Here is a 72089-nt window from a genome sequence, read left to right on the forward strand (position 1 = left end):
TTCTGTAACTGGACTTGTGATACAAGTACAATATTGATCTATGACAAACAATTTAGATGAATGATTATTAGAAGGGAAAAAGTACAGAACAATAGAAGTGGACCAGTAGTAATGCATACATTCCTGCTAAACAAATAGTTATATATCAATTCCCAGTGTTTGAAATAATGCTATTTATATTGTTTATAAAACTTCACACAAATACAAGATATTTTATAATACTCTATAGAATTCAAACATAGAAATGCACATTGAGAATGATTTAAAATATTCATGAAGACAACATAGTATTACAATATTCCTCAGTGAGCAGAAACTTAAGCTAGCACACTGAGAAAAGGTTTGGAGTCACAGAACTTCAACTAATATACATTGTTCTAGTTCCCAACATTCTGGAAACACAAATTTGAAAGATGCATTTTATTCAAAAGTCAAGCTTCTATCTGAGTGGTTGTTTATCATTAGCTTAATGCTTTCATTATGGGATTATCGGAAGTATTTTTATTTTTCTAGTAATCTCTTTATTAAATTAATCTGAGAATCTAGGAAATTATTTAAATATTGTCAAAATGTAGTACTAATAAACATAAACCCTACGAATAGTATGCACTGAATCTTCATACTTTTCCATAAAACAAGTGTAAAATATCTGTTCAGAACACTTGTGGAGGCCATTAGCAAAGTTATTGGTAGAGTATAAATATGTAAATTCCCAACATATGAAAATTTGGCAACTCATAGAAAGTAAATTAGAAAAGATAATCCTATATCTATTTCAAACAAGTAACATATTTCAAGGGGGATAAAGTGTTTCTGTTAAGTGTTCCCATAGAATACAGAAGGAATAAAGGATATTAGTAAAGAAGATCTTAGGAGGTGAAATGTGTTTTATAAAATATTAAAATACATTTACAGTGCTATTCTGGTGAGTGATGTTAATAACAAGGGAGGCTATGCACGTGAAAGTGTAGGATGTATATGAGAAATCTTTGTACTTGTCTTTCAATTTTGTCATAAATCTAAAACTGCTCTAAAAAAGTAAAGTCTTAATAAAACAAAAAGTTAAAATGGATTAATGCATATGTTCAAAATAAAGAATGCAGATGTCTGTAATAATAAAATATACATATACAAATATAATGTGAGTAGGCATGCTGTATATTCATAATCTATAAGATGGTAGATGTTAAAATTCCAATCTTTTTTTTTCAATTCCCCATGCATCAATGCAGTGATAGAGACATATAACACACAATTATAAAGTGAATTGAATAATTTGACCGTAGCACATAAGTTACATACAAGTTAGGGTATTTCTTTTGTAAATATAAATGGAAAATAAAGGTGTTTGTTCAAGACACCCATACACATATATTTTAAAATAAACATTTAGCTAAGTAATAGAAAATACATTTTGTTTCCTTTCTAAATCATAATTAACTCAATTTCCTATGTTACTTTGCAAATAAATATAGAGTTTAGTTCAAAATCATCTGTCTTTTTGGAAAGTAAAAGATTAAAAATATAATGTTACAAGACAAAGACCAATACAGCTAAGCAAACATCCTTTTATATCTTTTCTCTCTGCTTTCAAGACTACATCCCAGCACTGATACAGTGTAATCTCTATGAGGAGGAAGCAAATCTTAAAGTCTAAAGTGATGTTAGCACTGCTTTTCTCCCCCTCAATTATTATGAAATGCATTTAAATACATTTTATATATCAATAATTATAAATTACTGTTATTAACTATTAATTTTATATAGAATATCATACCATAATAAAATAAAAATATAAAGTAAAATTATATAATTGGGACTTAATTGGGATTTTGTTTTCCAATCATCTACTGCTAACGCTTTTAAAGTTAACAGAATTCTTCTGACAAGAAACAAAAATCCATTCCTATTAAAACAAATAGTCTATCCTAAAGCTGACACTCCTGGCAGAGCACTAAATTAGATCTATGTCAACATGTATTTGATTATAATCAGCTATAAAACTGATGACCTTTGGTGTATTTGTTGATTTCCTCAGGGGACAGAGTCTTTAACTTAGATGGAAGCTATTTTTAATTTCAACAATTAAATTCATTTAAATATTTAAACACACTAAAACATTTTTTAAAGATAATTATAAATATTTCGAAGTACTTGCTATGTAAAAGAGTTTTCAAAGGCATGGTTCACTCTCACCAATCTTAATTGCAATGGGGAAAAATCCCTTTTTTAATTGTAAACAAATTAAAGAATAACATATTTACAGAAGCTGATAGTTATTTATCAGGGCCTACTGAATTTGCCTGGTAACTGAGATACGTCACAGTAATTAAAAGATAAGTTAGTATTTATAATTAATTATTTAAAAATCCATACTTAATTTAGTATGCAAATACAACTAGCTAAAAGCAACCTAACTTGCACTATGTACTTTGATATTTACATATAACTACATAATAAATAATATTTTAGTGTTTATTAACTTATTAATTTTAATGACTTCATTATGAGACTAAATAATTATTCCATATCAACGTAAGTTTTCATTATTTTATATCTGGTAAAAATTAAAGATTCAGTTTTCCAATATACCTTTTTCTGGTACTATTAACTGCAAACTCCAAGTAAGCTGATGGGGCACATTGTCTGACAAAATGCATAGTTTCACTTTGGAGTTCTCCCACTCTTGTAGGAATATTAAAGGTGACATACTTGACTATTAACAGGATAGACAATACGGCCATTTTTACAATATAAAAAGTTCTTTAGGAGTCACCATATTAAGATTTTTTTCTACTTTCCAGTGAAATCACTTCCCTGTAAAAAGGAAGCACCATGCTAGGCCTGAGAGGAGAATGAAAACACAAGGATTAGGGATAAAGAGGAAAGAAGTAGTGAGAGGAAAAAGTTGAAAGCAAGAGAAGGTGTATTTCATGTTTAACAATGCAAGAAAAAGTTATAGAGCATGTGGTCAGTGAGACATATGTTTCTAGATTGATGGTTGGAGTGATGTACCCCATTAATTATGTCTGTGACTCTCACTTTATCCTGCAATGTTGATCTTCTGGGGATTATTTTCAGGGATACAACTACACATTATAAACATTTCCTATCACAGTGTAAAAATATTCAAACATTGCAAAGTTGGACTAATACTATCAGCAATTTATAATTAGGAATAAAAAATGTGATGAAAAGTCCCTTTCACAGTAAAATATGCTATATAAAATACACATCTGCTTAAAAAATTGCATCCAATATTCCTCTTATTTCAGGTTTTTTTTAGCTCTCTGTAATTTACTGTGAAGACAAACACAATTGAAATATACAATTAAGAAAATGAAGGTACAGTTTTTCAATTTAAAAAAACTGAATTTTCTAAGTTATATATTTCTTTCTTAGCAACTATAAACTTGTATTAAAAATTAATTACTATTCCATTCAAAAGCTGAAACAGACATACTTAACATAAATACAGAAATTCAGAGAATGGTTTTAAAAGGACAAAACCATATTTGACATTCTGCAAATACAAATTAAGAAATGTTAGACTAAGATTTAATTCTAAAATTAAAAGCAAGTTGACTTTGCCTTTATCTGTCAAGGTAAAAAACAAGTAATTTAAAAATTAGTCTGCTTAATAATTGATCTGATATAGAAAAGGATATACTTCTGAATAATAGTAACAGACAATACATGCTGATTATTTACTCTATTCCAGATGCTCATACAATGATTTTTTAAAACTAATAAATACAAAGATACTGAGTAATTAGCCCAGTAGTAAGTTGAGCCAGGATTTACACCTCGTCAGTCTGCCTCAGACTTCACGTCCATCAACAAAGCTAAATGTTTCAGTAAGCTGAAGGCCTTTTGATTACAAGAAGCATATTGTCTTATGAAGACAACATCCATGGTGGACACTTGCAGAGGTTGTTAAAATTGTCCTTTATATGACACTAAAATTCCTGTTTGTGAAAATAAAGTCTACTTTAAATAGCTTTTGTTCTTTTAGCTTTTTTCTTTGTACTCTCACTAAAACCTTGCTACGTGTTCAACACATGCCTGACAGTTAGTTCAATGGAATGTTTATGTGTGTGACAGTTGGATTTACATGTATAGAACTGAGTTCATTCTGCCAAATTCATCAGGTAAGGAGAATATCTGCTAATTTCTTGCTGGATCCAGGCTATTTTCTTACTTTTTGCATTTCTTTGAGAAAAAATGTTAACTGATTTCAACTTCTAGTTAAAATAACTAGAAAGCCAAGTAAAATTTCTGATTCAGAATATGAGGAAACCACAAATCATATGATATCTTGAATGTCTTAAGTCTCATTTGGAGTCTCGTTATCTCTAACATGTCTGAATAACAATAAATAGCATGCAGGAGATAAAAACTGATAGAAGATAAAGACGTAAAAGATAGGAAAATAACACTGTATAAGAGATTAACATACAGATTTGAATAGAGAATACATAGACCTGGTAAATTTTTATTATCACCAGGTTGACTGCATAAATAAATACTGAAAAATCATATGAATTTTGTATTCATCATTTACTCAAAAACACATATTCGTGGGAACAACAGAAACCAGTCATTAGACACAAAAGAAAACTAAGGCATCTTTTCAAAGTTTTTCTTTTAAAGGTTAATCTCTCATGGAGTAATATGTACTATAGACATGGAATCTACTATGTGCCAGGAAATGTTTTAAATAATTTGAATCTCCTCTGTTTTAATCCTTTAAATTAATGATGATAAGAACACTGAGGCTAAGAGTTTAAGTAATTTGCCCAATAGAGACTTCAACTAAAAGGAGTTATAGCCAGAATTCAAGCTCAGTTTTATATAATTTAAAACCTCAAGCTTTTCTTACCACTCTATGCTATTTCTTGAATATCAAACTTCATAATGTCAGAATATTCCAATTTAAAGGAGACACATATTATAAAGGAGTTCACAGCAGTAATCCGGAAACTAAGTGCCTCTGTTTATTTCAATAAGTAAAATGACATTTCTAAATTCAAATTAATTTTAATTCACAATTGTGATTCTCTAAATGTCATACAACTTTCCAGAGAGGGAAAAAAGAAGAGGATATTTTTAAACAAAAGAAAATACAGAATTTTACAACTTATAAAATAGAACCATTTCTTTTCAGAACCAAATATGATTTTAAATATAGATACTAGAGAAGTTTCATATACGTCTGTGTGTTTATCTGTATGTGTCTGTGTATATGTATATGTGTGTGTGTCTGTGTATATGTGTATGCATACTATATACTAAATTTTTTGTCTGTTGGTGTGAATTTGCTTCAGATCAGTTAATGTTGCCACAGCCAACTTGGCTGTACTATAGAAAAGTAAAGACTAAAGAAAAAGTATTATTTCATAACATCATTACATCATTGAAAGAATAAATACTATAGGATAAGAAAATTCACTATATATTAAATATTTCTTTAATGTCAAATAGCCAGGATCCCTCCTTTTGTGGCTGTTTTATTGTGATAAATAAATTAATACACAATACTTTAATCCTGGGAGAATTTTCAGTTTAGATTCACTATGTATCATTTTGCATATGATGAAAGTATTTAAGTACTGATAATATCATTGGATTAATCCTATTCAAGAACTCTTTGAGTTAGTGACTAAAGGTATGTTAATTTTTCTCTTTCAAATATTTTCTCTAAACAAATAGCTAAATGGCAGAAAAACTGCCTAGGGAATATAAAGTCCATGAAAAATAATGTACCATCCTCATTGTTTACTAATGAAATCAAAGGCTCAGTAAAGTAGTGACCTGTGATATTAAAGTGACTTCCCAGCCTGTAGTCTAGTTTAAATGAATGAAACTTGTAGAGTTCCTCTGGAAGAGTTTACAGAGAGGAGCATTTCAAATGCTATCTCAAATCTTATTATATAATCCTCAGCTAGCTGAATGATGGCCAGGCTAACCAATTTGATATGAAATCTTTGCCCATGATAGCTGCTGAAGGAACTTATCAGTTTCTTCTTCACAATATACATTTGCTTCATTAATTGTAAACCTGCTTTTGATTCTACTGCCTGTAACAGTCTCCCAGAGATCACTGACATGACAACCTTCCTCAGTCAGTTCATCTGAATGTCACAGCTGCTTTTCAGCGAAATTGAAAGCCATGAATCCACCATTCAAAAGGAAATATGCTAGTCCCTATTGCATGTCTACTGAGACAGCAGTGAGAAATTAAAATATTTTATCACATAATCACGTCCTATGGAAGATTTTTTCTTACAATTTATGCAGTTAAAAACCACTTGAAAAATGGACTAATCTTTGACAATATTGATTCAGTATATCTTAAGACATATCAGAGATAGGTTAAGATTTTTAATTTTGAGTATTAATTGAAGTTATATCTTATTGGCTACTTCAAAGTTTATACATTGTAAGCTAACAAAGCAAGTCAAAACTTGTATTCAGGTGTTCTGAAAACCTCAATTCAATGAATAGATGTGAGATAAGCATACTTTTTTTCTACAAAAAATAGGATTACGTGCCTGCATGATATTTCTGATTTTAAATAAACTTGTTATCTTATATATGTGAACGAAAATACTGCAACCATATCAGTAAACAAAGAATGCTGAAACCAAGTCATCAGTGGCTGCCGGCACCCCACAGGGAGGACAGGCCTGCAGCCCAGCCTCTGCAGCCACTCACAATGGTGCACTCTGAGGGGACTCAGATTAAGAAAGGACAGGATACTGGCCCTAGATAGCTAGATGCTTGTCAAAGGAATGAATTCAATTAGCCCAAATGTTTGCTTCCTCCCATACATAGAAAAGCACTTAATTCTTTAACTTGAGATGCCTGGTTTTCTTTAGATAACAAGCAATCTTTTATTGTTCCAACTACCTGGTCTTTGTTGTAAAGCTCCTATATATCCTAGCTCCTCCCCTACCTCTTCGGAGCAGTTCCTCAGAGTGATCTGAGGGTCTGTCATCCTGGCTCAAGTCCTACCGCCAAATAAAACATAACTCTCAACTTTCAGGCTGTGCATTTATTTCAGTTGACACATACATGATTCTCCACCCTCAAAATGTATTAAACCTGAATTGCTACATGAGGCACTGTACTAATTACCTCAATATTTAAAATTTATGTTTGTATCACAAATTGTAATTTTATGTATAATCTGATCAATTATGTTGGAAAATATTCTCAATTAATGCATGAGTTGTGCTGGAAAAGTTTGCAAGTCTGATGTTTAGAAATTGGAATAAAATTTCTCCTTAATATAATGTTGTAAAAAGTATGTAGGTTCTGAAATCAGCTAATATAATCTAAATCTTTAGGCTTTAAATATAAGACCTAAAGATTATTTTCATAGCACTCCTTTTTGATAGAAATATGCTACCATAAGAGATGTCTAAAATATTTATTTTACTGTAGCAGAAATAGAATATATTCCATGCCCATCTTCCATACTTATGAGATCAGAGGGGAAGGTTCCAAATAAGAACTGAGAGAACAGGGCTTGTCAGGACAGGTTATGTAAAATAGTAATGTCTACCCAATATAGGAATTCTAAATAAATATTAAGAGAGAGTTCTTTTTGGTGGGAAAAGACCCTATAACCATGGATGGCGCGGAATCAAGATGAGAGGAATCTGACATGCTGGGGATGAAAGCAGAAAGGAAGGTCTTGCCAAGAGCCCATTGTGACATCCTGCACTGCTCTTAGCTCTTTCTTCCACCTCTGAGGACAAAGGCAGAAGGAGACCAGAATCTACAGAATTATTTACTCCTGTTGGGTCCCTGGATGTGGCTTCAGTGTTTGTTTGCTTATGCATGGTTTTATAGTCAGCATCAAATAAAAATCAGTTTAGGTAAATGCAGTAAGAGTTTGAATATCATATTATATCACACAAAAACTTAGTTTCTGATATTCATTCAAATACAAAAATACTTTGGCTCTGATGATATCAAGTAGCTACCATAACTTTTTTCTAATCAACTGATCGTTTATGATTTTTTCATGCCAATAAATTTTAAGTGATTTGTTTTTATTGTGTAAGTTCAGTGAGAAACTACATGAAAGGCACAAAGAATTATTTTTTCAATAAACAGAATCAATATATATTTAAATCTATAGTAATGAAACAGAAATAATCCCTCCTTCCTTCCCAGACACCCTAAAAATAAACATAATAATGTCTTACAAGAAAAGAAACTAACATTAAGGAAAAGCTGAACTTCTTGACTGATAATGATATGATAATAATGATACTATGGTTATTTCTTAAGTGTTAGACATATGGCAAGTACTATGCTCAATGTTAACATTTTTATTTCACTTAATCGTCCAGACCACCTTAAGAAGAGTGCTATTATTTTCCCCATTAAATTCACAGAGATACTGAGATTATGAATGCCAGGGTATTTGTTCATGGCCACATATTAAATCAGAACTCAAGCCAGGAGACTCAGCTCCAGAGTCCAGACTATTCCTGCATTGACTCTGAGCTCCACTTTCAGTCATGTCTATTTTTTTCTTTCCTCTCCTTCCCTTCGTTTACGCCTACCTGCCTTCTTACATTCTTCCAATATTTACTAAAGACCTACATCTACCACTTGATACTGTGAAGAGTTTCAATGTGCTTCTCTTATCCAAGGAATATTATTATAATTTCCTGATGTTTTAAGCAAAGTTTTAGAAAGATAATTCTGGTAAATTAGTAAGGTAAGATATTGATGGTAAAGTACATTACTTATCTATTTCTGCAATTGTTATAAAAATTAATGGTTTAAAACAAAACATTTATTTTATAACTGAGCTCCTGTGGGTCATGGATCTGAGGCATCCACTGGTTGGTTCTGGCTCAGAAAAGGTTATGGCAACCTTTTAGGAGGTTGCACTCAAGGTGTCCCCTAGGGCTCCAGTCATCGCTAAGCTTGATTGGTGCTGGAGGATCTTTTTCTTAGGCAAATCAGTGCTTGTTGTTGGCAAGCGGTCTCTGTTTCTCACTCTGTTAACTTTCCATAGGGCTACTTGAGCATTCTCATAACATGGCAGCTGGCTTTAATTGAAATAAGTAATCCAGGAGAGGGCAAGGACAAACCTAGCCTCACAAGTCAAATACTGCCATTTCCACAATAATCTACCAGTAAAACAGATCATCTAGATATAGTGTGGGAGTGAGCTACATAGTGGTATGGATAAGAAGAAGCTGGAATAATTGGGAGGCATTATGGAGGCTGGCAACCAATGATTATTTCAGTTTCTTTAGTGAAATATTAAAGAATATTATTGATGAAAATCTAAACTAATGAATTAGAGAGGACAAGGGAATATAATTAATGGTTATTATAAAAATATTTTATAGACGCAATAAGCAAAATTGAAGGATAATTTGGTTCAGGGAGAATTATTGTCAAGCCATGATGGAAAGTAAGATTGAATATTGCAAAGCTTTTGGCTTGAGTGGTAGGGGAAACACAGAAACAGCAACACCACCAACACCAACAAAGGCAATTCTGCTAATAGTGGATGTAGGAGAAAAATATTTTAAGTAAGTGAGCAATTATGAGTTCATCCATTTATTTATTTACACAATTATCCAACAAATATTTATATATAGTAAATTATGTTCAGAAAAACTGAGCTAGCTGATGGAGACATAGAATTGACCAAGACAAGTAGCCATTGCCTTCATGGAGCTCACATGTTAGTGAGGAAAGGAGTGAAGATATCTGTGCTTTATAATCTACTATATGAGAAAAAAGCTTACCCATATCTACATCTTTTAGATACAGCCCAATTTGTCTGCCTTATTTTATAGCAGTTCTCTCAAATATGTTGTCTATACTTACTTTATTCAGTTTCTAACCTATAGATTTTCTTCAATTAATTTTAGTCAAATTTTTATTTCCATCTACCTAACTAAAAATTCTCTTATCAAGTGACCAATAGCTTCCTTTCTGGCAAAGCCAATTATCTTACTCTACCTCTCAGCAACATTGACACATTTTTGGAAACATGAATTTTTCTTGGCTTCCATCACACTATACTTCCTGATGTTCTTCTGCATCACTTGTTGCTTCCTTTCAGTCCCTTTACCTGGTTCATTCTCCTCAGCTTGGCCTTCAAATGGTAAATCACTCAGGGCCATATAATCATCCCTCTTTTTGCCTCTGTCTATGTTCTCTCAAGTAGCCTCATCCAAGACTTTGAATACTACCACAGGGTTATTATTTCTAAAAATATCTTTAGTTAAAATGTTTCTCCATGATCTATTTTTGCTTATGTAATTGCCTACTTGTTTTGTTCACGTGAATGTCTAATAACTATCTCACACTTTAACTGAATCAAAACAGCTACAATGGTTTTAAAAGATTAGTTGCTTTCAAGAAATAAAACACCACATATTAAATAATCTATGATTTGTACTTTATTAGTATGATATCATAAAAAATTTGCATACCTCAATAGAAAGCATAATTAGAGAGTAGAATCTCAGCTTTGGAATCAGAAAGGCCAACATTTTAAAAATGATTCTCATTTTCTCTGTATACTTTAAATTTTTAGTGAATGCTTCTAGTAATTAGTTTACTTAGCTATAAAGGGGGAATGATTACAGTTTCATAACTCAGATTTCCACTATATATTAAATGAGATAATTTATGTAAAGCACTTGGCAATATGCTTGATAGCATACTTGGAAAATAAATTTTATCATTATTATTAATATTTTGAAAGCTTTAACATTTAATTACTAAAAAATACATGATGGAGGAAAATCTCTCTTTTAACTGTCATTGTTAACTAGTTGATATACAGTGTGTTCCAAAGAAGGTAGAACTTCTTCAGGGGAAATGCAGAAGAAAGTACAATAGACTGTACTATTTCTCTCCCTCCCTCCCTTTCTCCCTCTCTTCTCTCCTTCCCTCCCTCTCTCCCTCCCTCTCTCTCTTTCTCTCTCTTTTCTTTCTCTCTTCTGTCTTTCTGTCTTTCTTTTTTTCTTTCTTCCTTTCTTTCTTTCTTCCTTTCTTTCTCTCTCTCTCTCTCTCTCTTTCTTTCTTTCTTTCTCCCTTTTTAAAGGGCGTGCCATAGCCTTTAATGCCCCAGGAATATAATGTCACAATATAATGTCTAAAAAAGCAGTTATTAGCAATAACAAAAGGATTAGGACAGAATTTCCAAAATTAAATATGCTTGAGTTACCCTAACTAAAAATTTATTACAGGATCGTCTACAAGAACTGTTGGGTGAAAACTGGCCCATGAGAAATTAAAGGCAACATCCTTAACAAAAAATAGAGGACATAAAAGAGTTGCTTGCTATCCATCAGAATGTTTTTCAATGATAGAATGATGAAATTTTCACTCTCATCGTAATAAATAAATTCAGCCTGTAAACTTCAGAGCTCTCATTTGTAAAATGAGGGTAAAAATAGTCCCTACCTTATAGAGCTAATATTAAGATAAAATATAATTAAACAAAAGTATTTAGCACTTTATTACATAGGTTAATTATTCATTAAATTTTATCTATTGTTTGCATTATTATCAATACAATACTTTGAACAGTTAAGCATTGAACAATACATTTGTTCTTTAGATTACAAAGTTGAGAGAAGAAGGATGATATAGTTTGATGACGTAGTAAATGATGTAAGACAAACACAAAACTGATGTGAGGACAAGATGCACAATAAATAAAGTATATCTGAAGTAATATGTAATTAATAGCTACATTTTTCTTCAAAAATAAAACCCTACTATAGAATTTCATTATGATCCTGGTAGTGAGGCAAAAGCAATATTGGAATTTTGGCCATTTCTACAATTGGCCAGGTAGATAATTTTCCCTTTCCCATGAAGAAAACTGGGTAAAGTTAATCAATTTGCAAATACATTTCAAACATTTTCAAGATGTGTAAAATAAAAGATGGAGTATTCTAGGTAATGATAATTAATGTTGTGAGCCAATGTCTATTAGCAGAAATGCTTATAACACTTGTGGGCATATAGAAGAGAGAGAAGACCCAGATAGAAGAAAGTATTTGGCAGAAATTTGTACTAGGTATTCCCTGTTGAGTTAAAGATTATAAACTTTATCTCTTATACTAAAAGTAAGAACAAATTAGGTTCAGAAAATTATGTCCTCTAAAACTGGCCATATATTGATTTCATGTTATGAGAAGATGATTCAAAACACTTATGAACAAAGAAATATTAATTCTTCAAATAAAATACATCTTAAAAACTTTTGACAAAAAAAAGTAGATATAGAGACTTCTCTTTAACACTGTTATTCAACATAGCATGAAAAAGGAATTTAGACTATCAAAACAGTAATATTACGTCTAAACAAATTCATAACCTCAAAAATACAAATTTGAGAAAAAATTGAAATCATCATCAATCCACTCTTCTTTGGGCCATTTCTTTCTTTCTTTTATCAGTTGGTAAAATAATCTCTCAAAATGTAAATACTGATGGTCTAGATTATCTCTGAGAAATAGTTTTTATGTATGTATGTATTTGGAAGGTGGAAGAATGAGATAGAATATAACAGATATATAGAGATAAGTTGATACATAAATGATAATAGACACTACAATATTTGTGTGTATATTTCATATAATATAAACATGTATAATATATTTATAACTGAAGTGCTTACTTTTGTATAATAAAGAAGCAGCTCACTTAGCTTTCAAATGATAACTACTCTAGTACATACATGCTAGATTACCAAGAAAAAAAATTTTCCTTGAGGTCTTTTTAAAAACATTTGAGAACTCTAAGGGCTTAGAAAAAAGACTAGTACTGTTTATAAGTGATTCTCATCAGGAAAAGTGTAATATTTAATATAAATATATTGGATTCTTTTAGAGTCAACTGGTATGTTCAGATTTCATTAATGAAATTAGGTCAACACAATGAAATCAGAAATCATAATATAAAAATGTGTATTTGTATTCCAATTTACAAAGGCTCAAGTCTCCACCAATGTGATTTCCAAGTATCAGCCCCAAGTGCTTACAATATTGTGTCATGTGTGCAAAGGAACACACCCATCATATTCCCATGTCATTTTTCATCATACCATTTGATGTTGCTCTAGGCTCAACAGTCCTGAAGAAACTAATTTTTATTTATCTAATTTTTTTGGTTATCCATTACTGTATAACAAACTACCTAATTTTAGTTGTTTTAAAAAGCATACATTTAATTATATCATCTGATTTGTGGGTAGACTTCAGAGCTTAGCTTGACATTTTCTCCATGAGGCACTGACTGGGGTTACTCTGTGGTACGAAGCTTGGTATCTGGGCTTGTATGGACAGTATAAGATCATTTCACTAATGTGCCTGGCATCCTGGCAGGGAAGTGCAAAGGCTGGTTTCAGCTATGCCATTCTCCTTCTCCATGTAGGTCAGGGCCTCTCCATGGAAACTCTCCAGCAGGGTAGTAAGACTAATATGGTACTTAAGGTTCCAAAGAACCAAGATAGAAGCCATCTGTCTTCTTTAGGACCTGAATGGGCGTAGTGTCACTTCCACCACATTCTTTTGTCAAAGCAGTTATGGGCCAGACTGAATGTGAAGGTTGAGACAATAGCTCCCATGTCTTGATGAGTGAGGTGCCAAAGAATTTGCAACCATGTTTGACAGCCCACAGGTGCCTATACCTGTGATAATCCATGTCAGCAGCATTCCCATGGTCTTACAGATCCCTACTTAGAAAAACAGACATTCGCATATCTCCTCAAAACTGAAAAATAATATAAAGAAATGTGACATTTGAAATCTGTACTTGAATAAAAAATTTTCTCTCAGGGAAGCATAGTGTGCAGACACGCAAATCTTATCCAGGAGATATCTCTCCTATTAGCATAACAGAAGGAAGTTCAGGTCTTCAGAACCACATTAACCACATGGACTCAAACAGTTTCAATTCAGATATGAGTGTGTGTACGCCTGAAGGGTCATCGCAAATATCTTTAGTTTGTTTCTGTTTCTCCCCAAATTAAATAACCCACTTTGATCCCAAAGGTAAAACTGTTCTTCTACATTAGAAGGTGTAAAATGCTTTCAACTTTTAAATCTTTCATTTTTCAAAGTTCTCCCAGCTTCTACTAAGTTTCAAAAAATATTAAGGCTCAGCCTCAGAGAGCAGACGTATTACACAGAATTAGTCAAAAGTGTTGATATTTCCTGATAAAAATAAATGCCACATTTTCCTTAATTAGAATTCTGCAATGACCTATCAATTTTCCTCATTATTTTATAGGGAATACATTAGGAAAATCAATGATCATATTTGATTTCTATCATTAAAACCTTTAAAATATATTTTAGGGGGAAAAAAAAGACCAAAGGGAGGAAAGCAGGAAGAAAGGAGAGAGGGTGGAAGGGAAGGAATGCAGGCAGGTAGACAGGCTGGAGGAGGGAGGGAGAGAAATATTATTTTCATTATCATTTCATTATACACATTTGATAGGGAGGGGAAAAAGGAAGAAATGAGGGAGGGAAGGAAGAAGAAAACAAAGTAAAGCAACAGAGTTGTTCTACCTAGAATAACATTGAAATCTGTGTTACAGATTATAATATTTCAGAGATAAGATAGCTTTGGGAATTACAGTGAATAATAAAGATTTAATAGAATATTAAGAATTGAGGTAGCTTCAAAGAGTACGTGTAATTTAAACAGGTGTGTGGGGTAGGGGGCTGAGGAGGGAATGGGGACACAGTTTACCCAAACTGGGAAACTTTTCTGAGCAAGGACAAGAAGGCAAACATTAGCAGGTAGTGTGCTGTGTGGAGAGATGGACAAAGTTGTAATAATGGCTTTGTTCCCGTGAATCATATAAAGCTGAGAGAACACAATCATTTTGTGGGGAGTCCATAACATAAAACTAGTAAGAGAGAGAGAGCTTGTTTGGAGGTTCTAGCAGGGGAGCTTAGCTACTCATAATCCCTTGACCAAGAAGAAAGGTCCTCTACTAGGGATGGTCGTCCTCTTGGACTGAGTGTGCAGCTTCGGGAGGGATGCACATGGAGCGGTAAGGGAGAAAGGAGACACCCGCCTAGCCAGACAGGTCAGCCGAATCAACCCTGGCAACCAATGGGGTGACAGATGTCGCGGCCAGATTGCCCTCATATCCCATAAAATTAATAAGAGAACCTCAGACAGATGTTCTTGAAAAGAAGAGCCATATGATGTAAACAGTGCTTTGAATCTATTTGTCTGACTGAAATATCAGAAATATTACATTGTACCTATTGTTAACAATAATGTATTATACACTTAAAAACTTGTTAACAGTATATCTTGAGTATTCCTATTACATACACACACACACACACACACACACACAAAGCCATTATTTAAAAAAAGAGAAGTATTGAATACAGCTTGGAAGAAAAATATTGAGCAAAAGAGGTCTTTTTAAGAGGCTGCTGTTTAAACTCAGCGTAAGATTATAAGAGAAAAGGGTAAATTGGTGGCATAATTGAAAGGAAGGATCTTTAATATCTGGAAATTATTTTAAAACTGGAGTAAAAGGTGGCTTTTACCTTGAACTTTGATTGTGTCTTTATTTGCTTTTAAATGGACAAGTATCTACTAAAAAGATGGACTTCATCTGAAATACACAATTTGCATTCCATTTCCATTAAGTATTCTAATAATAATGGTTCATCAAAAATAATAATTTAAAATAAAAATAAACATTACATTCATTTTCTTTCCAAGATGAAGACCAGGTTTATCAGAATACCTATAATCAGGCAACCAGTAGGAAGAAAAAATTGTATATGAGCATGCTTAATGTGAAGATGAAAACTGAATTTTTCCAGAATTATGTTAATGAGTTCCTATTTCCATTTTTTGATTAGTGCTTAATATTTTATTAAATCATCATGTAATTGACTTTGCTCTATTAATCTGCATAAAATAATATAAAAAAGGAAATCACTGTCATTAAAATCTAATTATGTGATTTATCTTTTGGTAACTTAAATATCATTTTCAATTTTATTGGTTATAGTAGAGCAGTGTATAAAACATTTATATTGGAGAACAAAAATAAACTTCCAAGCAGCAGCCACGTTGTGCTAATAACTTTATTCTTAGGGGAAATAGTATGTGATTATTTTCCACTACTCTGGGTGATTGCTGTACTAGAATGTACAGTCAAACTCATTTACCAGTTTCCCAAGGAGAGCAGTATTCTTTTGTTGTTTCCTTTTGATGGGGACTTAATGCCACATGTCTGACATTGAGCTGAATAACCCCTGTTGGGATTTGAAAATCCTTTCACAATAGGCAGAATTTTTCTATGCATAGGCTGGGAGAACTAGCATGAGCTCAGAGTAAGGAGATTTTAAAATTGTTAAGTTTGGAAAAGAAATTGAGAAAAAAATAATAGTATGCATTATGATTACTTTTTGTTCAATATTCTAATTTAGTGACAACAACCAATTTGCTCATTACTAAATTCAAAAATGATGTAACAATAGTCAGTATAGTTAAAAGACTAATTTTAAGGAAAAATTTAATAACCAATTAATCTAACTTACAATTCAATTTTCAGCTTATTTCAAAAATTAAATTATATGACGAGTACAATATTAATGCCAAATCTTAGTGGTCTTTATTTCCCTTCCCTATTATATAAAGTCAGTCTTCCTCTCTGATTTCTGGAAAAGACACAAGCTGCATCCACATTTTTTTATCAGAAAAAAAAGAAAGAAAACAGCTCTCTGGGTTTTGCTTCTTATTCCATCAGTAAATTTTTTGCCCATTAGCACAATCATTTGTACTTAACCATTGCTCCTCACTTCTTTCTAGTGTATCTATAAAGTAATGCACCCCATCCCCCTAGACATGACTACTCACCTCCTTTTCAGTCACTAACATGGGTAGCCATATCAATCTAGGGAATCTGTACTTTAGCTTATGAACCTTCCACATAAAAATATGTTTATACTTAATGAAATATTTCTATTGAAAACTGAAAAAAAAACAGAGAAAAAATAGTGAACTAATTGCAATCAGATTAAAGTTATTGTTAGATATTATTTTGTCAGTCACAGTTTTCTCCTGTCTAAACATGTCACTCAACTTCCACATACCAACCCTTACAAATCCTGTTCATTTACTATAACAGTGAAATTTTGACATAATATTAATTGACACAAATATAGGCCAATTCACACAAATATAACAATGCTCTAAAATACCAGATAGCATGACATGATGGGAGTATGGATATTTCCAGTCTCTGGGCAAAGTAAAATATTGATAGGTTCTCATATATGTGGAAGTGTTACCTTGCTTTACTGAACATGCAGAAAAATATTAGTCAATCATTTGCCATGCAAAGGAATTCATCTATATAGCACAAAACAAGATGAAGCTAAACATTTTATGTCTGCATACTTATGTGTATCCATCTCATCTCAAAACCAGTCAAAGTTTGAACACAAAGCAAGAGCAGGCACACTCAGTCCCTAAAAGCAAATGGCTGCACAACAGGGAGGGTCAAGGACATGGGAGTAAGCCTGCACCTGACAATGAATATTATATTGAATATCACTTCCTTCTTTTAGCAGCAGCAGAAACACTAGTAATCTGGATGACATAAATTTTAATGGAAAAAAAGCTTCTTTTAAAAACAATATCATTAAATTTATAGCTGGATATGATTTTCCTTCTAGGCAGAAGCAAAATAACCTACTTATTAGTCAGAAAATGACCTATTGAGTTACACTAACATTAATAACATATGCCTACTGACTGGGAATTTCAAAGGTCAGCTCTAATTATAATTTTAAATCTGCCTAACTCTATAGCTTAATTTTGGCTCTCATGCCAATAGTAATGAAACAAAATATATATAATTACCTCCAAAACTGAATCTTTCAAAAAAAGAAGAAATAGAATAAGTAGTAGATAACATAAAAGCTAATGTGGAAATGCATTAGAATTACAGTTATATGACATTATATTAGTGATTCAGTAATTTTTAATTTGTGGTAGTTAGACATAAAATAGGTCAAATATTATTTTGGTATTACATATGAAGTAAGGCTCTGAAGAAAAAACAAAAGATATTACTTATACATATATGTAATATATAATATATGTGAGTATAAATATGTGTGTGTATGTGTATATATATATATATATATATATAGTTTTCAGATGCTCCCCAAATAGAAGAGAGGTACAAAATAAAAAAGATATTGAAATTATGGCATTTGAATAAAGTTTTGAAGGAGGTGTAGAATTCCATCAGCCAAAAAAAATGGAAAATAATCTGGAAGACTAAGCCTTTTATTGTCTAGAATAATATCTAAACAAAAAAGACAGTTATTCAAGCTTATGGTTTATAGGAATACAGTAGAAAAAAATAATTTGATAAGTCATACAACCATGATTCAAAATACTTTAGGTCAGTTGGCATACTACGAGTGTACATAAGATGGATGACAGGATGTTAGAGAAATACATTTAAATAAGAGGAATGCTGATGGAATTAATTGTATTATTGTACTACTTTGATAAAAAGTTAAAGTGAGCCAAAATATGATTCTCCACCATTGGTTATAGATATAAAGGAAGGAATATTATTTTTTTCCTGAAATATTTAAAGGACTATCATGCATAATAGGAATGTGTTTACACTTTAGGTCTTTTAAACATTGAAAATAAAGACATGATAAAATGATAGAGAATCAGGTTATGGTTCTCTATAATTTTTATAACAATCATACAATAATAAAATTAAATAGTGAGGTTTCCATTGTCATCTGCATATACTCAGATACTTTTTTTCTAGAATTTGTGTTGTTAACACTACTTATGGAAATTAATTTATATAGATACTAAATTGTACAGCTTCATGTAAAAGGAAACCACTTTGGGGTTTGTTACTTCTCTTTTTCATATTAAATCTCTCTTGCCTAAAGTAATATCTGAAACAAAGTAGGAACTTGATCAATGCTGATTAAACAAATGTATAAATGAGTGAGTAAGGTAAAAAGTAGTCTGGATTAAATTACTTTTAGACCTTACACAGTTCTATTATACATTTATTATGCTTACAAAATAAATGGATGATCTTAAAAATGTCTTCCAAATAAAACCTCCTATGATTTTTCTAACTTGTTATATTTTATTGGATCAAATAATCAAAAATATATTATATGAATAAATATTATATATGAGATAGTATATGAATTAAGATTAATTTCAGTTATTTGCAGTTTTGGAGAAGTACATTCTGAGAAGTGTTAAACTCCAGACAAAAGTCAACTTAGCCTTTGGTGAACCAATTCAACTCTTTAACAGTAATTACTTTTATTTTCAATTTTCTCTTATGAGGCAGTTAGAATGTGAACAATTTCAGATATAATACTTTTTTAATGAAACAAGAAAGCAGATGTTACTCATGTGAAATAGGCAATTCCAACAACAAAATGGATTGATAAGAATTGTGTAAATTAATAGAAAAGGGGTGAAGGAAAATAATAATTTTAGACTTCTGTTTCACTAGATGACAATTTCTTAAATATCTATAGGAATTTACTACATAAAAAAGACTCATTATGTTATGCTCTATAAAAACCACTAATTTTCACTGATTTTTTACTCATGTGGAAATTTACATTAAAAATACCCAGTAAGATTGGTAACTGTAATTTTTTTTTATTCTTTTAGTTTTCTCTTTGTAGCTTTTGCAGCTGAGGGTATATGGAGGTTGCTCTGACCCAGCAACATTTTTCTTGCTATCAAACAACCTTTATTTCTCTTTCTCTACCTTTTCAACATTGCTACCTTTCCCTTACTTACTTGAGTGTTTTCTATCATTAATTCATTTTATTAAATCTTACTGGGTACAAATAACTTACCATAAATATACCAGACTTCGAGAATAAAAAATAACTAAGGTATGGTTTCTGAGTTCAGACAAGTATAGAATACATAAAATAAAATCAGGGTTTGATGGGGAGCTTGCTATGCAACACTGGTTATTACAGAAATACAGAATTGTGACCAGAAGAAACACATCTAATTAGAAAATCTCAAATTTTTTTTTAAAGGGCTGTTTTGAGAAAATAATAAGGCAGCAAAAGAGTAGAAAACAGAAACTCTGGAAAATGGAACAAGGTATTTAAGAACTAATGAGCTCAGGAAAGCTTTGAATTTTTTTTCCCCCAGAACTACTTGTAGGTATGATGGGCAGAAATGAGGCTGAAGGTGGGTGGTGGAAAAACAGGTGTTTCTACTGTGGAATTTAACGTTAATTCTGAAGGATATGGGGACACTCTATAGGGGTTTAAACAACAGAATAATGTGTCCAGATTTTAGAGGAAGAAAATTCTAACTAAATACTTAAAATACATTGCAAAAATACATAAGTGGAAGGAAGATCAAAGTCCCACAGATTAGGTAAGAAACTGTTAGAGTAACCTAGAGATAGAGAGGAGAGAACAGGGATGGGGATGACCAAGGTCAGAAAGAGCAGAAAGAGGAGACTGAAAATAGCTACGTTGTGCTATTAAAAAATATGAATATGAATTGGATGTGAGAGTAGAAATAGTAGAAGGAAATTCAAATATATTACTCTACATCCAAGCAAGTTATTAGAGAATGATGTCATTCAGTAATACAGATTATAAAAGAAGCATCATGCTGGCTGTTAAACTATGGGTATAGGAAGCTAGATATTTTGAGTTCAATAGGATATTGTTGAATTAAAGGTGCTTTATGCCCAGTGAACAACTGGTTGTACTTTTCTAAAACCTTGGAGAGAAGCTTACATGCTTACACAATTTGAGTTTCATCAGGACTTAATTGTTGAGTGGAAACCATGAAAAATGTTGAGTTAACATAGGGAGGATAATTTTAATGAAGAGAGGAGAAGGAAAGAGAGAAGAGAAAACCAAAGTAAATATCAAAAAGGTGGCATGCAAAGGCAATATATAAAGTTAAAACTTGAGCTAGCAAAGGTAAGGAATAATTTTTTTTTAAATTACCTATATGCAATAGTATGCTTAACATCCATACTTAAGAAGACAGAGAGAAAAACATATTATGAAGGTTAGTAGAAATCACAGTGATTACTGATAGCCCCAAGCCACCGAAAGAAGAAAGTTGTAAGACTTCCACACAGTTAAGGGTATCTGTTATAAACAATAACACTAGCAAAAAAGAGAAAAGCAGAAGTATGTGTACAGAAAATTGTGTTTGGGGCAAAAAATAGAGGGAATTACTGGATGATGGTCTCAGTTTTTTAGAGAGAGAGTGAGTGTGTTTGTGTGAAGAAACAAGAGACCTGCTAAAAGTGAGCTTGGTATGAATATGAAAAATTGGTTGGATGAGAATGGCTGCTAATCAGCACTTCTAGGAAGGATTGGGAGGTAGTGGTGAATGACAACTGAAACTGGAAATAAGTATTGGTGCTTATTTGAACAACACTGTTTTTTTCTTCCAGCAGTGGTCAGGGGTTTAGAGCTGAGGCAGATGAAGCAGAAAGTTGAACTTATCCAGGTGGGTGGTTTGAAGTTGGGAACATTGCAAGTGTAGAGTATGGAGATAGGTTAGATTAATAATGAGAGTGATCATAGAGTTATTGGGAAGGATTTTAAATCAGGAATGTATTGATTCACTGGGGACAAAAAGAAAAGTGTTCATAGCCTCAGAGTGGTAAAGAAGAACTTCTTGATGAGTAAAAACATCTGGTATTTGTAAACAAAGAGTTTCTCCATTTCCTAATATTGCATTAGTCAGCAAGTGCTATCAATTTTTCTACAAAATATTTCTAGCACTTATCACTTATTTACTGTTTGTACTCTAAATTTTTTATTCTTTTTTTTTTTTGAAAAATTAACATGATTTTCAAGGGGCATCACTGATCCCAGACACTTTCTACTCAATACAATGCTGAATCCACTTCCTTTTCTTTCAGTGACAAATTCAAGGTCAGCATGTATAATGAATTCCTGGACTGCTGTTGATCTTATCAAAAGAGATCTTTATGTGAAATATTATTATCATAACTTTTTTTTTTCTAAACTCAATGGAAGATTTGAGCCACCTTTCCTTTGATGGTAACACTTCCACCTGGATACTGTACTCACATTTTACCGGTCTCTAAGGATCTTCTTCCATCATATGTTGATAACCTCATCACAAAAGCCTTTTACATTCTGAAGCTCTGCCTCTGCATTGCATGCTAACATGTAACCTTTTCCCTAAAAATACTTCACTCCAAATTCAACTGCAATAGGCCAAATGGTTTCATCTGCAATTATGATTTCCCAGTATATTTTATACTATGCACCACAGTGTCTCAATGCGCTTCATAGCAAGTTTCTAATCTGTCCTTGCTCTGCTGACTCTGTAGCAGCTTATAGATACTAAAGTACAGTGTTATAATCTATTTTCCACATATACACAAGGAATTGAAGTGCACTTGAGTAAATATGCTTTCTACAGGACTAGCTAGCTCCTCATTAACCAGGTTCCTTTGTGAGGCCAGTATAAATCAAGGCTCCTTGTGACACACATAAATGCTTTAGAAGTCAGAATTGATGACTGGGGCAGGTATAGATTTCTCAGTCACCCTGTGGTAAATATTTATTTAGCCTAAACACATTTTTCTATAGGCCTAAACATCATTTAAGTAACAGAAAAAGATATTAGCTATAGTTGGCATTAAACTATCTTATGCTAGGTTATTAAAGTTTCTTGAAAACATTTTATAGAATAATTACTTCGCTGATACACACGTATTCTAACATGACAAGCCTTGATGACCTGTGAGAAATGATGAAACTTTATGCTGGGCAAGGGCTGGAGTCTGGAAAGAAACATAACAGGGTGGCCAAGTCCTTGGATTGAATCTTGTAGCAGCTGCCTTAACAAATCAATTTATAGCATTGACATCAGTCCTCTGGTCCTGTTTTTTTAACTGAAGAATGAATGAAGTATAAAATGTAGATTTTGAGAAAATTCCTGGTCTCAGCTTCTCTCATGTCAACACTTTCCCAGCTATTAAGCTAGAAATGTGTTCAGATGATAGAGAACAATGACAGATTTCAGTTAGAAATTACTTTTTGGTTTTCACATCCAAAAAAATAGTTACCATTTCTGGTCCTAGAGGCTTAAAAGGAAAACTTGACCCTCCACATTCTCTGCTTAGACTGTATTCAAAATTGTGTAATCTAGTTTGAATAATATTGGACCTTCTTAAAAACAAATGTTATAACTAGCGAGAGGAAGTGAACCGTATACAAAATTATAACTAACATCAAATATAGATTATTCAACACAAGTATTGCCAAACAGCTTTCAAAACAATGATAACAAAACATAGATTGTGTGACAATTCATAGCAGTCTCATCTTACTTTTCACCTTTGATCTTTCAAACTGATTTCATTTGTAGGAAATACTGCTATTTTGGGGTATCAATATGATAGAATAACTGAATGAAGTATCTTTCATGGTCAAACAATTGTTAAAACAAGACAACAGGCTCAAAATGGAGTCACTTATGCTAAGCTCCAGTCACTAAACTGAGACTCGACTCAATTATAGATTCAGCTCTCCCAAAATGCAATCTTAAATCAGTCAATCAGGAATCACCTGTTAGCACTAGTTAGGTAGAACCCCGTCATCCCCTAAAGAAAAGTTATTTTGCAACAACAGGGTCACTTTTTTTTGTCTAGTGTAACATCCTTGTTTCTGCTCCATTCTATCTACAAAAGTATTTTATTTTGTACAACTCCTCAGAGCTACTTTCTACCTGGTAGACTGGATGCTGCCTGATTCATGCATCATTGAATAAAGCCAGTAAGATCTTTAAAATGTACTCAGTTGAATTTTGATTTTTAATACACTGAAACATGAAAAAATGAAAAAGTTATTCATCAGAAGTATTCTTGATAATTTCTCTATAAGCCTATTTGTTTTATTAGAATCTTATTTAAAAGTTATCAGGATAAACCAAAATAGAAAAAGCTAACAAGGTTAAATAGTATATTTTATTTAAGAAAAATATTTCTTTCTGAAATGTATGATTTAAAAATAGTTTTAATTATTTTTTTGCTTGCATACATTTCTAGACCCAGTGTATATGACTAGACTATTGTGATGTTATACGTCCCCAAGGAATGTTGTCAATAATGTCTAAATACCTATTTCAAAAATCCATGTCTGTGAAATAAATGATCCTATTTTATGGACATTATGCAAATTTGTGGTTTCATTTCCATGCTTTCAGGCTATCCTTTTTTCCAGTACCAGCACCAAATCCTGCTTTGCAAGATTATGTGAAATTAAATTTTCAATTTTTGAAATATTTTTTGTAAGCATGGACCTCCTCCACATCAGAAAAGAAACAATTAAGGCAGCAAAGGAGACTATTTCTTGTGATATAAGCCAAATCACTAAAATTACCACAGCCAGAGATAAATACTACAATTTTCCAGTTTGGAGTTTAATTTATTTTTCTATATGGCAGACCCCTAGTTATAACAGGTGGAACAATATGAATTCAAAAAACAACCTCCCTTTATTTAGGAGAAATTGTGTTCTTCACTACTCAAAAAGATCCCAGATCTAAGATTATAGTTATTTATAAAATCAGACATCCTTTTTGTGATTTTTCCATCTTCTTTCCACTGCTCAAGCTTCTCCCAAATAATTTTCCCACCTACTAAGGGTGTAGCCTTTGATCCTTCTGGCTTCTTTTAAAGTTCTCCATTCTAGCTGGAGACCTCTTATAAGTTTACACTTTGTCTACTAGCTCTTTAAGTGGCCTGTAGTTATGGACATCAGCAAATCTCTCCCAGTGTATATGAAGCTTTAAAGGGCCAATTATCACATAGGTCTCCAGACTCAAGTTAGATTTTTGTCTCTCTGTTTCTTGCTTAATTTCTTGAGAAGTTACACAAAATTTTATTTATTTAACCTTTGTTTCCATTTTCAATGTTAACATTTTCAAAACATCTAATCTGCCATACAGCTTGACATAGAAATGTTCACTGATTTTTACCTCTCATATTCCATTCTTATTCTCTAACTCCTTTGGTCAAAGCACAAGAAAGATCCCCTGACACCATGATGAATGACTGGCCTCTATCAAATTTCACAAAAGTATTTTCTAAATCAGTAGTTAATTCATCATTTTTGTTCTTCGGCTCTCCCATTTACTCTAAAGTCTTAAAGATTTTTCTGCACTACACTTATATCAATGGCACTTTGCAAAATATTAGTCACCAATTAATTGCTCTGTAAATGCACCTATGTCCTGACAATGACATGCAGAGCAAAGCTTAAAATATCTAATTAAATCAAAAGCATCCTTCCTATTGTATTCCTATTGTTATAAAATAAATGACAATTGCATTTTCTGTTCTATTGTTTCCTATTGCTATAAAATAAATGATAGTTTCAAGAATCAGATGTATTCCATGATCAAGAGACGGTAAGTAAGAGAAATGGTTGTGTATCTGGGTAACATCCAAAGCCAGAATAAATAGCCAGGAATTGCAAACTTGGGAAAAATCTTAATAAAAAGACTAATTATAACTGCTGTCAGCTATTACAATACGCACACACATTCTAATCAACTGCTAATATATTTTGTTTAAATGTACAGAAATGTTATTTTCTCACTCTCATTTTCTTTTACTGCCTTACTACATCAAAAATGTTAATGTATTTCCCACTGCCGAGATTTTGTGTATGTTGTCCTTCTGCCTAAAATTAATTTCCTTACCTGAATCCCTTCATTCTTCATATACCTAGCCTGCCTCCATTTTTCATGGTTCAAATTAAATATCATCTCTTCAGAAAAGTCTTACTTGGCCACTTGCTCTTATTATTCACTATTTCAGCACACTACTTGTTTTCTTCGTAATATTTATGAATATTTATGAAATAGAGCATCATGCCTTTGTCTCGTCATCTCTAACTAGTCTTAACTGTTTATTTTTGTGTTATTCATAATAGTTTATAGACTGTTGTCAGAGTTTTGTTCACTAACAATATAGTCAGCGTTCAGGACAGAAACTACTCATCTAGTTGGCTCTAAATACCAGTAACTGAATAAGCAAAAAAGTGAATTTAATTTTATATGGTATACTATATTATTTAACAGAGATGTGAACTCATCTATTCTCATTTATAGGAAAAATAACAATTTGATACACTGCAACATACTTTACTCATAAAAGCTCTAGTTCTTTGAGAGTACATTTTGCCATCTACTTTTACAGGACAACTCACCAGGGATTATTTGGAAGCAAGCTATCCCCATCAAACATCTGTGTCTGGTCCTTGTTCTGTTCAGTGTCATTTGCTCACCCTTAGTTCATTGTCTTCAGGCCTCTCGCAGAGAACTGAGAAAAGATGAAAATGAAATACATTTCGCAGTGGCATAAAAAGTTTGTGTATATATTTTAAGGAATAAAATTCATATGTGTATATGTACACTCAATTTCATAAAAATTAGATCAGCAAGCTTGGTCCTAATGAGCTTTACAGATAGGATAAAGAAATCAGACATTTTAAACTGATTAATTTTTTCTAGGTTTTCTTTGTGCTGAATTTTAGTTATTTAATTTTTGCAATTGGAAAAGGATGACCACGCCCACCTACAGTGACCTGGACCACCTGGCGCCGGCAGGCATGAGTCGGGTAACCACCTTCCGGTCTTTCCCATACCGGCTCAGTGCTGACCTATGCAAGCTGTTAGGAACATGGTCCACTTCCCCTACTTGCACTTCATTCTGGCTTTGCCTGGCTAAGCAGCCAAGGCAGCCAGCAGTACTTGGTCCAGTCAATGCTGGAGCTCACCCGGTAGAGCACGATGGCGGCCTCTGACCTCTGCCACGGCTGCTATCTGACTGTGGCCACTGTGTTCAGAAGCTGCATGTTCATGAAGGAAGTGCACAAGCAAATGCTTAACGTCCAGAACAAGAACAGCAGCTATTTTGCTGACTGCATACCCAGCACTGCAAAAACGGCAGTCAGTGACATCCCGCCCCGGGGGTATAAAAACCTCCACCACCTTCACCAGCAATAGTACAAATAAAATCTCTTACAACATTCCTATCAGTTGGTGGGAGCTTACCGCCAAGGGCGAGGACATTGCCTGGCCAGGGCAGCCAGGAGGCCTGGGTGTTTCGCAGCGTGACTCCCCCTCGCACCCCAAGGCCTGGCCAGGGCCACCTCCTGTGACTGCTCAGTGACAAAATGGGCTTCAGCAAGGCCTTGTCCAACCAGTGGCTCGGCGTGGACAAAGGTGCAGCCAGTAAGCCCCGGGTGTTTGGAGCGGCGGACGGCATGGAGAACAAGGTGCAGCTGAGGCTCCCCTAGGTCCGGGGAGGGCGGGCAAGAAGGAGTGAAGCGAGCTTGGGAACAGGAAACTGCTGACTGAAGTGACCCTGAAGACCTACGGGGTGTGAAAAGGCAGTGTCTTCAGCACCAACATTTCCAAGCAGGAGGCAGAGCTGGAGCCAGAGATGATTTCCAGCGGCTCCCAGAGGGAAAGGTCCTTCAAGCGCTACAACTTCTCGGCCCCCAGCGTCCTTTACAGCAGAGCACATGTGCATACCCTGCTCAAGGTCGGCACGCAACTCCCGCAGAACTTTCCAGAGTTGGGGTTCACCGAGATGCCCACAGACAACCTCCTCAAGTGCTCCTTCTGGAACTTCTGGTGCTTTGTTCCAGCCCCAGCAACACCCAGTATAGCACCTTCTTCCCAAGATATCCAGAGGAGGCCCTGCCAATGGACTATGTCCGAAAGCCCTCAGGGCTGCGGCCGCTCACAGGTGAGCAACCGCGACTACAGGGAGCTGGAAGGCGGGAAAGTGGGCTGCGCACGCATGCGCACCAGGTAAGCTGCCGCGCTCTGTCGCCCCGCCCAGAGAGAGCCCGCCGCGCCCGCCAGGTTCCTCACCGTCGACCGAGTGTTCTGGAATAAGATGCTGGACGGCTCACACCTGGCCGAGTTCTACCGGATTGAAGGCGTGGCTGACCACCACCTCACCTTGAGCCATCTCATGGTCAGCAGGCGGGGGTGCTCCACCAAGCTGGTATCACTCAACTCTCTTCAAAGCGGCTTACAGACCCTATGTCAGAGCCCAGCTGGGAGGCGTTCAGCTGCCACTAAGTCCTCAAGAAGTAGGTGGAGGACGGGAGATCCAGGCTCTTAAGCCCTGAGTTGCTTCTGCAGGTGGGACTCCCTAAGAACCTGTCGGTCGTTACCTGAGCCTCTTCCCGGAGCACTCGAGCATGATTAAATACGGCATCAAAAATACCTGGGAGCTGATGGGCTGCAAGATGATGGTGTGCGACAGTCCTCTGTGCCGCCTTAACATCGAACCAGGATTCAGGTATGGATAATATAATTTGTGAGGTAGATGGGGGTGGAGGGTGCGGAGACAAAATGGAAAAGGAAAAAGGGAAGAAGGAGAGGCATCCAGTGGATTGCTTTATAACTTTGTTTAAAAAATAAAGTTGACTAAATTTGGGGGAATCTATTTTCTAGTCTAATTTTATGGAATGAATCTATCACCAGTACCACACTGTCTTCACTAGTGTAGTGTTTAAGTACATACTTAAATTGAGGCGTGGAAATCTTCCAGATTTATTCTGTAGTTTCATTTTTCTCAATTCAAGTTTATTTTCATTTCATATAAATTTTATAGTCAGCCTTCACATATCTACAGACATTCTGTTGGAATTTTAATTAGATTTGCACTGAATCTACAGATCAAATTGGGAATAGTTTATTTCTTGGGAATAATTTATAATATTGAGTCTTTCAGTCTAAAACCATGGTATATATCTCTTCATTTATTTGTTGTTTAATTACTTTCATTTTACAGTTTTCAACATACACATCTTGAACATATTTTTGTTGGGTTTTTACCTAATATTTCAGTTTTATTTAGTGCTACAGTAAATTAATTAAAAAAAATCTAATTGCTCATCACTACTAGGTAGGAATGAAATTGGTATTTTTTTTAAGTTGACTTTGTGTCCTAAGACTTGGTAAACTCTGTTAATTCTAGAAAAGTTTTTCAGATTTTCCACTTAGAAAGTCATTTCATCTGTGAATAGAAAATGTTTACTTCTGCTTTTATATTCTGTGTGCTTTTAATTTATTTCACTTTACCATTATATTGGCTAGCATATCCAGCACAATGTAAGTCAGGAAAAAGATTATTCTGATGTTGCTGATCTTAGGGATAAGGCATACAGACCTTCACTCTTAAGTATGATGTTAACAATAGATTGTTTTAGATACCCTTACCAGGTGGAGGAATTCCTTTTATTCCGAATTTACTGAGAGTTTATCATATATCGATGTTTATTTTTTTCAAATTCTTTCTCTGAATCTATTGAGAATATCTTGAGCTTGTTAAGTCTATTTATAGAATGAGTCATGTCCATTGATGTATAGCTCTTGAAATCGCCTTGAATTTTTGGAATAAACTCCATTTTTGTTTGGTGTATTATCCTTGTTATTTATTGGTTGATTTCATTTGCTGATTTTTTTATAGAAGATATTTGAGTTTATGTTCATGAGGAATATTGATCTGTATAATTTTTTCCTTGTAATACTGTTGTCTGCTATTGGTATTAGGACAATTCTGACCTCATAAAAATAATAGAGAAATAGCCCCTCTTCTCCTCTTTTCTAGATGACAATATGAAATATGAAATATTTGGTAGAAGTCACTGGTGAAATTATTTGGGTTTGGGTTTTTCTTATACAAACAGTTTTAAATATGATTCAGTTTCTTAAAGAGATTTAGCTCATAAGAGACATCTAGGTTATCTATTCTTGAATGAGATTTGATAGTCTGTATTTTTCAAATAATTATTACAATTTCATCTAAAATGTTGAATTTATGGGCATAAAGTTGTTCCTAGTATTTAATTGTGGTCTTTTTAACAAATGTAGGATTTCTAGTGGTATTTTTTTTTCCTTCATTGTGTTGGTAATATGTATCTCCTCTGTTTTTTTGGTTTTGTTTTTAATTTATTTATTTTTTGATTAGTCTGTGTAGACATATGAATTTTTTTAAGCACTCGAAAAACTAGTTTTGAAATCATTGCATTTTTTAAAATTCTTTTACTGTATTCAGTATCATTAATGTCTTCTCTGTTATTTTCTTCCTTATGTCTCAGTTTGCTTTAGTTCATTTGTTGTTTTTTTTTTTTCTAGTTTCTTAGGGTTGAAACTCAGATTACTAATTTGAGGAGTTTCTTCTTTTCCAATACAAGCATTTAATGCTATAATTTTCACTCTATGTACAGTTATTAATGCATCTCAAAATTTTTGATATGTTACTTTTTTTTTTTTCATTCAATTCAAAATATTTTTTCATTGAGCATTTTGACCCTAGGCTATTTAGGAGTTAACTTCAAAATCTTGTACATTTTCCATATATCTTCTTTAATTGACTTTTTATTTCATTTTCTTATATTCCAGGTTTATACTTTATATGATTTCTAATCTTATCAATTTGTTGAATTGTTTTATGATCCTGAATAAGGTCAATATTGATTAATGTTCCACATATACTTGAAAAGAAAGTAAATTTTACTTTTGTTGAATGAAGTGTCCTATAAACATAAATCAGGTCTATTTGATTAGAAGTGTTGTTCTGGTCTATTTTATTCTGCTAATTTTCTCTGCTGTTGTCCTGTTGATTAATTACAAAGGAGTGTTGAACTCTTTATAATTGTACTTTTAATATTTCTTTTTTAACCTTTACCTTTTTTTGGTGAAGCTTTGTATTTAGGTAGATTTGAACTTAAGATTGTTATATTTTCTTGAAGAACTGATCACTTCATCATTTTATTATGCCTTTCTTTGCCTGTGACAATTTTATTTGCACTGAAGACTACTTTGACTGATATCTGTGTGGTAATCATCTTTAAAGCTGTTGCTTTATAATAAAGCATTATCTTTATTTTGGTTAGTGTTTGCTTAGTACGTCTTTCCCCTTGCCTTTCCTTTTAATCTACGTATTTATATTTAAAGTAGGATGCTTAACATATTCTACAGCATATGTTTGGCTCTTGTATTTTCATTCAGTCTGATGATCATTGTCTGGTTGAGGAGATGGATTTGAGATTTATTGCTGTCATGGTTATTCTCAGGGTGCCACACTCTTCAAAGTTCTGTAGTGATGACTTGTGTTCAGGGTTGGGTTAGTTTTCCAGAGCATTGCCTGCTTGGCTTTGACTTTCAAGTTTTGCCTTGCTTTTGTGCCTCAGAGAGTCTCTGTGTGTGTTCTTCTCTTATCCTTCTCCAACAGTTTTCTCCTGTTATTTCTCATTCAGCACTTGGTAGCTTGGTGGTGGGAGGAGCTGTGGGGATTGAGCATTCTTTGTTGTTCTGATTAAACCTTCATTTTAGGCAAGCCCCACATCCCTATGTCTCAGTGGTGTGGCCTTCACTATTTTCTTGCCTCTCCCCTGGCTATAGTTGTGGCCCAGTGCCTATTCCTGCCACTCATCCAGTATTTTTTTTTCTTTTTCCCGTCCCCTTCCCCTTCCCCTTCCTTATCTACAATGAGTTTTAAATCTAAGAGTGACAGTGTTTGTTGCCCTTCTCTTCACAAATTATATAGGAGAAGTAAGGGTAAAGATTCTGAGAGGAATTTCTTGCTCTACCTGCATAGATTCTGTTTCCTTCTCCTGGGTCTATGCCATACTGGATGTTTTCTTAGTGGTCTTTCTGATAGTTTCTATGACGATCTGGTAGGTTTTGTTCAGAGAGAACCTACAAGATAATGAGGATTTCCCTAATTCTGTGCTCCTCCAGGGGCTTCACACTGCCCAACAGACTATACTTGGCCTAAATCAACTCCTCAAATATTCTGGTTGAATTCTTCTTACAGGTATCTATAGCTTCCCTAGGCACATATGTGATCTCACCTTCTCTCTTCCACCAGATGCCTTTCTTTCCTTAGATTTGATGCCAGTTCTTTTCTCTGCAACCTCAGTTCTCCAATACTTTTGAAAAGAAGTCATAAATTTGAAAGTTAATCTGACTCTTTTATAAGAATGAGAGTGACATTCTTTAGCCTTCTATACTCCAGAGCAGAAGCCAGATGTCTTATTAAGATAGCTTTAATGTCCAGAAAGCCTTCTTTTCTCTGATTATTTTTTGCCTTTGAATAGCAATCTGATCTTGATTTAAGGATGTGCTATCTTCTCTAATCTAAGAATATTAATAAAATTTTGAAATATTATATTTCCAAATTTATTTCTTCTGTCTTTACTGTCATCTGTTGTGTTGTTCATCTTATACTTTCTATCTTATTGTTTTATTTTTTTTTACTGCTAATTTTTGAATTTCCATCTATATCTTGAATTGAGGTTAGGATAATTAATGAAAGTGATTGTACTTATCTTCTAGTCTGTTTCCCCAATAGTCTTCTCCTTGGAATTTAAGACCTGCATCAATCCCCTTTGTACATATTCTAGAAAAGTTCTTATTTAGGTGCGTAAAGAGAGAGGTTGCAATAACCTGTCACTTTCTTCATAGCCAAATTAAGGTGAGATTTATTCTGAATTACTGACTTTTATACTTAGCACCATCGTTTATTCTCTAGTAGATCTTCACTTTTTTGAAAGAATACCACTTTAGTTTTTTTGGAGGGGTGAGGGCCACTGCCCTAAACATCAAGTTTATTGTGCTGTTCTCACATTCCAAACCCAACCCCCTTTCCCAATGGGGGATAGTGGAGGGAAGGATTTTCACAGTACCTGCATGCCTCCCCACCAACTTCCCCTTTTTAACTCTCAGTCCATCTATCCATGGTCCACTGAAACGCAGCTAGGAACAAGGCCGAGGAGAAATGGGAGTCTCTCTTTGGGAGAACAAGAGAAAAAGTCTAGAGAACTTGATACCCCCCACCTCCCGTGCCCTAGGAGAATGGAGGTCAGCAAACAGTCCATGTCATCCAGCCCAGTGCGCTAGGGGAGAGGAAGATGATGGTAACTCCAGCACAGCTGGGCTTGCTGCTTAGGTGCCAGAGATGTAGGGAAGAGGCTGGGGCAGCACACAGGAAAAGCTTTCTTGCAGATCCAAGAAAGGAAACTATTTTTGGAGCCAGAAAGGAAAGACCTTGGGATACTTTCCTCTTCTCCCAGGTCCTTAGGAGCAGCAGGCGGCTTCTGCACACTTTCTGTTCAGGGGGCCACTTAGTGGCTGGGGAAACAGGCCTTGTGGAACAGGTACACAGGACGCTGGAAGCCTTTGGAGATGTTGTGGGGTGTGGCCACGAGCTCATAGCTGGAGAAGCCCACCTCTGGGATGTCAGGTAGGAACTGAACTGCTCTGGCTTCAGCTGGATTTGATAGTAGTTCTTGTAGATTGTTTCCATAAGGGTCTTTCTCTTGCCATAAGATGACCAAGTTTGGGGCTCCAGGACTAGGATGCCTGCAGGATGTAGGTGCCGGTAGATCTGGCAAAACATATGCTTCAGCCCCTCGTCTCCTCAGTTCAGATGCACCCACTTGGTGAGGCTGAGGAAGAGTACCACATCGCTCAGGTGTCTGGGCCTCCACCAGCTCATCTCGATCCAGCACATAGTTACCCATGACAAAGACAACATTGTTGGGGAAGATGGATGTGTCAGCTCCATCCAAGGGCACTTGGGGTGCAGCAATGGGACCCTGACTGGCTGACATTGAGGCTGGGAAGCAGCTCCTCTTTCAGACAGTTGTGGTCCCTTCCTTACTCTCTGCTCCTGGGTCCCCTTCAGAAGTCTCGGGTGGCAGGCGCAGCTCTTCAGACAGGTAGTGTCGGATGTTTTGGCGGACGGAGTGGATGAGCAGGGCATCAATATACAGGCCCACCATGCGGGATAGGCCCCATTTACAGGCAATGCTCAGGGTCAGGTGGCCCACACTGCAGCCCAGATCTAGGACGTCCCGACCCCGAAACCACTCAGGCTTCAACACCCGAAGGCGCCCCTCCTCACAAGAAGGATTGCGGTACCCATAGTACTTGCAGTAATTCCCATACTGGAACTTGCGCTGCTGCTTTTTGAAACCTGCTGCAGGTAGTGGGTGGACCTGGTGGCGGCCTCCCCCACTCCCTAGGCCCTTTCTCTTGGGACCCTGGCCTCCACCCCGAACCCCTGCCTCTGACTTGCTGGAAGTCCTGCGACATTTGCGATGTTGTGAGCAGGAAGACGGGGTGCAGAGGTAAGTGAGGCAGCTGGAGGGGCTGAAAGGGAGCCTGAGGGACCCTGCAGGGCAGATGGAAGGGATGACACGACCTCATCCCTGAAGTTGATGTCTGTGTTGAGTTCATAGGGTTGGGGGACGTCCCGGTTCTGGCCCCTATGCTGCTGCTGCTGTGTGGTGCCCTCCCCATGGAGTGAGGGAATGAGGGGGGCTGTGGGCAGCACGGAGTGGCTGTCGTTCCCTCCAGTTGCCAGCTGCTACTGCTGCTGGTGGTTGTGCTGTCCCCGGTGTCTATGCCTCTTCCGGCCAGTCTTGAGTGGTGAAGCAAGAACTACTTGGGCCTTATCAGTGCAAGTATTCAGACTGAGAGGGTCAGTAATATCTTTGGGGATGAGGGTCTCCACTGAATCTCGCCCCTTGGCCAAAAGTGGGGATGACTTAGGAGTCTCTGCATTGAGTGCACGGCTCACTTCCTCATCCAGGAGACTATTCCGGTTCAGCTGATCAAAGATATTGCCCCCTCCACCCCCCGGAGGAAGTTGGAAGGTAAGACAGTCACAGTCCGAATTAACCCGCCTGCGCCTCTTGAAGGCCGGATATTTGAAGCCTCCACCACCTCCCCCTACATTACAGCTATTTCTCCTCTTCCCCACCACGTCCCCCAGGTGGGGCTGATAGCCATTACAGGGTCCAGTTCTGCTTCACCTGCTCCTCCTCGCTCCTCCCCCACATCTGGGGGAGCGGCTCGCCAGTGGGGATCCCACAAGCGGGCCTCCCCGTGCGCCTGCGCCTGGGGGCCGCCCCTAGTTGCTGCTGTGACTGGCGCCCCAGGGGTGGATGCAGCGCCGGGGCTCTCCTTGCTAGTCCCAGGAGCCGGGGAGCCCGCCGAGTGCACGTGCGGCCCGGCCCACGCTGTGTCTCGCCGTGGAGCTCCCCGAAGGCAGCCTCTTGGTGCGGTTGCACCGTGCGGCTGCCCCCCTCCGCCCGACTCATCTCTGGGCAGCAGCGGCGGCGGGGCTGGCACCAGAAACCACTCCTTCTCCGCCACCATCTCGATCATTTCCTCTTCTTATTCTGTCCCAGTCGAGGGCAACCGGGGGGACCAGGGGACTTAACCCCCCTTCCTAGACCCCGCTCCCTTCCCTCTCACTGTAGTTTTAATGAGAAAATCACACTCACCTAGCTGCTTGGACACAATCCTTTGTACCTGCTGACTGTAAATGTAGTTGCGTCCATTGAGCAGAATGAATTCTATACCTGTTGGAGATTTCTCTGTGCCTATTTTGGTCTCTGATTTTCTTCAATTTGGTTTATTTATTTTCTCAATCCCATCTGCTCCGTGGTATCTGGAGATTTATTAAAAACAAAACAAAACAAAACACCTGGTACAGGTGTGCTATGGTCTCACTTTTTATGTCTCCCAAGAATTCATATGTTGAAACTTAATCCCCAAGAGATAGTATTAGGAAATGAGGTCTTTGGGAGGTTATTAGGTCATGAGGGCTGGGCCCTTGTGATTGGGATCAGTGTGCTTCTTATTAAAAAAAAAAAAAAAAAATCTGGAGAGATCCCTTACCCCTTCACTGTGTGAGATTTCAGTAAAAAGCCACCCATCCTAAGAAATGGGCCCTTACTAGACACCAAACCTTCTAATGCCATGATGTTGGATTTCCCAGCCTCCATAAATGTGAGAAATAAATATTTGCTGTTTATAAGTACCCAGCCTATGTTATTTTGTTATAGCAGCCTAAGTAAGCTAAGACAAGTTTACAATTTTCTCTGTGTTTTTCTGAATTTATTCCCTGTTTCCATTTTGTAACTATTTACTGTTTTTTCACTGGGATATTTGGGAGGAAACAACTCTAAATGTAATTTTTCAGACCACCATCTTGAATTCAAAATTTTTATTGAACTTTTAAATCTTCTATTTCTTCTTTAAAAGAGAAAATAAAATTATTTTAACAGAAAAAAATGACATATTTTAATACTTTGAGTTTGGATTCCAATTTGTAAATTAAATTTACAAAGCAATTCTTACTACATTGATCTTTTTAAGAATAACATAAACTTACTTAAAAATACAGGATAGTCATATTATATAGATACCATGCAGAGAATTTTTAAAAAGCCTCTATTTTAAACATCTTATAGGAATTCCTTTGAAATACACTTCTATAGGTCTTTTTACCTCACCATGGAGTTTTATAAGCAATGGATCTTTTCATCTTCTCTGTAAGGATACTTAGGCAAAGAAGGGATAAATAGCATCCTCTGGGTATAGTCTGAGTAAAATGGAACTTCAAATGAAACTCTTAAGATTCTGAATCCTCTCGAAATCCTTCACCTTTGGAGTCTTAAACTTAAAAAGTGATCTACTTGTACGCTAAATTTATAAGCATAATTTTCCATGAAAGAGCACCAGAGCCAGTTGTTTACAGGGCTTTCATCTCCATGTATCTCTTTCAGCTGCAGTCTAAGAGAAGTGCACAATGTAACTACCCAGTGTTTAATTTTCTATAGTTACTTTCCTTAAGAATGAATTTATCAGGGAGAGAAATCTAGGCTTTTTAGTGCCACATCTGAACTGCTAGTCTGTTACTTCTGCCTTCAGTCTATGTTGCTATTAGGTGCTATTCCCAGGTCTTTCATGTTCTTGTGTTTATATTAAATAATGAAACAAAATACTATTTAAGTTGGAAGTTTGTTTCCTCACAGTCGTAATAAATAGGCAGATATGTATCTTTCTGATGAAACAGATAAGGTTTTCATGGGAAACTGTTGGGAACATAATGCAGATCAAAATAAAATCTTAAAATCTCATGTCATCACATCTATCTATGACCATCTCTCACCAGAAACTTGGATGCTTGTGTCAAATTATCCTACACTCTAGGATGCTTCCTGTAGTTTATTTCTAAACTAACTAAGATCCTTAAACCACAGTGAGACCATATCAACTTTAACCACTGCATTCCCCTCCCATCCCACCTAACCTGGACATCCAAGAGACCTCTAATATTACTTGCCAATCAATGATTGGATGGATAGATGAAAAAGTAAATAAAAACAGTTGTCATCTAACTGGCTTCCATTACATAACATAGATTGTAACTTTTTTGTGTGTGAAATATGTACTATTTTTCAGTCTTTACAATATAGTGTGCAATTAGCTTTTTATTTGCCATTCTGTTTTATCTGTGCCTACGGAGCTAAATCAAGCAGAAAGCTTCATCTACAGTCAAAAAGCCTAACCCACTGAGCACACAAATTGTAACATCGTTTACACTTAATGAAGAGATACAGGAATTTCCATCCTCCAGCCCTGGTCAAATTACCTAATTCTCTGGTGGCTATGTTTTGCCTACTTAACTTTTCTATGTAGCGACTATTACTTTTACTGTTTTTCTCCATCTTTTGACTACCTTTTAAAATTATTTTACACTTTCATTTATAACTACCTAGGGGTGAAATGCAACAGCTATTTTTTGTGGTGGTTAAAGCAGTCCCTGAAGAAATGCATTTAAATTTGCAAAGTACTTTTGTTCCTTTTGAGACTTAAATTACTGCTCTGCAAATGCAGCATACTACAGATGCCAAAGCAGCTATAAAATAATGTATTGAGAGAGATTATAGACTTGTCTAAAATTACTGCATTGTTGTTATACTTGATATTTTAATTTTTACTAAGCTTCTTCCCTCTGTATTAAAAGTTTTAAGGGAATTTACTGTCATTACCCATTCCAAATGCAAACTATTTAAGCAGATAAAAATATGTTATCATGGAAGGCCATTTTGGAAGATCAGTTACCTTTTCAATAGATTCTTTGCATTTGGGAAATCATCTGTACATAATGGAAAAAGAAGTGTTTTAGTAATACTTAGTGAACTCAAGATGTGCAGCAGTACCTTAATGACTGTCAAATTATCTACACATATGTCATTCAAGTGTTTGGTTTCAGTTGGTTTCTTATTTTGGAGTAGATCCACAGTAGACCTATTTTGTCTGTGGTAGTCAAAATAGTCTCTTCAATCTGCTTCATTAATTGCTTTAGTTCAGCTAATATGCAGCTGTTTATGAAGAACCCATAACCTTTATTTTGGGGGCCTAATAAGAGGTAACCAAGCAAAAAAAAAGTCAAGGTAATATGGAAAAAGTATTGTGACAAATGTTCTGTGTGATTGTTAAGAGATGCTGGAGAGAGAAAACAGAATAGAGTCTTCTGTTACAGGTGGAGTGAGATTTATGTGCATACCCTCCAAAGTCTCCTGGTATTTCTCTCTGTGTGTGTATAAAACAAAAAAAAGAAAAAAAAAAAAAAACCTTTGATTAATATCTAACCAAAATCATTTTCTCAGAAAATTTCTCAGCTTTATTCAGTTCACTCTGCTTGTTTATTTATATGCTGTTCCTGTTGCTATTAATTACCATGAATGAATCTTTGTCACTTCCTATTTTCTTAGTGGCTTTGTATGTGTATTAATATTTGCTGAAATTTCTCTTTATCTTTCCTAGTTTGTTGTACAGTGTGTGAAGAAAAGGGATTTGGCATATGCCATTTCCATACTGTTCAATAATTAGTGGTCAGTTATACTAAAGAACTGGGTTATAATATTTTTCCAGCTTTATTTATTGAAAAAAGTGATTATTAATGTATATTGAACGATTAAATATGAGCAATATAAATTTTCTATCTTTATAGATTTTTATCACTTGAGCTCAAAATTAGTAATGTAAATATGTCTTTAACACATGTTCATGATTATGATTTCAGATTGAGGAAATGCAATCATGGGATGGCAGGAATTTAAGAAAAAAATGATAATAAAAATTTTTTAAGCCTTATGTCTTTTTTCCCCTAATTTCGTAGTTATTTTAATATGTGGCCAAAATGGCACAGAATGCTGAACTTGATTGCTGTATTTAATTAACTAGTGTATTTGAATATTTAATTAAAAACCAAGAGAATCATAACTATATGGGACTATAAAGCACATATTTATATTTTCATTTTCCTCTAAAAATCTTTTTGTTTTTAAGAGTTAGGCACTCTAAATCTGGACATCTTTCAAGGGCCTATCCTGGGGAAATTATTCTTTGTGTGCTTCTTTTAATCTTTTAACCATTTAATGAGCCTAATAATGATGCTATGTTCTAGATATAAATTGTCTTCTAACCTAAAAATTCTACCTGATTGCTGCCTTTTACATTAATCACTTTTTCATTCTTCATTGCTTTAAAATAAGATTTTCGTGTTTCCTTTAACTCTTCTTAATACCCCACACACAAAATTTTATTTTTCTATTTTAATATGAAACATTTTTTTTTTTTTAGTCAGCCTCTTGCGACACTATCCTGTTAGGAATTCTGCAAACTATACCTTAGCTACTGCTGAAGAGTTTAGTACTATCTCTCTTCAAATAGCATTTATCTTTCTCTGGACTAGTTTAGCCTAGGCAGTTCTGTAGGAACAAACAACCCCTGAATCTCAGTGGTTTGTCTTATACTACATGTCCAGTGCTGGCTATCAGGGAGCTTTGCTTAGCTTGGTCAGTCAGGGTCTCACTGAGGAAGAGTTCACATCCCTACATGCTACCAGGATCTCAGTAGCCATTCAGGTGGGGAAGAGTGGGAGTCTGATAAATCACACATGACCTTTTCCAGTTTCACAAATTTAAGGACATTCGTATTGCTCAAATTTAGTTAATAAAGATGTAAATAAATATCAAACTTATGTCTGTTTTAGTATCTCTTCCAAGTTCTTTTAATTGTGTAATTTAATGATTACACCAAATTTATACATTTACTATTGACTATTGTTTTTAGTCTTATGTTTAAGGGCCACTGAGGATCACAGATGAAATCACTAATTAGACAAATTTCACAGTAACAGATTCAAAATTGAAACTCCCCTGTGTCAGATGCAAAAGCCATTGTATTGAGTTTACCTTATACTGAGAATAATTAGTTTCATCAAATGTTATTTTTACTATGCTTCTGATCTCAAAACTGAGTATATATTTCCCATTGCATCTTTGTTCAAATAAAGAAACAGTATAAATTTGAGAGACCTTTCATCAATATCATATTGTCTTACATTATCTCACATTGATACCTGTTTCATGCTGCAAACTATACCTGAACGTTTTTCTACTGTCAAATATGCTTCATTCTATCTATAACTTCATATCCTGTTCATCACAAACTTAATATTACTACTCCTGTCATAAGACTAGCCATAAATGATTGTTACAAACCTTCAAGTTACTGTTGATCAGATTGTAAATAATCCTTGCATCACCCATTATTTAGTGGATAGAGAGTAATAAACTGTGTAAGAAAGTAATCATAAATAATAGAATTTTGTTATGTAAAATATGATATACTTTTATTATATCGATAAATATATATATCTGTACAAACATGTATGTATAATTTATGTAAAATAGTATATTTTATTCTATCTTATAACATATACCTGCTTATTGTATATTATAAATATACCTAATTATATACTCTATATAATTATAATATAATAAGTGAGGTTAACATACAAGATCACTTTTACATTTTTAGAGAACTTTTGCATTTTTAATGATTTCAAGGATATAGGCAATCAGGTGACACAAAGAAGTTGGAAGCAAGAAGAGAAGATTCCACTGGTCCTTTTTTCCTGCACATAACATGTTGTGGGCTATAATAGTATAGGAGATATGTGAGGTTACAGGGTTTTCTAACAAAGCAGGAAGAATTTTGGTTATGAAACATCTCTGTTTTATAGTCTTAAAAATTATATTATGTATTGGCCTATATTATTTACTTTTCTGTTAAATAAATGCTATTGTTTAAAAAAACCAAAAATAGAGCCCATGAACAGAGGCAATTAGTAGTGATTAATATTAGAACTAATTATACTAATAATGTCTGTGAGAAAACTATAACAATAGTTTAAAGTGTTTTTCTTTTCTTTTCTGTCACCTAATACAGCAATTCATTTTATCTCATTTTTTATTCTATATTATTTGTGTGTCTTATTTCACTCCTCATTACGTAGGTGAGATTCATTCTTGTTGCATATGAAGTTCAATTTATGGACTTAATATTGCATAAGTATCAAAACTAACTCATTCATTTACTGTTCTGGACATTAAGATTGCTTCCAGCTTTGACCTCTTATAAAAATTACTATTACATGCATATGTACACACAGAGAAATGTGTGTATTTCCTTCCCTACATGCTTGGGAAGGGTGAAATCCTGGGTCATAGGATACAAGAGGCTCTTTGTTAGCAAAGATAGTTGCCAGCAATTCCTCCCATGCTTGAATGTTTTTAAAATCTTTTAAAACTTTTTCTTAGATACTTAAATTGTGTAGGCTATGTACTTGTATATTCTTAAGATACGTAAGCGTAAGATTAAAAAAAACATGGAGACAGTAAAAAGATCAGTGGTGGGATGAAGTACTTATATAATAGACATCTGACAAAGGACTGTTTTCCAAAATACACAAATAACTCTTGAAATTCAACAATAAGAAAATGAATCTGATTTAAAAAATGGAACAAGGACTTTGACAGATAAACAGATGGCAAATAGGCAAATGAAAAGATGCTTCACATTGTATGTAATCAAGGAAATTAAAACACATTAAAACAAAGGTGAGATACCACTACATGCTTAGTAGTATACCCAAAATCTGGACTGACAGCACCAAATGCTGGCAAAGAGGAGCAACAGGAACTGTATTGCATTGCTTTGGAAACACAAATGGTACAGCTACTCTGGAAGATAGTTTGACAGTTTCTTACAAAACTTAAATTATTTTCCATACAATCTAGCAATTGCACTCCTTGATGTGCAGCCAAAAGAGCTGAAAACATATTCACACAGAAACCTGTACAAGGATGTTTACAGCTACTTTATTCATAATTACTAAAACTTGGAAGCAGCCACGAAGTCTTTCAGGAGGTGAATGATAAATAGACTATTATACATCCAAATAATGGAATATTTTTCAGTTGTAAGAAGAAATGAGGTATCAACTTAGGCAAAGACATAGATGAAACTTAAATGCATATTACTAAGTGAAAGAAGCCAGGCCAAAAGGCTGTCTATTATATGATTCCAAATACATGACATTTTGGAAAAGGCAAAACTATGGAGTCAGTAAAAAGATAAGTGTTTGCTAGGGATTGGTGAAGGGAGATAAATAGGCAGAGCACAGAGAATTTTTAGGGCAGTGAAAATACTGTATGATATTATAGTGATAGAAAAATGTCATTATATGTTTTCCAAACTCATAGAATGTACTACACCAGGAGTGAACCTTAATGTAAACTATGGACTTCGGGTGATTATGATATGTCAGTATGGGTTCATCCTTGATAAAATATGTACCACTCTGGTGGAAGGTGTTGATAATGGGAGTGGCTGTGCATGCGTGGGGGTGAGAGGTATATGGGAAATCTGTGAATTTTGTTGTAAACCTAAAACTGCTCTAAAAATTGCCTTAAAAAACTAAATAATAATCCGGGGTAAAAAAAGACCAGTGGTTGCCTGGGGTTTTGGTAAGAGGAATGAACAGGTGGATTGCAGAATATTATTAAGGTAGTGAAATGATTCCATACACTCTAATGGTGAACACATGCCATGAGGCATTTTTACAAACCCATAGAATGTATAACATTGAGTAAACATTAATTTAAACTACAGACTTTGGATGGTAATGACGTGTCAGTGTAGGTTGGCCAGTGGTAACAAATGCCCTATTCTGATGGGAATGTTGACAGTGAGGGAGGCTATATATGTGTGGAGGCAGGAGGTATGTCAGAAATCCCTGTACTTCTGAATTTTGCTGTGAAGCTAATGCTGCTCTAAAAAAATACATGCTCTTAAAAAGAAAAAAAGGGAATGTGATACTATATGACTAATTAAACAAATATTACATATATTTAATAATAAATGAAAGTGACCTTTTTTTCTGGCCTGTGATACAGTAGGTTATTTTCATTCTTTGTTTCCTTTTCTAATAATACATCTTTAAATTGCCTGAAGCATTTAGGACACTCTTATTTTCTCTTATATAGAGGTAAACCTGAATTCAGTCGAACAATATTCATTTTGACTTTTAGCTGTTTTCTTATCAAGCTCACAGTATACTGATTCCTGGTGTCAGTACATTGTGATGATTTCAACAAAATCATTTGAGATCACAATACTCAGGATTTTACTCACACTGGCAAGTTAGGCTTGCAGGAAGCACTTTCCTTCTCTCTGAAATGTCTGTCTACATTTTTACAGACTTATTTTGGTAGACCAGCTGTTTGATAATCATGTTCTTTGTTTCTATTCATTACAGGCTATTCATGTCTAAAATGCTCATTATTTTCACGTACTATGGGACTTATTCAATGTTTTCATTAGCTAAACCTTTATTTCTCAGTGAAATGTGTTTTGAAGCAGAGAGGTAATTTTAACTCTTAAAAATGAAGCTGGATTCCAAGTAAGTTACACTTTCAATAAAGAAGTTGAGAAAGTCTCATTTAACTTGACTGTCCTTTTCTACTGATATTTGTGCATATGTGTTCTGAAACAGTCCCGTTTCCACAAAATGAGTCATTGTTTAGTTTGTATAAGTTTTGTCGTGACCTACATGAATATCAGATAGTCAGGTGCAATCAGTTTGTTCTTTTCTAGGCTCTTTATGGCCACTTTAAAGATCATCAAATAGTTTTGAAGAAATAGCATATAAATGTCTGTTTTACTGAGATCCTTTTTCTTCATTCTTATACTCAGTTTGTTTCCAAATTAGAGAAGGTCATTCTTCTTGCCCCACACTTTGATAATATGATTTCATGCCAGGCCAATATTGTAACATCTTCTTTATGGTCAGCCACATGATAGCAGTCTTGTAAGTGCATATCTAGAAATTTATCTTTGACATTTTTATAATGTGTGTGTGTGTGTGTGTGTGTGTGTGTACACAAATATATATGATTCTGCAAGTTTTGAGGAAACCAAAAATGTTTATTATGACATCCTAGATATCACAGTACACAAATCACAATCCTTTTTAGCAGTATGGGCTATAAAGTTTGGAGGATATTTATTAGGTGTGACCTTTGAATTTTATGTTTCAAGAACTCTATATTTGGATGAAATTTGCCAGAATTTATAGTTGCATTCTCTATTGAATATGCACATTGATTGGCAAAGTCTAGTTTGTATTTGGATGCAGTTATCGGCAATCTTTTATTTTATTTTTTCTGCAGTTTTATTTAATGTTCAAATGAATAGAGGGTATGAAAGTGCATTTTTTAAACCAAAATTTGTAAGAGCTAGGGCCAGTTTTGTTGCTGTGATTCGACACATCACCTGATACACTGTAGAAATAAAAAGGTCTGAAAGAATCAGCTGCAAGTTGCAAGTGGCCAGCCCATCTCTCATAAAAATTCTCCCTTTTTTCTTCCCCAGTTTCAACCTCCAAATCAGGAAATGTTACTTTACTCAGAACCACAGAACAATTAAGGAAACAGTAGGATAATGTGTGTTTGTGTAGTATACTCAAACCAATTCAGCTGACATTATTTGTGATTGAGCTTAAATGTCTTTTTGGAAGAAAATACCCTTTGCTTCATTTAGAAAAACGTGTCTCTGTCATCCTAGATCTGTGAGATTCCGTATCTGTGTGTATTTCCATATCTGTTTCTCCACCATGCCCATTCCCAAATTCCTTCCTGTATGTTGTGCAGTGTGGTCTGTCTTATTTATACCCCCCTAACCCAGTTGCATATGACCTTCCATAAATGTAACAGATTTATTTAGCCTTCAATTATGGCATGTTTGCATCAACCTGGCATCATATGATAAGTCTATTTTCAGTTTTTTAAGGAATCTCCATTCTGTTATGCATTGTGGCTGTACCAAATTACATTCCTACCAACAATGTAGTAGGGTTCCCTTTTCTCCACACCCTCTCCAGCATTTATTGTTTGTGGACTATTTAATGATGGCCATTCTTACTGGTGTGAGGTGATACCTCGTAGTTTTGATTTGCATTTCTCTGATAATTAGCATTCTTGAGCATCTTTTCATGTGTCTATTAGCCATCTGTATGTGTTCATTGAAGACATGTCTGGTTAGGTCCTCTGCCCATTTTTTTGATTGAGTTACTTGCTTTTTTGTTATTTAGTTGTATCAGCTGTATGAGTTGTGTGTTCTGGAAGTTAAGCCCTTGTCAGTTGTATCAATTGTGGATATCTTCACCCAGACCATAGGTTGTCTTTTCATTTTGTTTGCAGTTTCCTTTGCTTATAAAGCAACCTAAATGCCCATTGACAGATGATTGGATAAATAAGATATACACACACACACACACACACACACACACACACACACAATGGAATACTACTCGGCCATAAAAAGAATGAAATAATACCATTTTCAGCAATATGGATGGACCAAGAGATTACCATACAAAGTGAAATAGGAGAAAGACAAATATCACATAATATCACTTATATGTGGAATCTAAAAAAATGATGCAAATGAACTTATTTACAAAACAGAAACAGACTCACAGAAATAGAAAGCAAACTGTGGTTCCCAAAGGGGACAGGCAGGGGGAGAAGGGAAAAATTAGGAGCTTGGAATTAGGAGATACAAGCTATTGTATATAAAAATAGGTAACAAACAAGGTCCTACCATATAGCACAGGGAACAGTATTTTCATAAAATGTAATATTTCTGTGGAGAAAATAGTCAAAATCTTGTAATAAGCAAATTTTTCTTTTTCTTTATCTGTTTCAGGGTGTTGATAGGACACAAGAGTATGAACATTGATAGAAAAATGATAATTAGGATATAGTTGATAAAATGAAAAATTCATCATTTAAATTTTCAAAACATACTTGAAAGTAAAAATATATGACACAGACTGTAAGAAAATATTTCTAATGTGTGTGTGTGTATATATATATATATATATATATATATATATATATATATATATATATATATATATATATGTAAAGTGCTGGTATATCAAAAAACTGTTATAGACACACATTACTATGTATAAAGTAGATAAACAACAAGGACCTCCTGTATGGCACAGGGAACTATATTCAATTTCTTATAATAGCATATAACAGAAAATAATCTGAAAAGAAAAAGTATATATGTACGTACATGTATAACTGAAAAAAAAAAATTCCTAGTCATGAGTTAAAAAAAAACAAAAACTGTTCAATCAGCAAACAATCCAATCAAAAGTTGGGAAGAAAAAGTGAACAGGCATTTAACCAAAAAATTTATTATAGTGCCAAATAAGCACATGAAAAGATGTTCAATTTTATCATTGGTTATTTTGTTTTCTACTTTATTTTATTTATTTATTTTTTTGGTGGAGGGGTAATTATGTTTGCATATTTAGTTTTGGAGAGGGTACTGGGGATTGAACCCAGGACCTTGTGTATGCTAAGCATGCACTCTACCACTTGAACTACACCCTCCCTCCTTTATCACTGGTTATTATTGCAGAAGCAAATAATACTCTGTATTCCCTAAAATAGCTATATGTTAAAAACTGATACTCCTAAGGATTTGGAGCAAGTGGAGCTCTAATGCATTGCTCGTGGAATTAAAATATCAAAATGATGCAACTACTTCGGTAAACAGTTTGACCTTTATTTTTTTTTAATTTTGTACTGTTAAGTAAATACTTGCCACATGATTCAGCAATTCCTATGTATTACTGGAAAGAAATGAGTACTTATACTTACACAAAGACTTGCACATGAGTAGTTGTAATAGCTTTATTTATCACAACCCCAAACTAGAAACAACTCAAGTGTCCATCAAGAGATGAATGGATAAAGAAATTGTGATATAGGCCTTCAAAAACTATGTTGAATAAAAGTTGCAAGACTAGGCATACTTGTCTTGTTTCTGATGTTAGAGGAAATGCTTTCACCATTGTGTATGATGTTAGCTGTGGGTTTGTCATATATGGCCTTTATTATGTTGAGTTATGTTCCCTTTATGCCCACCTTCTGGAGAGTTTTTATCATAAATGTTATAAAATATCTATCCCTAGTGACCCTTTCCAGTCAACTCCGTTCATCCTAAAAAACCACTTATCTACTTCTATTAATATAGATTAGATCTGTCATATCTATGGTTTCCTACAAATGCAATCATACATTCATCTATTTATGACTTCATTTGCTCAGTGTAATGGTTTTGTTCAATGAGATGTTTCTGAGATTTATCCACATTACTGCATTTATCAATAATAGTTCTTTTTCAAAAAAATTAGTAGCGTTCCCTTATATGATTATATCTCTATTTCTTTTTTGAATTCTTATGTTTTACTCAAGTGTAGTCGACTTACAATGTTCGTTTCATGTGTACACACACACACACACACACACATATATATATATATATATATATATATATATATATATATATATATATATATATATATATTTAGATTCTTTCCCATTATAGCTCATTACAAGAAACTGAATACAGTCCCCTGTGCTATATAATAGGTCTTTGTTGTTCACCTGTTTTATGTATAGTAGTGTGTATCTATTAATCCCAAACTCCCAATATATCCCTCCCTCCCCTTCCCCTACAGGTAACCACAGATCATTTTCTAAGTCTGTGAGTCTATTTCTGGTTTGTAAATTAAACTTGCATTTTATTTTTATATTCCACATATAAGCAACATCACATGATATTTGTCTTTTTCTATCTGACTTACTTCACTTAATATGTTAATCTCTAAGTCCATCCATGTTACTGCAAATGGCATTATTTCATTCTTTTTTTTATGGCTGAGTAACATGCCATTGTATATACATATACCACATCTTATCCATTCATCTGTCTATGGACATTTAGGTTGTTTCCATGTCTTAGCTATTGTAAACAGTACTGCTGTGAACGTTGGGAAGCATGTGTCTTTTTGAGTTGTAGTTTTCTCTGACAGAGGAATTAACACCTATCCTTCTGAACTATTCCAAAAAATTGCAAAGGAAGGAACACTTCTGAACTCATTCTATGAGGCCACCATCACCCTGATAACAAAACCAGACAAAGACACCACACACAAACAAAAAAGAAAATTATAGGCCAGTATCACTTATGATTACAGATGCAAAAGCCCTCAACAAAATGCTAAAAAATACACTCCAACGATGCATTAAAAGGATCATACACCATGATCAAGTGGGATTTACCCCACGGATGCAAGGATTTTTCAGTATCCACAAATCAATCAATGTGATACACCACATTAACAAACTGAAGAATAAAAACCATATGATTATCTCAATAGATGCAGAAAAAGCTTTTGATAAAATTCAATATCCATTATATATGATTAGATATACTTACTTATATGTAATTAAAAATTTCCTCTGGGAATTTTTAAATTCTTGACAGTACCCTCAAAAACATGATTTTCAGCAAAAACAAAATTCCCTCCATTCCCTACTTCATTCCTTGGTTTTACACTTCTTGTAAAATTTATTTTCCTCTTCTAAAATCCTTTTATTAATGTCTAGTATTCTGAGTATTTGGATGAAGTTTCAATTACATAATGAATGTTTCCTATCTAGACAGTCCTGCCATATCGTATTAGATTTCAGTATTAATACAGAAATTAAACATTACTTTATGTTAAAAAATAAGTAATAAAAATGTAACCATTAATAAGTATTTAAATATCATGCTTTATAATAGTTAAAGCGTTTCCCTCAATGGATGCTAATTTTACTTTTCCTGTACTGACTAAATGCAACAAATTCATTTGGAAGAAATGAAAAAAATAATATAACTCTCCTTTGGACATACTAATGGAAAAAAAAGAGTAAAAATTTAAAGTAGAGTAAGCATAGGGAGGAAATTATCTTTAAATCTTTCAGTATGGGTTTGTATAATCATTGATATTTTTATTAGATTTTGAAATATTATTTAAACTTTTGTGTTTTATACACACACACACATACATATATGTGTGTTCATGACATGGAATGGTTATTAATAGATGATATCCTTCTTTTTATTAGTGGTGGTATTAGTGATAGCAGTAACAGTAGCAGTAGTATCACGAGAAGCTACCAAAATAAATTGTACTTGTCTTGAGGTTACTTTTATTTAAAAAAAAAATGGGGGAGTGTTAATTTGTGCTTTTATTTGCCAGTGTAACTTAACTAAAGTGGTCTGCAAACTTTTGACCTAAAAAATACATTTTACATCACAAGCCAACAAACACACACATATATAATATGTACATATATATAATATATGTGTGTGTGTGTGTATATATATATGTATATATATAATATATATATATAAAACTGAAACCAAAGTTTTGCCAAAAATGTCTACCCTGACACTGAGTGTTCTTATTTTTAATTTTAAGACTTTTTTTTTGAGCACTTTTAGATTTATAGTAAAATTGGCAGGAAGGTACAGAAATTTTCCATATACCTCCCTCCACACACATGTATAATCTTTATTTTTATTTACCAGAGTGGTACTTTTTTTTTAAAACTAAGGCTGAACCTACATCAAAGTCCACAGCTCACCTTAATTTAGACAAAAGTATAACACAGATATCCATAGTTACAATGTCATACCAAGTATTTTCACTGCTCTAAAAGACTTCTCCACTTCAGAATGGCATATGGAATCTCTTTCTTCCCTTGAAAAGAGGTTCAAAGCCTTTATAAGACCGCTGATGGCCCACCCATGCATGAACTGGACAGGCTCTAGGGGACAAATTCCCCCACTAAATACTGTGGTTTTTCTTCCATTATTGAGCCCTGTTCCACTGGTCCTGCCGAGCATCATGTGGAGGTGCAGGGGGGCTTGTGTAGGGTATTTGTTCATAGGAAAGCCCCAGGTTTTGGGCCCCTTGTCAGAGTGAACCCAGATTCCTGTTTGGTGTGTTGTAGACAGAGGATTGAGTTTACTTTTATACTAACATTTGAATATTAGTAAACTGGATTTTTTTGTATTCATAATATTTAAAATATAAGCATGTATCCACAGAGTGATCACCTGATTTGAACGGCAGCTGGTAAACTAATCTTCCTATCACTCTTCCAAATGCTTTGAATTTGGAGAACATTTTTTTCAGAATGATGAATAACAGAGGAGTCTTTCTTCTATCATAGCTAGATATGAGGGAAATAAAATCAGCAATTAAAATAAAGCAGTTTTGCTTTATAAAAAGGTGCTATAAAAGTAAAAAAAAATGCAGCAGTTAAATAGGCAAGGAGACTTTGTTCAAGTCTGTTGCAGTAGGGAAGAGAGGCCAAGACACAGTCTCAGCACAACTCTGCTAACACAAAAAACTCAGTTTTTCAAATGTAATTGCTTCAGAAAATAAAACGTTGTTCAAAACATACTATTTAAAATGCTCATTTTTATTTTCTTTGGCATTGGTCAAATTGAAAATGTATCCTACCTTAACCATATTACTTTCTGATCTAATTAAATGGGAATTTGTATATTCATGAACCAAGATTATAATTTAGCTTGACTTGATATTTGTCTTTCTAGTGAGAAGAAACATGTACTGAGCTTAGATGCTATGTTAAAAAAAATTACTTAATTGGCCAAAGCCATATTCAAAGTTCGAGGAAAGGAATGGAAGGGAGATTCTCATTATTTATTTTATATCCATATCATCCTGGGAATACTGGAGCATATAGGAAGTCATGGATGAAAATTAAAATGTTATTTAATCTTTCTGTAGACATATTACATTATTTAGAAACATGTCTGGAATAAAGGAAATAATGAGATATTTTTTGCTTACATATTCACTATCTTTCTGAAACTCAAGTGACCTCCAAATTCCATTATAGCCAGTCTCAAAACACTAAATTTAGTAGAAAATAGATAGTGACTTGAGGCATTTTTTAAAAATTTTTTAAACTTTTTTTATTGAGTTATAGTCATTTTACAATGTGTCAATTGAGGCATTTTTAATGGAACTGAAGAGGGAACTGAGTTTATAGTACTCAACTGAATACATAGTGATGATGATATGAGATGTTATGAAATACATGTTTTCTTTAGATGCCTGTTGCATTTCAACAAGTTCACTGATGATCTGCATTTAAGATGAAATTTTGAGTAGTAGGGGAGGTGGAGTCTCTTTACATGGAACCAAATATTTCTTTGTGTGAGACTGAAAATCATTGAGGAGATTATTTGCAATTATTCATTATCCAACTCAGTCAATATGGGCAAAAAAAGAAACACAATCCAGCAAAGCTGGCAAAATTGTGAATTTGATTTATTGAAAGTTTTATGGAGTAACTTTCCTATCAAGAGAAGTTACTAAGTTCTGTCCAATAAAATCACAAATAATTCGACATAGTAATTTAATAAGACTTATTTGATTATATTGCCATCTATCCAAATCTGAGATAAAGCATGGCTTGTAGAATTACTGAGGAAATCACCAGCTAACAAGCTGAATGCAATAGTTACAAAAGATTCAACTTGTCTGAAAGCAAAAAGTGACACACAGACATCTCCTTACTTTTTCTTAAGAGCGTAATACATGATAAGAAAGCCATATGACTTCAGAATTTAGATCATGTTATCTGAAATATGAAATGAAAATAAATTTCTTCCAGAAGAGTTACTTTTTAAAGATATCTTGATACTCTGTTTTATCACTTGTTTTTCTAAAATAAGAAGAAATCTCAGTCTGGAGGCTATTGTGTAAGAAAGTACAAGACAAAAGGTACAGGATGGTAAAAGAAAATAATTTTCTCTGTCAGTGTGTGAGCCTAATACAAGAATATTTGTAAATAATTTTAAACTGTACCATAAATGCAAAAAAATTATACTGCAAAAAAGTCTATTTCTGTACATGTTTTTCCTTAAATCTTCCTTTAATTCACTGCCATAGGGAGAAAACACATCCTACTGAGAGAATAATAGCCTATCTCTGCTGAAAGATAAATGTACACAGGACCATATTAATTGTATCAAGTGAGAATTATACCATATAGATGTGTGGAACAAAGAGTTTTCAAGAAATAAGGTTTTTGTACATTTTCCCTTTCCCATGTTTATTAGTCTATTAAATAACTTAATGTCACAGTAAACTTTCTTTTATTACTCTAAAGGAGAATTGAGAGTTTTAGCAATTAGTTATAAATTGATTCAAAACAGTAGCAGTTAACGCAACTATGCAAAATTAGTTATAAAATGAACAACTGCTCAAAAATAAATTAAAAAGAAGAGACTCTCTTCAATGGATAGCAAGTTAGTGATCACTATTAACCTCCACAGAAGACAAAATGTAACACCAAAGGGGATGTGATTACGACTCTAGATATCCACATTCTTTTGCATTTTCTCTTTAGGAGGAATTTTCAAAAGTAACTAACTTATTAAAATGCAGTCCACAAATATTTAATGTTTACTTTGTAGGTGAGAGTCATGATCAGATGTAACTTATCAGTATGTATAGCAAAATATAAGTCTAACTCACTCCTTTAGGGAATTTCATTGAAAGATTTCCTTGATGACCTTTATTTGCCAAACTTTAGAGCAGCCTAGTTAAGGTATATTTCATTGCCCTTGGCCCTGTGTCTAAGTTCCAATGGGTTGGAAGGGCTATAATTTTGATAGTGCCAGTCATAGAGGGGAGCCAACCTGCCCCCTTAGCAGCTCCTTGTTCTTCACTGCTGATCTTATTTGCATGCTGACTCAGGGTGAAGTTAAAAAAGGACACTTTGACTTTGAGGACATTGTATTTGATTTACATGTCTTCTTTCAAGATAAGATATGACAAAGTGTGTGCGTTTCTGAAGCATGAGTACAAACCAGAAAAGATTGGACTAGTCAAAAATAATACTGACAATTCTTTATATACTGATTGAAAAGGTAATGATATATGATGAGAAAATAGACAAAGTTGTCCAATAAATAAATTGGGCAAATTTTATTCCCTTAAATTAAATTGTAGTAAGATTGATGAAGGATAAATAAAATATAAGTTAGATAGTAGCCTCTTATAATCTAAGGCAGATATCACTTTAAACTCTATGGTTTCCTCAGAAAATGGAGATTTTTGGAGATACTTCCTCCCAGCATCATCAATGCTACTGGCAGTCCATGTTTGATAACCTTCATTTGGAGTATTTCAAGTGTCCTAACTGTCCCCAAACCAAAAATCTAATCAAAAATCACTGTTGCTCCCCATTGCTTACAGGATTAGCATCAGTTCCTTAGTCCAGTACGTAATTCAGTGACCAGTATGTGTACATAGCCCTCTAATTATATACCTTATTATATATTGCCGCCCTTCTCCATGCCCACTACGAGTCATACTCCAATCTTAGACTTGTATTAATAACTTCTGAATCATCGGTTGTGTAGTCTTGTGTTTTATTTTCACACTATTCTCTTAGGCAATAATACACCTATATACCTGTTTCCATATAAAGCACCTCTCAAATTTCAGTGTTTAACCCCAGTATGCAATTCTCTATGTTTCTATGATGCTTTTTGTGGCCACACTTCAGCGAATTTAGCATTCCCTCCTTAGACATTTCACTATACCTTGTCCAAGTTTCCATCTTAGCATTAATGACACTGTTGGTTTAAAAACATCATTTTCTTCTACTAGTTTGTAAATTTCTAGAAGCTTGGATTCCATTTTATTTGCATTTCTACCCATGATATATGATATAGATAAGATGCTTAATAAGGGCAATGAACCAATGAGACTGTGCTAAATACAGTAAGAGAAATAAAGGAGGTGGGAAGTGTTACAAACATGGGAAACAGGGAAGGGCTGATTAGCACATTATATTTGCTCAAGGAAGAAAAGCAAAAGCAATTTTTAGCTGTGAACGTTTCACAAGAATTGACTCAGAAAGGATATTCAGTTCTGGAATAAATTCTGTGTGTTTGGTTACAACTTCCCTATCACTGTCACCTTTGAGTATCTGAAAGCAAGTGTCATGTTATTGAATGAAAACACTAAAAATGTCTTTCACAATTTCATAGGCAAATTATGCTCTAGGCCCAGATTACTTTATGGCTGGATTACAAACCAGTCTCTTATTCCATTCTCTTCTCCACTTTGAGGCATTTTAGACAGTTACCACCAGGTTAGCTTCCCCAAGTCCTTTACTCCTTTATCATGTCAATTCCTTAGTCATATATTTTTAATGACTTGTACTATAATTGTACCTATCCAGAAAAATCACTGCTGTTTTTTCCTCCATAATTTGTAAACTGAAGCATTGGTACAGGAGATTCTGATTTAGGAGGTCTTAGCCAGGGTCGCTAGATGTATATTGAAGTTAAAATAAGTGATTTTCATACACATTTATGATGAGGGAAACATATTTAAAGGCCAGAATGCAGACATATTACTGAAACATTTGAAGTCCTTTTCTATCGTCAAACTAGCTTTCCAGCAGAATATCCCACTGTTTTGCACCACAAACAATTTATTCTAATAAAGGAGGAGGAATCACACCATTGTGTCTTAAAATCCTCATATTGCTTTAGCTACTTGTCCAACTTTTTTTTTTTTCAGTACTGACTGAAGAATTTGTGAAATAGAACAAGGCACAGTGAAAATCTGGCTTTAGAGTCAAACAAACCCTGCTTTGAATCCATATCCACCCTTTACTACTTCTGTTTTACCTCTGGGATTCTCAGTTTCCTTGTCTTTAACTTGTACAAATTAAATAAGATAATACAAGTGAAGCATCTGGTCAAATACAAGTTTTAAATGAACATTAGTTGCTTTTTCCATCATCTATGCACATATGTATGCTGTTCAACAGCATTTCCATATTTGTGCACTAATTATCTTCAGCTTTAGAATACTTTTTAAATAGAATTATAAATTGCAGGACCACTTGTTAAGGCTCTTCAAGCTAGACACTTCACAATTCTAGGTAGCAGCTTTCATAGAGTTTGAGAAAACGGTCCTTTCCATCAGTTTGAGGTTTAGCCATATATAACTACATTCGGAGCCTAGTAAGTTGTATATACAGCAATTATTCAATGTGTGTATGCTTCTGATTTTAGACATTTAATTAAACTTTTGACTCACAAAAATAAGTGATCAAAATTTTGAGAGAGGAAAAAAAAATTGCTTTGTCTTACGTGCTTTCATCTGGTAAAATTCTATATTTGGAAGAGGGCATCTTCCTCAGTCTGTTTTTAGGGTTTATTGCTAACCTAGCCAGGAAAATTAATGATGCAGGACAAAGGGTTTGCAGTCATTTAGGAAATAAGTGTCTCATAAGAGACTTGGTAATATGACAAATGTCTTTTGAAGCAACGCTGATATCAGTCAACACAGTGATAGAAATGTGCATTAATGTCTTAGGGGACGTATTTGAAATGGTTATGCTGTTGCCTTTGACATGATAGTACAGTGACATGGCAGTATTAACATTTTATTTTCTTTATTAATTTTATGATTGCTTACTGTGAGTCATGATTGTTGGAAGGCAAAAATTAATAAAAAGGCAGTCAGCTAACATGGCTACTTTTTTTGAGTTTCTATTTGGATAGTCAGATGCTCAAATGTCTTTTAGATATCAGGGTACACACCAAAGAAGCCTTAGTTTAATTTAACTTTTTATTTGGACTTTGTGAGGATAAAAATTATCTATGACCATAATCTTAATTCTCATTGCTTAAAATTAAACTTCAGTTTATTTCTTCCTGAAAGAAACCATACCAATAGTCTTTGTGTTAAGTAATTATTTTAGATAGTGGCATCTGAGAATTTAACTCTTGGTCTTTAATTTATACACACACACACACACACACACACACACACACACAATATATATATTTATTTTTCTTCAGTGAGAGTTTGTATTTCCTCTTCTGTCCTTAATTCTGACACCCTTTCATTGCAAGGAAAATTAACTTTAACCAATTTCTTAAAAGTAAAAGAATAAACGCTTTCTGGTTCATTGCTTTCTTGAATTTTTTTAAACTTTAAAGACTTGTGTTATGGTAATTTTATAATTGAATCTGGCTTAATTGGACCACTTAAAATGGAATTATGCATTTTAAATTTGTGGCAAGACTCTTATCAGTGAAGCTTGTATTTAATAATGATTAGTGTGGAGACTAAAATGCTGATAACAGTGCTGTTGGCCTTTGGCTCTCTATCATAAGTGCAGTATACACTAATGGCTCAGTAAGTGTTTGTCTCTTTCAGAGATGAATCTGAGCAGACATTTCATTTAAAGTATGAACAAGGGCATAAAAAAATTTTGAAACTGGAGATGTTAAAAAATAAAATTGTTACCTATTCTCCTGGCAGCCCTTTTGAATGAAATTTCCATTGTATCTGATATAGGCTACCTAAACATGGTTTCTATTTTTCAAGTACCAGTGATGTATTCCATGAGAGCCTGGAAATGGGAAAACTATTAAAAATAGGTTTTGTCAGAGACTATAAACAGACTGTTTTATTGCGCATAAATATAAAGCAGCCTGTGACTAGACATTGGTTTAAGATACAATGTTTGTAACGTTCAAAACATATCACATTTATTCTAGAGCTTATTCCAAATTTCTTTTCAAAATTATGAGTTATGACATTTAAACTCTGCAGAAAAATGTTGAACTACCTAGAGAAGAATAAAGAAAGTTGCCAATCAAATATGGCTAATTAATGATTTTCTCTAAAGTTTTTTCTAAAGGAAAAAGAAGTCCTTGCACATTTTATTTTTAGTTATCCACGGCTACTTCATGACTTATATTTATGTGGGAAAATACCATGTAGATTCTATTTAACTTATTTTTTAAGTTTGTTAAATCTAAGTTTCATATATTAAAAGGAAACTTATATTCTTATACTACATATTTATATCAGCCAGTTTTGAGAGGAATAGTTATTTATATGAATGAATTTTCCAATAATATTTACACTCTGTATTAGTCCGGGTTCTCCAGACAAACAGAACACAATTATGGAGGCTGAGAAGTCCCACAATCTTCCATCTATAGGCTAGAAAAATTGGTGATATAGTTCCAGTCTAAGTCTGAAAGCTCGAGAACCAGGAGAACCAATGGTATAAGTTCTCATCATTTCCAAAGGCCTGAGAATCAAAGGGATGATGGTATGTAAGTTCCAGTCCAAGGGGAGGAGAAGACCAACATCCTAGCTCACCAGTCAGGCAGAGAAAGTGACTTCTCCTTTCTTTCTTCTTTTTGTTCTGTTCAGGCCCTCAGTGGATGGGATGATACCTACCCACATTAGGGAGGGAAATCTGCATTACTCATCCCACCAATTCAGTGCTAATCTCATACAGAAACATCCTCACAGACATACCTAGAAATAGTGTTTAATGAAATATTTGGCCATCTCATAACCCAGTCAACATGACACATAAAATTAACCATCATACACTCTCATTATTGCAGAGTACTTGTGAATATGAAATATTTCCTATACTCTAATATTAAGAGTACTTTAATATTGTTACCATTTTTATAATTATCATCCCTAATAGCCATAATAATGTCATTTTTAGCTGTATAAAACTAAAGAGAAAAAATATCATAGTAAAAAATAAGAAAAGTATATTAAAAAGAAAAATGAAGAATAATTTTATATGCCAGTTGATATATGTTATCAAAGTATTTACATTCTACGAAAACTTAAGTGCCCAGAAGTATATCAGATTTTTCTCCTTTTCGTCCTCTGTACACTTATAGTTATGTCTTTGTAGTATAAATCAACATTTAAAGTAAATTATGAATTATTTGATAACATACTCAGATCCTGTATCATTTATTTTTATACTCAGTGTATGCAGGCTAATGATATAATGTTGGAACCCAGTGATTATTTGTTAAGTAAATTTTATTGGTCACCACTAGGACACAAGGATAACACAGAATGAACCTTTGTGCCAATTAGAAAAAGGTGAGCTCTCTGGAAGACAGATGAAGTGCTGCTTCCTTCACACCTAATATAGTACTGCCAGAGTTAATTGGAGAGTAGAGAGAAACCTGGGTTTCATACTTTTCAGTAGGTCATCTTTGTGCAGATTGTTGTCATGTACAACATCCTCAAACATATGTGGTCATTATTCTCCTTTGCCATTTCCTCAAGAACCATCTAGTTATGTAGCTATGCAGGCAGCATCAAGCCAGGGAAAAGAAGCCAACTTGTCTCTTACAGCCTACTCATCAATATGGTTTAATTACATAATAGATTAAGTAGTATAAACTATAACCCTCTACAATTTAGCCGGATTTATTCTGGTTGCCTATTTATTGTAACCACATTCATTATAAAAATTACCAAGTTAAGCCAGTACAGAAGGAATCTAGCTAAATTCACTACCACTAACAGAAATAGGAATCAAAACATTTCCCATGTTCTTAAATGAAATTACTTGTGCTTGAGGGAGCTAAAGTTTTTGAGTCAGGGAATAATCAAAACCACAAGATAAAACATGGATTATCTTCTTGAAGAGAATCAAAATTACTTAGAGTTTCAAGGAAGAAAGTGTCCAAATTTTATGGTTTCATAAGATTTCATCAATCACAGTCAATGCAAAATTATCAGTCAATATGCATCAGGTTGCTAGGGAAAACTTAATTTTTTATGAGTAGTTTTTTATGAGATGAAGTTCTTGAAAAGTTAGTGTTTTTTTGTTTTATGTTTTTGTAATTTGGACATTAATATTACAACTCGATTCTAGTGAACAAGGTCTGTAACTGCTGACATAAGGGTGCTAATCCCAGAGGCCTCATAAAAAGTCCTAATCTAACCAGAGCAACAAGCTAGAATGTCTAGTTTCTTTGCTGGTAGTCAGCATGTCACAAATCAAAAACACTTTTAAGAACAAAACTTTTTTTTTTCTTTAAGGAGGGCTTGACACCATATATATGCATGTATTGTTTCCCCTACTAACTAATTCTCTCTCTCCCATACACACACACACACACACACACACACACACACACACCACTTTCACATAAATCAACAATTTATTACAGTTATTTTAGATTTAAATGTAAAATTGCAGCTATAGAATTCCAGATTACATTCCATAATACAACAACGTTAACTTGATAATTTTTTAACTTTTAAAAAATATTAATAATTAGTTATATATTTTCCCAGGAATTTGGTAACTAAAAATAGAAAGTTTGAAATATGAGCATGAAAAATGCAAATTACAAAGTATAATAAGAAGTTATCAGAATAACCCGTAATCATCAATTTTTGTTGTAGATAACATGTTTTTCCTGAGCCTTTAGATAGGAAGCAATGTGCAAATTCTAGATATTACTAATGAATCAGTAGTAGGATCAATCAATCTGACAAGCACACAAAGAAGAATCTTTTAATTAAGCTTTTTATTTTGAGGTAATTAAAGATTCACATGCAGTTTTAAAAGGAGTGATAGAGATTCCATGGACCCTTTACCCACTTTCCTTCAATGAAATCATCTTGCCAACTATAGTATATTGTCACAACCAGGATATTGACATTGATATAGTTAAGTGGAACATTTCCACTACCACAAGGATCCCTCTCTTTATAGCCACAGCCACATGCATGGGCGTATACACACACACACACACACACACAAGGTCCCTGTAGTCCCCAGGCCCTCCTTAATCTCTGGCAACCATTTTTATAGTTTAGTCATTCAAAGAATGTTACACAAACAGAACCAAACTATAAATGACTTTTTGGGGTTAGATTTTTCACTCAGCATAAACGGTCCATCCAGGTTGTTGCATTTTATCAATAGTTTCTTTTTTTCCTGCTGAGTTACAATTCATGGGGTGTTTGGGTTTTTTTGTTTGTTTGTTTGTTTTTTCCAGTTCATTTAACCACTCAACACAGATTTTGAAGAAATCTGGGTTGTTTCTAGATTTAGCAAGCTTTTGCTGGGGTAATTTTGTTGACAGTGTTGGTGTTTCTGTTGTCAGCTTCTTCTTCTCTATCTCTGAGATATATGAGGCGTAAAGAAAACCCAGACAACTCACCACTGTGTCATTCCTTGACAGTCTGCCTTCTGTGCTCCATCCTTCAAAGTCCTGTGTTTTGTTTTATACATGATTTCTACCGATTTTAGTTATACTTAATGAAAGGAATATGGAAAATGAGTAATATATTTATTCTATCTTCTGGAAGTAAAAGTTAAGGAAAAAAGTTTTGATTAATCACAATTAAAAATCAATTTTATATGCAAAATCCAAGCAATGAGCACAGAAAGCACTGTCAACTGCTGTTATTCCAAAGGGTATGCTTGTATTGCTTATCATGTATTAATCATGATAAAAATATAATAAACTAGAAAAAATGTGGGTTTTTCCATTTAAATACTTTTTTTTAAAATACAGATTTGGTATTCAACAGAGTGTAACTTCGAAAATCTCCATCTCTTTCCAATAGTAGATTCTTTTTGCTGAGCATGGGGATGGTAATTATGGTTAAGATTTTCAAGCTTAAAATTTTCTTTTTTTTTCTTTCTTGTGAAGAAGTTAAAATATTATAATAAAAAATTCCAAACATGGAAAAAGATGGTGGATTCACCATTTTACTTAACAATTTAAAAATGATTTGTAATTTACTTTGTTTAGCAAATAATTTTAATCACTCACCTGTCTGTCACAACCTCAAGACAAAATTTTTACTGTTTAATGACACTTGTCAATATTATTAGGTGAAAAAGAGTTTGAAAATTAGATGAATTTTTGTTAGAAACACTATTACAATTACTTGGGTAAAATTTGCAGTAGTATAATTTAGTAATAGTAAGAATGTGGGATCACACCTCTGTGAAAAAAGATATTTATTAACTATTTTAAGACAGTAAAAGGGATCAATCAGTAGTAAATGAGACCCTAAAAATTTGCTGTGGAAAAAATATGAAAATGAATATATGTATGTTCATGTATGATTGAAGCATTATGCTATACGCCAGAAACTGACATAACATTGTAAACTAACTATACTTAAATAAAAAAAGTGTATATGTATATATGTATGTGTATGTATATATATGTATATATGTATGTATGTATATATGTGTGTATGTATGTGTGTATGTGTGTGTGTGTTTGTATGTGTGTGTGTATATAAAAATAAATAATTGTTGTGTTATTCCAGCTCTGAGTTGACTTTTTGGTAAAAAAATTACAGTTATCAGAATTTTTCCCAAGAGCAACCAGCAAGATTTTTCCCCAGATGCTATTTTAAAATTAATATGGATTTGTATAGTAGAGGCAAGATTTATATGAATTTTAGATCTTTTAGTTGTGTGCATTTTGACAAAAGCTTTGTGTTCTGTGCTTTGAGATATCCCACTTTCTACAATTAGAGACTTCATGGAAAATTTGGAGAAAGGAGCTTGTTAGATTATTAGTAGCATTAACTTTATTTATGAAATTGATCCTACACTGTGTGAATTTTGTAGACCTATTCCATACCAATTTTTATTGTTTACACTGCTATCACACATTCTCTTCAGCATGCTTCATCACCAACTTGAAATACTTAAATTGAAATCTCATATTCCATTGTTACTGGGAAAAATATGTGAGACCATATGGATATGCAAATTACTGATTTATTGGAGCTGGGTGTGAATTAAACATTGAGAGAAGCATTAGAGATGCTTTGTACCTCCAAAATCTCTTGAGCATATAGTCTTGTATTTCATCTTTTGTTGCACAAACCTCTGCTTATTCCCATCAGGGGTGTGGACACCAGATAGACTAGGGAGGAAACTTCATTTGCTTGTGATTTTTATCACCGTAAAAACATCATGACGGAAGGACTCTGACACCTGAGCAAGTGGTAATGGATCATATGTTATTTAGCCTTTACTGAAAAGTTAATTCTCTTTTTCCAAACTCTAGCATATTTGTAGATACCCCACTCACACAGATGATAGAATACAAAACATTCTGTAAGTAAACTGGATTCTTACCTTTTCCCTATCCTCTCTCTTTCTCCCTCACTCTAGTCTGTCTCTCCTTATAAATCTCTACACTTGTTCCTAAGTTTACTAACTTAAGCTATTTTGTTTTTGCTAACAAATCTTACTGTCTTCTTCTCTTCTAAGCAGCTTGCCCTTCTAAACATTACTGTCCACTCAAAATTAAGAGATAAGTAAATAGATGAATAGTCAGTATTAGCTTTGCTTAAACAGTAGTGGCTTCTACTTTCTTTTACTTCAAAAAATGTTAAAGATGTTGATAGTTTGGACTATTGTATTGCTAATGACAAGTGAATTTATACCACTTATCCTTGTAAAGTAAGCCACATAAATAACAGTAAACCACTAAGAAGACCACAAAAATAACCAATAGTTCACTCTGAAACTGCATCCTTAATCTGATGTAATTTTCGTGCTGAATAGCTGGACACAACGTGTCATTGAGAGAGCTACTAGTATCTATGATCATGGATGTTACGCTGCTTATGGAAGCAGAGAAATGCCACTTCTGAGATTATCACATCTCTCTGGAGAAAATCTATACTGTTACAATCTTTATAACTCCATAGAATGGCATTATTATATGATTTAAAACAGTTACACTTCATTTGAATAGTGCATTAAATTAACATTGAATTTCTGTGGAATTCTTAGGGAAGTATGTGTGACATCCACATTAATTCCAAATGAATTCATTATGACTAGTGTTATTACAATGAATACAAATGAGTTAACAATGACATGATGCTAAAAAAAAAAAGTTCACATTAAAATGTAATAAGGGACACAAATAATGCTGTATAGTGTCCAAACACTTTTTTGTTGTTTTACAACAATTTTGCGCATACCCCCTATATCCTAATAGCAATGTTTCAAAAATATATAATGTTTAACATTAACAAAGGATTGATTATGGATGAAACATCTTCTTTAAGCCCTGCTTTAAGGTAATGATATGAAAACTCCCTTCATTCTACTTATCCCAAACTTTCCTGAACCTTTTAATTAAACTAGTAAAAGCCATCAACTGTTTTGAAGCTAAGACATGTTCTGAAAGTAGGTATCCATTCTCCAGCCATAAGGTCTGACAGTAGATATGGCAGATTCATGGGCACTGCCATGTTTACTTTGTGACTCCTTGAAGTCCTGACATTTCTACAGTTTCCCTGCAATGAAATGCCAATTCAGTATCTAGTTTGTCCTGTTTCTCAGGACTATATTTCATACATGTAGCTGTTCAAGAGTATCATGGTCAAAAGTACTGAAGTCCCAGATGGCTGTGCTTACTAACAAAAACATTGAATTATTGAGAAATCATTGAGCCAAAATGCTTTTGATGTTTTTCGTAGGTCCCTTTCCTGAAAGCTTACAGTATCTATCAATGAGCATCCTCTGTAATAGAATGAAACTTAATGAATGAATAGTATTAAAACTTACAAAATAGTAGCTGTGAAAATGCCTAGGAAAAAATGGTATTTCTACATTCATTAGGTCAGTATTCACTGAAACTTACCATGTCCTGGACTTTATGGGCTGGGATATACTTGTTGACAAGGTCAGATCATCTTTCACTCATGGAGCTTATAGAATAGTGAGGGCCCTACTGCCCTCTTAACCATTCTTTAATCAGCTCAAATACTACTTTCTGTTATAAGTACAGTGACTTCATGTCTTTCAAGTCTTTCAGCATGGCTTTATAGATTTATGATTTATATTATATCAGCATTTTCTTAATCATGTAAGTCCATGTCCAAAGTTATTGTTACTTAAGAGGAATTATACATGGCAAATAATATGAGTCATTCTCATAACTGCTATCTTTTATATTTACTTCTTGTTTTCAAGAGTTTCTTTTTATTGTTGTTTTTCCTAAACACTTCCAAAATATTCTTAATACTTAAGCAACTTAAGATTGAAATGAGACCTTACTCCATTCAGTGTCATTGTCTTTCATTCAGGTTTAAAAGTGAGTTAGAGGAACTGGGGGCATGACATTTTAAGTTCCCAAAGGCATTCTATGTCAAACATTTTCAAAAAATGAAAAATGTTCATTTTAATGATCACAATAATATTAATCACTCACTTATTATGGCACTACTGTGTCAGCATCTCATGTTTTATAATAAAGTTTCAAACCACTGCCTCTCTGCCCATTCCCTCAACCCTACTGTCAGCGAGTTCACTTCACAAATATAACAAGATCATCAGTTATCCTCCACTGGGGGAAATATCTGTTTTGTATATCCTTCGTCCCATTTGCCTCTAAAGAACTCACATACTTGCTCCAAAAAAACCTTCAGTACCTAACGTCTTGATCTTCTCACTACCTCTTCTGGGACTTTGCTTGAGAAGTAACCCTTATCCTGCATCTTACCTCTCAACTCTGACGTCCTAGAATTGGGATTATCAATTACTGATAAGTAGACAGACAAATAGAGATAGATAAACGTAGCAAGGTAGCAAAGAGGATATATGCATTTTAAGCTGGATTTTTTTTTGCCATTATTACCAAACTGAAAAAAATGTTTAAAAATATGGAAAGTAACAAATGTATGCAGATCTTACCAAGTTTTGAATTGAGTATATCTGTTCAATTTCTGTTGCTTTCCTAGCATACAGAACATGTTGACCATTAATATACAAATCTAATATGGTATTATTTATAAGATATGCCACTAACTATGTGGTAGGGTTCATAGCTATTATTTTTATATTATATTAGGAAAGTTGCATTTCAGGGTTTTTCTAACTACAGGGACAAGAGAAATCATCACTCTGTGAAAACATCCAAGAGAATCAGCTGTAGGAGTTCTTGGACATCTTGTTAAATGGATTATCTTTTAAAAATTGCAAATGACATGTGGTATCTTACTCACACCACCACTGAACTTTTAAAATGGAAGTAACTGCTTAATTGATTGATTCCGAATTCTCAATGGATCTACAAAATAAGCAAGAAATTAAGATAAATTTTTAAAGCATTGTGATGAAATAGAAATGTCAATAAACTGGCTGTCTAAATTAAAATCTCTACTCCAGATTACTTCCTACTGTATCTTTGAAAATATATTTACCTTTACAACTCTAAAATTGACTATTAGATAACCTCTAAAATATACATATATATATATGTATGTTCATTATATAATATATTTTATATATTAGTATAACATGTATATGAGGTTATAGATATATTTATAGATTATATGATATAGTTCTCCACTTTTTGTCTTTTTATATTCCTTGCCTTAATGTGACATACTCAGAGAACTGGTTTTCTCCTACTCAAAGCCAGTTAGCACCTATGTAACAGTGATTCCAACAGTTGATGAGATACATTAGTTTCACATTGATTAGTAAAGTTACCAGTTTAGAAGATATGTCATGTTTACAAGCCAAGACTTCTAATATCCCAGATGGTTTTCACACATCAGTGTCTTTAATATGAAGGATACTTATTTGTGATCTTCTAAAAGATAGTGACTGGTTATGACTCTTTCTAGGGGATGAGGTACTTGTTGTTTGAAGAATAAAAGGAAGTTTTGATATTTTAAAATATTAGAAGGGAAAGAGAGAACTGAGAATACTTTTCTCCTCCAACTGGACAGAGGAATAGATTTCAACTTTTATGAAGAGAAAGGCTGAAGATGCAAGTGGCATAGGTCATTTTTCATGTAGGATCTTATGAGTCATTGAGAATAAATGGAGTTCTTTACAATTTATTGTGGCAAGTACTGGTAGCAATGGCAGATCAAGGTGCCCCTTCAAATTGCTTGTGATAAAGAATTCTATGAAGGAACCATATTAGAAGGTTGTGACCAGTCTTTTGAAATGACTGAAAAGGAATCATATGTTTAATTGGAGGGAATTGGATAATTAAATTGAAGTTGAAGTTTTGCAGCTATGCTTCAATTTTTACTATCAATATTATCAATTTTCTTTTTTATAATATTGACACTGTATGTATACTTATTGTTTAAATTGTATTTCTAAATTTATAAATATTAATAGTGGTTATAATATTGAAGTAAAGGGTATTATGGTTAAAAGATAGTATGATATTTGATATTTCCGGTACTTCATTTAGAATATTTTCATATGTAGTTATAAATAAATTGAATTTAATTTTACTTATTCTCTGTTTTAGTATAAAATCTAGGTTTTAATATCAAACCCAGAGGTATATTATGATTATTATATGAATGGGCTCCAGAGTCAAATTGCCTGAGTTAAAATCCCAAATGTAACAGTAGATGTACAAAAACAACCATTCAAAATATTTCTGTGCCTACATTTTCTCATTTGCAAAATGTTGATTATAATATTTAGTATAAATATTCTTGGTACTTTAGAAACTTGGTACTATTATTAAGTACAGAGTTGTTGTGAGAGAAAATAAGATGAGGTATGTAAGTGGTTAGTAAAGTACCTGGAAAATATCAATTGCTTAGAAAACGTTGCAAATAACCATATAGGTTGTGCTTAGAGTTAAGTAAATCACAACTCTCCATTTTTTGCTATTCTAGATCAATTTAAATACCAACAAAATTTTATATAGCAATTAATTTCTTAAGGTAATAGGCAAGATAGTACAGTAATTCATGATGTTAATAATAAAAAGTTCCTACTGTGAAGAAAATTTAAAGCTAGGTGTTTCTGTTTGTTGAAAAGATAGAGAATTAGACACAGAATCAGATAGATAAATGGATATATAAAATGGATACTGATATTTGGTTGACTTTTTAAAATGTCAGCATATATGAGAAACATTAATTCAGAAAATAAAATCCTTAAACTGTAGTTATAATAGGAACCAAATTTTGTTTCCATCTTATTAATACAATTTAGATTATTTTTGAATAGGATAAAATATCTATATGTGATCATTATAGAAACATCTAATATGAAAAAAGAAGATTCAGCTCCTTTTACCAAACCAATTAGATAGATAATTCCACCAATCTTCCTCTCTATCATGATTCTAGTTTTCTGATTAGTGTTACTGACCAATTCAACCAAAATATTTGAAACTATACTGTTTAGCTATAACACACTACAAACACATATTGTTTTACATGGGTATCTTAATTTACACAATATTTACAAAACTGATATTCTGGAAAAACTATCCCTTTGAGATGTATTCATGAAAATTCAGTCTCCCCTTAGCCCTTGGAAATGTATGCTATAAGCAGGGGCTTATTTTAATCTGTTAGCATCCTCAAGTCATTGGTTCAAGGTATTCCATGTTGCTATATGACAATTATTAATAGATAAGTAGGTGTTCTGTAGATGCACAAGGCCGGACTCACAGAGTTCCATTAGTGTTACTGATCATTGTTTTATAAGGATAGGTTGTCATTTAAGTGTCCATAACTGTTTTTAGTCTCTTGTTAACTGTAATGAAAAATCATTCTTCTGCTTAAATATATTGGCTTACCTAGAAACGATCATATTACCTGTGTGCTCATTTATATAATGGAATATATGCAAAAGATGTTTTCTGTTTTGGAAGATGTTAAGGTTTCAACTTTCAACTGAAAAAGTGCTGATGCAACTGTGAAATATTTTTCTCAGTTTTCCCTTCCGGTTCTCAGCTCTTCAGTCCCCCACTGTGCATAGCTAGGTCAGTTCCTACCTCCTACCAGTTTCTGAGGCAATCTGAATAGATGCAGAAACTCCAGTCAACAGCTGTAGGAACCTTGCTCTCAGCAGAGCTTTGATGAAATGGTTCTCTGTGACTTGGGATCCTTCAGTTGAGTCATGATTTCTTGTCTCTTGCATTGCTTCCCAGCTGTTTTTCACTGACAGTCAGGACTGAATCAGAGTGCTTCAGAGTAAGGATTAGTATATGTACTTCTGTCTCTAGGTCAAAGCCTCTTGTAGGAATAGATTTTTTTTGTCATGCTTCTGTCTGCTACATTTCAGCTGCTTGTTGTCTAAGTAGCTCTTCACTGAACCACCTAAAGGACTAGATGATCCCCTACCTTGCTTTTATTTGTCTTCATTTATGAACTGAAGATTTAATCCAAACACAAACTGTTAGCTGGAGTCACTGTAAATGGGTATCCAGGATGCCCTTGTCTTAGTTCTAGTGTCTTTTAATTCTGAACAGTGATGGAGAATGAAGGTTGTACTGTCACTGAGTTTGCCTGGCCAAGAGAACTCAATAGCTTAACTAGAATATGTGCTTCTGGTATCAGTCACCTCTGCTGAGGGTTAGTTGTTGCATGTGGACTTTTTCCTGCATCCTCTGTAATGTAGAAAAGAGACTGTGCCTTACCACTGAGTCATAACATAATGCCAAAACACCAAGTGAATTTAATGGCTTTAAATATTATTACCAAAGCATATGCGTTTTATAATTATAATCTTTGATATATAATATTTATGTAATTAAATTTTATAACTCTAATAGGGCAAGTATAATTTATTGATTTGAAATAAGAAAAACAAATAAAACTCATACTTTCTAGAAGACAAACAGAAAATAAAACATTGGCATGCAGATGCAACTAATTTTAATTAATAAGTGTATGTACATTTTCTCAACAAAGCCATTATTATTTTAAGTAAATTAGAGGGTGATTTCACCAGTTGAAAAATAGCATAGCATATGAAACTTTTTTACACTCAATCAAAAGTATTTTGCAATGCATATACATGTACATACTAATTGAGTTAAAACATAAATTGCCCAAAAAGTTTATAAAAGAATATTATTAAATTGAATGCCAGTATGAATTCTTAATAACTTGAAATATTTTATGGTTGTAATTATCTTCCAGTGTATGCATATGAATTTTATTTTTATGTGGATTCATTATTAGGTGGTTCACCTTGTAGATTCTATGCATTTGTTTCCACTGAATAGTCAGTTTGGATAATTTCTTTTGCTTCTCACTCCAGAGTAAAATGAAAATAGTCCTCAACTTTGAATAAGTATACTAACAAGAGTCATCGTCTGCAGAAAAACTAATTGCTTATAACATGGGATATTTTCTTCCAAACTAATTTACGGTCTATAGTTTTAAGCTGTATAGAATCTGTGGGTGGACTCTAGTAGTTATTCAAATCACCTCCAATAATACAGTGTTTTTTTTAATGTGGGGACATATGTGAATTTTCCTAAAATTTCATTAGATTCTTCAGGATGGTTTTAAATTTATAAAGTGAGGAACCACTGCCTTAGGGAAAATCTGGTTGTTCTATAACACATTTCAGAATTTGAATACACAGAGTTATATTCTTTGATATATACTTTATCCTTGGTCATTGCTTCCCAAATTACATAATATCAACCCTTGAGTTGGATGGTGCCTGAGTTACTTGAGGCCCCAAGGTGTTTGGCCTTGACCACAAGTAGCCATGTCTGAAGCTTTTTGGAGATCAGTTGTGCAGAGCTGCTTTGAACATGAGTTTTAGTCTGGATGGCTGGTGAGCATCATGTAGTGCCTCTGACAATCCCTGTTCTGGCCTAGTAGGCTGAGTGCAAAGAGATCCTTTAACACCGATGCAGTGATAGTGAAATGCTGCTGTCCATCATGGACAAGGGCCCTGTTTGGCTTTTCAATTGTTGCATATGAAAATGCTTCAAAATGTAGCAACTTAGTACAACAAACACTTATTATCTCAATCAAGTCTGAATGTTGGGAATCAAGGAGCATTTTAGTTCAGTGGTTCTGGCCCAGAGTCTCTCATAAGGTTGTGGTCAAGACAACAGCTAAGATTTTAGTTGCCTGAAAGCTTGACATGCTGGAAGAATCAGCTTCTGATCTCAGTCACCTGGCTGTTGGCAAGAGATTTTAGTTTCTACCTATGTAGGCCTCTTCCCAGAGTAAATATTTTGAGAGATAGCATGCGTGCAAGAGCAGTGCCACACTTCTTTTTATGACTTAATTATTAAATCACACACACCACCATTTCTGCCTTATTCTACTAATAAGAAACAAATCACTAAGTTCAATCCACTCTATGAAGATAGATTGCATAAGAGTGTGACTACCAGGAGGTGGGGATCATTGGAAGCCATCAGCTCCCCAAGCTGTGTGGACCAGTTTCAGCACATCATTGATTGGATCTGAGTAGAGATGTAGTTCCACTCTGACTCCCCACACCCAACTGGGAACCCAAATTATGGGAAAAACCATGAAATCACAAGTATACCAATATCCCACATGCCAATAGGATATCCATGTTCTGCAGGGACAAGAGAAGCTTCTCAGGCTTCCTCTAAGCTCATGAAAGGAAAATATAGAACAAATTACCCATCTTAACAATTCCCAGGGGAGAGTCAGGCAGTATTCTTGGACATTTATTCTTTTTTGACACACTGATGTGTGGTACCCTGTATCAGTGGACCGTGCCATTTTGCTAAAACTCCTTTATCCTTGGAGAGACACATTGAATATGGTCTATTCTCCTGCAGAGAAGAACAGGGAGGGACAGTATGCCTCATTCTTAGGCTCTCCCCACTTGGAGCTTCTTCAGTCTCTTGGGTTTATTTCTTTAAAAAAGTTTTTCTGCAGTCCTCCTCCTTGTTGGGAAACTCCATTCACACATATATTAGGGCATTTTAAGTTATTTTACAAGTCACTGCTGTTATCTAAATTTTTTTAAAAAGTATTTTCTGTTTCATTTTTGTACTTTGTTGCTGTGGTTTCAAGTTCACTGGTATTCTGCATGGTCTAATTTACAGCAGGCATATCTTGAAGATTATGTGGCATGGGGGTGAGGGAGGGATAAGGGATGTGGAAGGAATGTGTGACTCTACCCCAGTATTCACAGTGGCTTGTGGCTCAGCCAAACAAATTCCAGTGTTTTGGGTCTTCCTAATACTTTATATTGGGTGGTAAGAAGATCTACTGCGTACCTGAGAATCTCTTAACTCAGCAGCCACAGCAGTATTGCTTTCTGGCCGGTGATGTGGGGATATTTGGTGATGCAAAGTCTGATTGATTTTTGATCTGACTAATAGAGTAGCAGTTTTTTCAAGAATTTCATTTTAATCTGAGGTGGTTTTTTTTTTGCCACATTGTGATTATAACATCTCTTAAGTATTTACCAAGTTTTATTGTGGGAGCTAGCAGTTTTCTGAGGCAGTAGGGATCACCACAAGAATTTATCTGATGTTCTATATCCTTCTCATTCTCTAGTACAAAAGTCAGCAAATTATGGCCTACAAGCTGGCTGGCTGATTTTGTAAATAAAGTTGTTTTGAAATAGCCATTTCATTTATTCATGTACTGTCTGCGCTATGAAGGCAGAGTTGAGTAGTTGTTTAACAGAAACTATATGGCCTAAAAGCCTAAAATATTTGCTATATGGCCCTTTCAGAAAGCATTTGCTGACCCCTGTTCTAGTGGGTCACCTTCACTAGCACTGCAAACCTAACCTAGACAGTAGTAACTTGAAAACTAGTCAGTGTCTCATCACCGTGATTTGCCGTGGGAGTTTTGTCTGCCTAGGAAAATGTCTTTAAGAGACCTAAGGCTACCCTCATACCAGCCAGGACCCAGGGCGAAAAGCTCATAATCTGAGGTTAACATAATAAGCAATGAAAAGAGTTGGGTTGTATGATGGCCCAGATGTTGCTGTTCTTTTTAACAAGCAATATATTCTCCACCTTCTTACCATCCAAGAAAACCTGTCAAAGTTCTAATGATTCATCTTGTTATTGGCTATATCAGTTTTCCCTTCCTTTCATGCTCAGTGTAAGTTCACAGCTCTTTGACTGTTGTTTGAAAGATGACAGAAACTTCTTCCAGCCCAAGCTGGCAAGGAAGTTTTTCCATCCAGAAGAGAGATAGCAACTATTAGAACACCATTTAGGCAGCT

At 34.1% G+C, this 72089-nt stretch overlaps 3 pseudogenes; 1 reads left to right on the forward strand and 2 right to left on the reverse strand.

Moving 5' to 3' along the window:
* Window positions 1-26895: 26895 nt before the first annotated feature.
* LOC105074878 (phenylalanine--tRNA ligase alpha subunit pseudogene) lies at window positions 26896-28433 on the forward strand (annotated as a pseudogene).
* Window positions 28434-33257: 4824 nt separating this feature from the next.
* LOC105074879 (7SK snRNA methylphosphate capping enzyme pseudogene) lies at window positions 33258-35383 on the reverse strand (annotated as a pseudogene).
* Window positions 35384-50130: 14747 nt separating this feature from the next.
* Window positions 50131-50248, reverse strand: LOC123618954 (small nucleolar RNA SNORA11; annotated as a pseudogene).
* Between the last annotated feature and the right edge of the window lie 21841 nt (window positions 50249-72089).

Source organism: Camelus bactrianus, chromosome 3 (genome assembly GCF_048773025.1).
Source record: "Camelus bactrianus isolate YW-2024 breed Bactrian camel chromosome 3, ASM4877302v1, whole genome shotgun sequence".
In the NCBI taxonomy this organism is placed as follows: Eukaryota; Metazoa; Chordata; class Mammalia; order Artiodactyla; family Camelidae; genus Camelus; species Camelus bactrianus.